General features: G+C 25.6%; 3 protein-coding genes, 1 long non-coding RNA gene and 3 other non-coding genes across 9 annotated transcripts in view; 4 read left to right on the top strand and 3 right to left on the bottom strand.

Moving 5' to 3' along the window:
* Positions 1-5,089, bottom strand: part of LOC127250674 (probable trehalose-phosphate phosphatase F) — a 5,701-nt gene extending 612 nt beyond the window's left edge. Inside the window, exons 1-12 of one of the 2 annotated variants that reach the window (XM_051274068.1) lie at positions 4,934-5,089; positions 2,959-3,055; positions 2,403-2,863; positions 2,191-2,331; positions 2,013-2,084; positions 1,814-1,939; positions 1,664-1,720; positions 1,479-1,580; positions 1,310-1,387; positions 1,158-1,227; positions 1,004-1,074; positions 818-910 (exon numbers count right to left, since the gene is read on the bottom strand). In XM_051274068.1, the coding sequence (XP_051130025.1) occupies positions 818-910; positions 1,004-1,074; positions 1,158-1,227; positions 1,310-1,387; positions 1,479-1,580; positions 1,664-1,720; positions 1,814-1,939; positions 2,013-2,084; positions 2,191-2,331; positions 2,403-2,687 (1,095 nt within the window). In that variant the 5' untranslated portion in view covers positions 2,688-2,863; positions 2,959-3,055; positions 4,934-5,089. The remainder of the gene's footprint in view (positions 1-817; positions 911-1,003; positions 1,075-1,157; positions 1,228-1,309; positions 1,388-1,478; positions 1,581-1,663; positions 1,721-1,813; positions 1,940-2,012; positions 2,085-2,190; positions 2,332-2,402; positions 2,864-2,958; positions 3,056-4,933) is intronic. The other variant, XM_051274069.1, reaches the window with a different exon arrangement.
* A 33,490-nt stretch (positions 5,090-38,579) lies between these two features.
* LOC127250561 (legumain-like) lies at positions 38,580-44,058 on the bottom strand. The gene is made up of 9 exons (XM_051273900.1): positions 43,832-44,058; positions 42,126-42,290; positions 40,974-41,130; positions 40,791-40,876; positions 40,291-40,490; positions 39,599-39,647; positions 39,313-39,522; positions 39,021-39,227; positions 38,580-38,910 (listed from the first exon to the last, which is right to left on the bottom strand). Exons 1-9 carry the CDS (start codon positions 44,015-44,017, stop codon positions 38,728-38,730), a joined length of 1,443 nt encoding a protein of 480 aa, XP_051129857.1. The 5' UTR covers positions 44,018-44,058; the 3' UTR covers positions 38,580-38,727.
* A 12,758-nt stretch (positions 44,059-56,816) lies between these two features.
* LOC127250533 (uncharacterized) lies at positions 56,817-59,421 on the top strand. Of its 2 annotated transcripts, XR_007838700.1 has the most exons (3): positions 56,817-57,529; positions 58,866-58,958; positions 59,343-59,421. It is a non-coding gene; the product is annotated as an uncharacterized LOC127250533 (long non-coding RNA). The 2 variants fall into 2 exon arrangements; XR_007838699.1 differs by having other exon boundaries at positions 58,866-59,421.
* On the top strand, positions 57,118-57,203 carry LOC127250757 (small nucleolar RNA snoR20a). Its single transcript, XR_007838778.1, has one exon. It is a non-coding gene; the product is annotated as a small nucleolar RNA snoR20a (small nucleolar RNA).
* On the top strand, positions 57,326-57,405 carry LOC127250754 (small nucleolar RNA R38). Its single transcript, XR_007838775.1, has one exon. It is a non-coding gene; the product is annotated as a small nucleolar RNA R38 (small nucleolar RNA).
* On the top strand, positions 57,711-57,798 carry LOC127250753 (small nucleolar RNA R38). The gene has a single exon (XR_007838774.1). It is a non-coding gene; the product is annotated as a small nucleolar RNA R38 (small nucleolar RNA).
* A 1,342-nt stretch (positions 59,422-60,763) lies between the features above and the next one.
* On the bottom strand, positions 60,764-66,238 carry LOC127250532 (vacuolar-processing enzyme beta-isozyme-like). The gene is made up of 9 exons (XM_051273861.1): positions 65,999-66,238; positions 64,438-64,602; positions 63,681-63,837; positions 63,361-63,446; positions 63,005-63,204; positions 62,181-62,229; positions 61,890-62,099; positions 61,596-61,802; positions 60,764-61,046 (listed from the first exon to the last, which is right to left on the bottom strand). The coding sequence occupies exons 1-9, from the start codon at positions 66,182-66,184 to the stop codon at positions 60,864-60,866; spliced, it is 1,443 nt and encodes a 480-aa protein (XP_051129818.1). The 5' UTR covers positions 66,185-66,238; the 3' UTR covers positions 60,764-60,863.
* Between the last annotated feature and the right edge of the window lie 5,851 nt (positions 66,239-72,089).

Here is a 72,089-nt window from a genome sequence, read left to right as displayed (position 1 = left end):
GACGAAGGGAGTAATATAATATAATATAAATATAACACATATATATATAATATAATTGACAGTACATCACAATAGTTCCCCCACTACATTACATAGTTGATCTGGAAAGAACACATGAGTAAAATTAAAAATACATGACATATAATAGCAATCTATACAGCACATAATAATTGAATTTTGATTAAAGATTTTAACGCAATTATATATACGAATATTGACACGAAGCCGATACAATAATAAACGGGTCGGATTAGAGTTGATGCTTTCAACTCGAATTCGACACGACAACCCAATTTAAATAATTCCAATTTAATAATTAGAATACATATTTTAGATTAAATTCAATTTTAAATAATTTAACCTAATTCATTATATACATTACACTAAAGCCAACAAAAACTAACATAACATGACAACACGACAAACAATAATTGAATTTGAATTAAAGATTTCGATTTAATTATGTATACATGTCAATACGAACCCGACACGGTAATAAATTGGTCGGATTAGGATTGAGTGATTTAATCCGTTTAAATTGTTTAACACAAACCCGATATAAATCGACCTATTGTCAGCTCTAATGAACATACATTACGTACTAAGTTCAATTGTAGTATATATTGTATTAACTATTGTTATATGTTATAAGTTCATATACCATATTGTATTAACATATATCACAGTGTTGTATAGTTATACTTCACGTGCTATTTGTCGATAACTTAATAAATTTATTCAGCACTGTAACAGCAACTATCAAAAAATACATAATACGCTAAGTCGACAAAGCCATTTTGTATGAATTAATTCTCACCTCAGATGTATCCCTTAGAGACAAAGAAGCATAGCTTTCTTTCGGGACGCTAGAAACAAGAATGCCGTAGCCTCGATTCGCTTTTCTTAGCACCTAAAAATGGCGATCGAGTAAAATAAGCAGTCATGCATCAGGGCGAATGTGCGTTAAATGATTCGATTGTTGCAAAATGTTCATGTCGTTTACCTTGAACGCATCTTCATCGGTTCTGTCGTCTCCAATATAAATAGGGAGCACGTCGCTATCATTAGTATATCCTGAAAGATCATGTTAATATTGCTCGGCTCGTTCCAAATAGCTGATTTTGTCGGGGTAGGGTGAGAAAAGCTAAAAAACATACCTAATGATTCGAGAAAAAACTCGACTGATCTACCCTTATCCCAATTGATCACCGGTCGAATCTCTAAAACCTTTACATTAATGTCTGAATCAGACCAACTATATTATATATATAGAAGGATTACGAAGAGGCTTGGGATGAAATTAATTTACCTTTCGTCCGTGAGTGAGCCGCAGTCGAGGATAGTTCTTCAAGATGCCGTGAACATGCTCTACGATGACGGGCCAACTCTGGAATTCAAAACACAAAATGATCAAAGATGAAAAAAAATAAAACTAGTGAATGTGATTTACAAGTTGAGGGGATCGAAAGATTGCTTACGTTTTCATCTACATTGCGATAATGTAAGGAAACACAAAACTTGTGATTCTCAACTTTTGTTCCTTCGATATCTTTGGTGATGTCGAGAAAGGTTCTATAGACCTGTTTATAATCAGAGTTTAATTGCAAACACCGAATATTCGCGATTATTTTTGTTTAGTAATTTAAACTTAAAAGTCGCAAACCTCATCAATCATCGGTAAGAATTCCCTAGCCGGCTGAAATAAAGTTACCTCATTTCCCTATAGATGCAAAATCAGACAACAAGAACATCATTAGAGAATGCAAATGTGAATTTGGCAACGATACAAATACATATATATATATATATATACCTGAACATCGGTAGACTTGACGCAGTTTAGATGGTCTTTGGATACCGTGTCGCCAGCCGGAAACATGATATCCATGCCATGACTACCGGCGTAGTAAAGCTCGGTTAGTCCTACCAAGTCATGAACCTGGAAAATGCGATATTTAGCAGCTGCAAGAGATCGAATATTATTCAGAGAATTATATTTTGAATAAATCGACCTTATCTCGGCTTCTTCCGCTGATAATGGCGGTGGGGAAATGTTTTGCCACTCCCTGAACTGCAGAACGCATCTGAGAAGGATAATCGCCCCGATAAATGTTAATAATGACTATAAAAACCTTTATAATATAAAAAATAAAAAATAAAAAAAAAGGATCAAGATCCAGCTTTTCTTACTTCATTAGTCATAAATGCTCGATCAGGATTGTCGACAATAGGCGAAAGTGTGCCATCATAATCTAAGAACATCACTAACTTCCTATCTTTTGCGCGGTCCATTATTAGGTGGAAAGATGTGAGAGCTGATGGATACTTTATCTGAAAGAAGACAAGTCTTTAGACGAATGAAATCCATACGAAAGTAAAAGATGGAAAAGAAAGAAACATACCATCCACGATTGATGAGAAATGTCGGCCTCATCTGAAATGTCGGCGCTGCTGAAATCTTTGAGAATTATTTTTCGAGGAGGCGACGATGATTTCATTGCATCAAGCCAACTGTTGGCGCGAACATCTTCTAACTTTCCAGGTTTCTTCCTCGGAACAACAAAGACACTGGTTGAGAACGATTGCCCTGATTGCGGATAAGGCAAAAGACTAGAACAACCCCCAAGTGTTTTTATTAGCGCAGGGTCGGCAACAACAGGAGAACCGTCCATCGGATTCAAATCCATAATGATTAGACGACTTTCGGACAAACAGAACACACAATTACTGTATCTTCTATCTCCCAAATGAGGTACTAAAAATCCTTCTATCCAACTCTTTTATCGATGAAAAACCACCTCTTTAATGTTTTCTTATCTCTGCTGCTTTGTAAGCAGTCCATCAAGCAGAGGCTTCACAAAAACTGTCGAAGGAGTTACTTTTCCGACTGTTTAAAAAGTTTGACGAACAAAATATACAACACTTGAATGAAAAATACTTAAATGTGTGTAAACATACCTCATCTCGTAAAGCATGAATAGATGAAATGCACGAAAGCTCACTGGAAAAGTTCCAGGAGAATAAAGTACACCTCGAAATCGTCTCTTCTCCTGAACTGTTAATAAGAACGTATAAAGCGGTGGAAGCAAGCATTATAAAATACAAACACTACTACCAACAGTCAACAGAACACATCCACAAGTACTGACAGATCCATACAGATCAAGGGAAAAAAAAAACATGTTTTAGATCATGTTCTCTATATGTAACAAGATCGCGCATCTTTTGAGTCTTTTAACCGGTAGTTTACTATTTTTACTCTATGTTCACTAAATATCGCATCAAATATTACTTAAAAAAATTTCAAACCTAAAATACACTAACAACTAACTAAAACAGCACTTGTTCAAAAGAAAGAATTCCAAATTTTTAAGCCTGAATCAAGAATCAATAGCCATCTGTAACATTACTTGACTACACACAAGGATGTAAAATCACAAATATACCTACATAGAGCAGTGCAACCAATCTTTTTTTAACATTTGGTTAAAACCCTCTCTTGTTTTCCTCAGTTAGGATTAATCAATCATAAACAAGAAACAGACAATCCTAAGGACTCTTAACTGAAGTTTTAATTAAAGAATTGAAAGCTTCTGCAATCAGAGGCATACTTCCAGAAAATATTTTAACTACTTTGACCATTCTTTATGGATATCCATGACACGCAACTGTTGAAAACTATATTCACATGAATCTTTTTAAAAACAGCAGTAAATCTTTACCAAGACAGTTGGGAAGACAACTTTGAGAAAAAAAAACATTAAATAAACAAAGAAAGGCCCACCCTACAGTAGTCTTCCCATAATTTTCTAAATGCAAAGATTCCACACCACAAGTACCAAACCATATATGCATTTATGGCTACCCCACCATCCAATGAGAGAGATTCAATCCTAAATTTGTTGGCAAATATTTCCACAACCACATGGGAAGTCTGTTCACCCATCTTCTTTAAGAATTGCTTGGCATAATTAAATACTCATTCCCATGAGTAGTCTTTTTTCTGGTTTGTGTAATTAAAGTCCCATGACTACTCATGGTAATAGTCCTGACATCTAACCTTAAATTAATGCAGTAACCCTAAAAGCAACTGGGATTAAGGTGGATATACTGCTTCCTAGAATAGCAGTCCACAAAATATTGATGAAACAAAAGTTTACTTGTTTTTTATTTATGTTCTTTAGTGCCTGCCTCGATGTGACATGAACATTGAAAGCTTTTCACTCATTGATTATGATAAAGAAATGAAAATTCAAAGGCCCAATCAGAACACCAAATGCGGATGCTCTTGGCTTATGATACAGAATTCAATCCAAAAGCCCTCTGCCCTAATTTATTGAAGCGAGATGCAATTCAACAATTCAATTAATCGTTCAATTAGGTTTGGAAGAGGGAAAATTCAATGAAAGATTGGTTCAAAAAATCAAAATAATATCCAGATGAGATCTCCCATGGTAAATGACGAAGCGAAACTAAGAAGAAAGACAAAAAATCACTATAACGACATCTGATAGCAGCAGCAACCGACAAAGCCCATGCACTCGCCATTAATCGAAAAAAGATTAAACAATTGATCTGTCAAATCGAGATGAACACGTAGGCAAATTCACAGCTCTTCCTTGTCGAATACAACAAAAGGTAAAAGGAACAGCAATCGCCACGGGGACGATTTCCGGCATGAAATCAGTGCACCAAATCAAAGAAAATTAATTTACAGAAACTTCAAAATCTCCATCAGCGAAGAATTCCGATAGCATTGCAGAAAACAGTAGCGGGAAATTATACATACAAATCTTCATCAGAATCAGAATCATCAACCAACACAGAGAAAACAAACAGCAATCACTCAATCAGGTATTCAGATGATTGTATCAGAAGAATGAAAATGCAATTGGGGAAAAACAGTTAGGCAATAAATAAAAGTGAAACGCACCTGCAGAAAAGCAAAGCAAAGGCAAGGAGAATTGAATTGAATATGAGGGAGTGGAGAGGAAAGATGGAGGAAGAAGGGAATAGTAGAGGGGGGACGCCATGGATTTATAGGAAGAGTTGCAGGCCAGGCAGGGAAATGGCAATAGAAAGACGTAGCGGACAAGTTAACGTATCCTTTCTTATTATTTCTTCTTCCTCTGAATTTAGGACATAATAATAATAATAATAATAATAATAATTTTAAAAATTGACGAAAAATAGAAATTGTATATTAATAAAAAAAATAAAATTTCATTATATATATATATAATATGTGGGCATGACAATATATATAAAAAAAATATATGTAACAATAATAATAATCTCTTCGTCTCATTTAGTTGATCTATTTTTTTTCACATACTTTATTATTTTTTTCTTAAAAATATAATTAATTTTTAATCATATTTTTTAATATATAATTTATATTTTTTACTTTAATTAAATTATTGAATTATTTTAATTTTAATTTATATTTATTTTATTAAATTATAATTCTATTTAATAATTCAAAATGCCACTTTCACCTTCACCTTCCCCTCGTTTTTTTCTATCCTTCTAGACGCTTTGGAGATTTTATTTTATTTTTATATAAAAATAAATATTTTAAATAACAACACTCATGGTTTAAGTTTTGTTTTTATATATTATTCCTTCCGTACAGTATAAATTGTTTATATTTTTTATTTTTGTTCGTCCACACAAATTGCTCTTTGTTTCTTTAAAAATATAATTATCTTTTAAAATTTAATAAAGTATAATATTTTTTATTCTTAATTAAATTATTTTGTTGTTTTAAATCTTAAATTAATAATAACTTTTTATTATACAATAATTACTCTTACTTTTTAATTATTTATCAATTATATTTTAACATAATGAATATTAATAAAATTTCAAAATATTTAGACGCACGAATTTATGAGTGGTATAATTAGTAAATATTTAAAAATATATTAGTAAAAATAATTATTATATAATAAAAATAATTTTAAATTAAAATTAAGATAATTAATTAACATTAAAAAAAATTTAAATGAGAATAAAGTGTATAATTTTGTTTTTCAGCAAAAGAAAGAAAGTGACAGAATAAGTAAGACATACGAAAATGGAAAAGTAGACACCGTAAATGAGGCGGAGTGAATATTTTTTTTAATTTACTACAAAATTCAAAAGATATTTTTGATTCGGGACGGAAAAAGTAATATTTGAATATAAAAGTGAGTGTGTAAAAAATAAAAAATGAGAATTATAAAAAAATTATTTTAAAAAATTATAAAAATATAATATAATAAGTAAAAAAATAATAACAAATTGATTATTATTTGTTAAAGTAATGCAAATAAAAATGTGAATGAATGAAGTTATTCACTATAAATATGAATTATATATAAATTTATTGGACGATTAAAAAAACCTGACATAATTATGGCGACAAAAATAGTATGATATAATCACTTTAATTTTAAAAAAAAAAAATTACTACAAAGTGTTTGTTTGATTATTGTTTGAAATTTATTTAAAATAATGTATTATTTGAATTTTTGTTAGAATAGAATTTTACTGTAATATTTTATGATAAAAAAAATGAATACTTCTTTCGTCCAATAGTAAATTTCTAAATTTCTCATTTTACCATTTTAGTTAGTTCAAGTTAAAACTTTCTATTTTATTTGTTTTTAGAAAAAAATTAAATATCAAAACATCTCTATTTTTTTATTTTTTACATTACGTTTACTTTAATGTTAATCGTAAAATAAACATTACATTTTTTTTATTACATTATATATTTATAAAATACTAATTTACTTTAATCTCTATACAAAAATCAAATAAAAAATTTACGGTGGCAGAGAATAATATATTTTTATTAAAAATTATACATGTAAGTAATATTGATTTGTGTTTCCAATTATAAATAACAAATTGAAATTATTTGTAATTTTGCCACCTTAGATTGTGAATTTATATCGAAATTTTTCAAGAGATTTAAATAAATAAATAATAATTTTAAATACATATAAATATTTTTATTTAAGATATATAAAAAATACTTCCTTTGTTCCGATTCAACAAGCATTTGAAATTTTATAATAAATTAAAAAATAATAAAATTTTGTTGGGTTTGATATTTTTATCATTGTACTTTATATATAATTTAATTATAGGTATAAGTGTAATTGTAATTTATGTAATATTTGAGTTTTGAGATTATTTTATTGTAATAGAAAACAAATATTTTTAGGTGAGACGAACAAAAAGATAAAGAATTATTTTAAGTTGAGACGAAAAAAAAAAAAAAAAGTATAAAACACAATGAATGAATATAATATTCCCTCGGTCCCATCTAATTTGTCCACGTTAGCTGAGGCGTAGACTATAGTTTATGAATTTTAAAATGTGATTAAAGTGTATAATTATATTTTTTAAAAAAAGAAATGACAAATCAATTGTGTATGTGTAATGGTATGCTTGTAATTTAAAAAAAATAAAAAAATTTTTGATATTAATGTATAATTACTTTTTCTAAAATAAAAGTATTAATTATTTTATAGTCACGTTCAATATTTAATTTTAGATAAATTAAAACTACATATCAAGTCTAGATATTTTTATAATTTTAAATTAAAATAAATAATATTCATTCCGCATAATATTTAATTAAAATATTATTTAAATAAAAATTCAAATCAACGTCTCATTTCAAATCAATTTAAAATCACAATCAAATAAATAAATTTATCCACAACTTTAACATATTTCAGTTTAAAAAATAAGTTCGATGTGTTTGCTTCGAATTAATTTAATGTTTTAATTTAAAAATAATTTATATTTGATGTTTTATAAAATAAAATATTATTTGTTTTTATAAAAAAGTTTACAATAAAAAATTAAATTTAATTCAAATAAGTAGAGTAAAATCAATTTAATTGGATCCCAGCGCAGCATGACGTGGCGCATGCATAGATGTCCAGCTGGCAATTACTTAAAACGTGTGAGCACTTGTGGGTGGCAGAACAACGATTTTGAGGCGCGTGGGAAACCTTTTATTAGAAAGAGGTCACGTGTTATTAATTTATAGTAATTTAAAATGTTAATTATAACATTTCTATCTATTTAAAAAATATTTATTTATTTTTTATACGAAATTTAAATAGTATTTTATTATCATAAATAGTTAAAAATAATATAATATAATTTTTTTATTATTTCTTTTAAAAAAAAATTATGTGATAAAAAAATAAATATATATAATAAAAAAAAATTGAAATTCATAGTAAATAAAAAAAATAATTATTTTGTAATTGAATAATAAAAAATAAAAATATATATACTTTGTTAGTGGATCAAGAAACTATATTTTATATTCTATTCGTTTTGTTTTTATACATTTAAAAAATAATAGTACTATATTCATCTTATATAAAGAGTACTATTTATTTTTTCCGTCATTGTATTTAATATTAAAAATATTCTTATATTTATATAATTTACTGTACAAATATTATTGTATTTGTATTATAAAAGACTAATAAAGGTATTTTTGTATTTTTTTTATTTGTACTACGTATTAATATAATAATTAATATTTAAAAATCAATATGCAAAAAGTTCATGATACTTTTCTTATGAGACGGATGTAATATTTTAGTTGGGATAGCTAAAAGTGATGTAAGGGTATTTTTGTATATGAATTACTTTTATTATAATAAGACATATACTCCCTCCGTCTCAATATAATAGTCGTGTTTACTATTTTTGTCCGTCCCAAAACAATAGTCTCATTTCCGTAAATAACCATATCACTATAAAATTACCTTTACTTTTTCATTAATATTACACAATTGTCACTACTTTTTACACTAATACACTCATAAGGGCAAAAAAAAAAAATTTACCCATACTTTTTATTCACTACCAAGATAACATCAATATTCCTTAAATCATGTGTCAAACATAACTCAGATTACAGTTTTGGGACGGAGGGAGTATACCTTTTAGTGAGATAAATGAAAATAGTAGAAGAATTTAAGCGTGTGTATGTTTGGAGGTTTGAATTTTGGGTACTTATTTGAATAGTAAAAAATTTAAATTGAAATAATGGTATTACGTGTTATAAATAGACAGTGATGTGATATTTTGAATGTAAAATTAATTTTCAATATAATATAGATAATAAAAACTAGATATTTAATTTGATTTCTTTTAAAAAAAATTAATAAATACTCCATCTGTCTCAATACAATAGTCATGCCTACCATTTTTGTCCGTCCCAAAACAATAGTCTCATTTCCATTAATAATCATATCTATATAAAACTATTCTTAATTTTTTATTATTATATAATTGTCACTACTTTTTACACTAATACACTTACAAGATCAAAAAAGTCTTTTATTCGTACTTTTTACCCACTGTCAATATAATATCAATATTTTTTAAATCTCATGTCAAACATAACCTAGGCTATAGTTTTGGAACGGAAGGAGCATGTAAAAAATTTGTTAGTCGTTCAAACCAATACACCCAATAAATTTATGGATTGAGGGTAATAATTTACAATTTACAATCTGGGTAAAAAAAAGAAAAAAGAAAATACACATATTAGATTTGAATAAAATATTTAATAAAATATTTTCTTAAGAAAATTATTGTTAATAAATAATATTTCATCGGTCATCAAAATCTATGTTCATTAGATTATTTAGTAAATGAACTATTTTTGGTGGTGCAAATATGTTTATTTAGTTCCAAATTATTATTTGGAGTTTAATTTTATTTTCTTTACTATATATTGTAATAAAAATATGCAAATTTTTAAAAAACAATGATCCTTACATCGAATAACATGACAATTGGGACAAGAAGTACACATATATATATATATATATATATCTAATATATTACTTTTTCTTAATTAACAAAATAATTCAGTATGTTCACCCAACATTTTTCAATGAAATAATTCTTCATAAATATTACTAAAAAATACAAATGTACACACATTAATATAATAATATACATTATCTACTAATAAAAAATCAACTATTCAATACAAAATATTATTATTTATATTACCAACACAGTTTTTTCATATCACACACAAAAATCAATTCATCTAAATACGCTGAATAAACTCAATATTATGATTCTTACATGGTATATTATAAAACTTACATTTTTGCACATACTTAAAAGTGTGTTTACTTGCAAGATTTTGATTTTGAGTTTTGGTTTTGAATAATAAAATTTTGAATTGAAATAACTGTTTGATGTGATATAAATATATATTGATGTAATATTTTGAATGTAAAATAAAATTTTTGTGTAATATAATAAATAAATAATAGGTATTTAATTTGATATTTTGTTAAGAAAAAAAATATTGAAACAGTAAAATCAGGGTAAAAAACCTACGAGTAAACATACATATGAAGTTAGAGCTTGTTTGGTTTGTGTTTGAATTTTTATCCAAATAATATTTTATTTTAATATTTTGTAAAATAAAGAAATGTAGAGTGTGTTTGTCACAATTTAGTTTCAAATGTTTGAGACATGGAGAATTGTAAAATTTTAATAAAATAATATTTTATGTGTTTTTATTAATTTTTATTGTTATGTGCATCTAATATTGTATATTTTTTTTATAATAATTTTTATAGTCGTGTAATATGAAAACATTAAGTGAACACACATTTGTTTTTTGGAATTTTAAAAATTGAATAGTAAAAAATTTAAAATTGATTACAATGTTGATTGAGGTAAAATCAACCCGTAAAAAATTATCATATTCACGAATTTATTTATACACTATCAGATTATTCTTTACAAATCTAAAACATCACGAACTCTTGTTTTGGCAAGGAGATGTTCGACTTTCGATAAGTAGTGTAGATCGATTTTATCTCCATCAATAAGCAATAAAAACAGTGAAAATATAAATATTTAATACTCCATTCGTTCTACTTATCGTGTCCACATTTTTATTTTCGTATGTTCTATTGATTTCGTCATTTTTCTTTTCTGAAAAGGAATTATAAACTCTAATTTTATTTTAAAATTTCTAATTTATAAATTTTTAATCTTAATTAAACTAATTGGTTATTTTAATTTTAATCCATAGTTATTTTTATTATAAAATACTAATATTTTTAATTATTTACTTATTATTGTCCTTTTAAATTATAGTGTTTACATTAATATAGACATTGAAAGGAGGTAATATGATATTTTAGAAAATTAAATAAATATTTAATATAACATTTTAAAATTTATGTTGTAAATAAATAGTCGCAAATTGTAATTTTAAATATATACTCTCTCCGTTTCATATTTACATATCTATTTGTTTTTTGTACAGAATTTTAAAAATATTAGTATTATATTGAGATGTAGTATAAATAAAGGTAGAATTACTAAATTAATTTTATTAGTATTGTATGATATTAAAATAATGATTTGTGTAATACATTATAAATTAGAAAAGTATTTGTAATGTTTAATAAATAATATAATTACGGGGGAAAAATTGATATTTTATTACAAGACGAATCAAAATAAAAAAATAGATAAATTATTATATATATATATATAAAACATTAGATTTTTGGAATTTTCAAATTTTTTATAAATAGTAAAAATTAGTACTTGGTGTAATTTTTTTAAAAATAAAAAATATTTTCAATTTAACATTTAAAATTTTTTTAAATAATAAAAAATAAAAAATATTGTGTAATCATAGGCGACCACTCTAGAACCCTAATCCTAGTCACAAATTGTCATAAAAGTGGGCATCACTTTTCTTCTTGAATTTGACCAATTGTAAATTAAAGTTGTACGGGAACACACAATCTTGCATTGATTGGTTTATTTATTTTATTTTATTTATTTATTTAGGAGCAGTTATAATAAAAATGTCCTTAAATTACAGTAATTTTATTCTAATCATAAATTTCAATTTTTACTCTAGTATATTCTTTATATATTTTTTTTATATTATTTTATATTTATAAATTATACTCCAATTTTAATTTATAAAAAAAAATTATACCCCAACTTTAATTTATACACTATATTTTTTTAGGGTGTGTTTGTTTGGGGGATTGGATTGGATTTACACTATTCATCTAATTTTTTTTCCTCAAAAATATCAAATTAAACACTTATGTTTTATTTTTTATATTATACTAAAAATTAATTTTACATTCAAAACATCACATCAATACTTATTTATATCATATCATACAACTATTCAAATTCAAAATTTTTACTATCCAAATCTCAACTCAAAATCCAAACCCCCAGACAAACACACCATTAGAAAAAAAAAATTACATATCATCTTCTAAAAAGTAAAATTATATATCGCATTTAAAAATAAATAAAATTATACATTATTTTAAAAAAAAAAGTAAAATTATACTCCCTCCGTTCTATATCTATATATCTATTTTCTTTTTGCACGGAATTTTAGAAATATTAGTATTATATTGGGATAAAGTAGAAATAAAGGTAACAAGACTAAATTAACCGTATTAGTATTGTATGATATGAAGGTAATGACATTTGTGTAATATATTGTAAATTGAAATTGTAGGAGTATTTGTAATGTTAGGTAGATAATACAATTATTAAAAAAGAAAATGAATACTTTGTTATGGGACGGACCAAAATGAAAAAAATGGATAGATTGTTAATAAACTGAGAGAGTATATATGTATCACTTTTTAAAATATAAAATTATATATCATTTTTTAAAAAAAATAAAATTACATAATACACTTCAAAAAATAATAAAATACACAAAACACTCCACTCCATATTTTCTATTTTTCGTCCATCTCACATCATTTGTCTTTTTCTTTTTTGGAAATACGATTATACACTTCAATCACATTTTATATTTTATAATTTTTTTTAATTTTAATTAAATTATTTAATTATCTTAATCTTAATCTATAATTATTTTTACTAAATAATAACTATTTTTATTAATACACTTCTTAGTTACTTATTAATTATACTTTACCTAAATTTTCATATTTACAGTAATAAGTCCAAAATATATAGGACGGAGGGAATACATAATTTTCTATATTTTAAGTGTGTGTTTTGGGTTGATGCAAATATATATTAATTTTATATTTTGAATATAAAATTAAATTTTAAGATAATATAACAAATAAAAATAAATATTTAATTCAATATTTTTTAGAAATTATATATATATATTTGAAATAATAAAACGTATTAAAAATCCTACAAACAAAGAATTTACCTTTTGTGTTTGTTTTCTGTTTTTTATTTAGTTCCATATAATGCTTTATCGGTAAAATAATATTTTTTTAATATGAAATTTTAGGGGGGAAAATTATAAAATTCAAATGATTTGTGTGTGCTTTTTTTAATTTTAGTTTTTATTATTTTTATTTTTAAATAATTATTTTAATCTAAAATTCTAGGAAATAAAATAATATATTTGTATAGAATTTACAATAATTACATATATATAAAAAAATAAAAATAAAAAATCAAATTTAAAAGAAAACAAAAAAGTCCAATAATTTTTCTTTAAAGTAATGAAAAAGATATATAAAGAGTGTAATTCCGTCACATGATCGACGTGGGTTCAATAAACAAGTTTGCTTCCTTCACTTGGAACCATTCTTTATCACCCTTTTTCATATTATTTTATATATACTTTCCTTTTTTTAAATAAAATAAAATTAATTAATTCCTCTTACTTTTTTTTTTTTTTTGCAACTACTCTCTATCCTCTATTGTGATGGAGACATTCCTCGTGTGCACGATATTTAAATAATATTAATATTATATTGGTAATTGATAAAAAAATATGAATAATTTTTTTTTTGTCCATTGTGAGTGTATTAGTATAAAAAGTAGTGGCAATTGTGTAATATAAATGAAAAAATAAGGGTAGTCTTACGGTGATATGGTTATTTATGGAAATAAGACCATTATTTTGGGACAAAAAAAAAAATGATAAACAAGACTATTGTATTGGGACAAATAGAGTAGTTTAAATTAGATTTGTCCATTCAAATTCGCTGGTAAAAATTCTATTGGTTTGAACAGAAAGAGAGTTCAAATTACCTAACCAGTAGTTTATATACTCCCTCCATCTCGTATATAATACAGGCTTATTATTGTAGACACGAGAATTTAGGTAAAGTATAATTAGTAAGTAATTAAAAAGTGTATTAGTAAAAATAGTTATTGTATAGTAAAAATAATTATTGTATAGTAAAAATAATTATAGGTTAAGATTAATATAACTAAACAATTTAATTAAGATTAAAAATTTTTTAATTATTTATAAATTTAAAATGTGATTAAAGTGTATAGTTATATTTCAAAAGAAAAAAATGACAAGTTATGTGAGACGGACGAAAATAAAAATAAAAATAAATTATGTGGGATAGAGGGAGTAATTTTATTTATTTATTTATTTATTTTTTATGGTGTTTGAATGGACTATATAAACTATTCTTACATATTAAAAAAAACAAAAATTGAATTTAGCTAATAAGATTAAAAAGTTAATAATACAAAAAAGAAAAAGAGATGGTTATGATCCTGATTTTTCAATTCACCACACTTTATATGTACAAACAACACACAATATTATTATATACAACACATGTTGGTTATAATAAAGATATGTGTTGTTTTTTTATAATAACAAGTGTGCTGTTTTAGAGTATAGTATATGCTAAAATCAACTGTTGTGTGTGATGTATGAGACTATAACATATGTTGTTAGTTTACGTGTTGTTTTTGTATTATATTAACATATACAATAATATGATGTCTGTAACAGTATTGTGTATTGTCAGACAGCACACGATGTGCTGTTGAGACTATAAAATGTATTTTTTTTTCATGTAATGTATTTTTATTATATTAACATATACAATGTGATGTATCTAGTAATATCATGTGCTGTCAAACAATATATCATGTATTGTTCAGTATAGTGCTGAATTTTAAATTTAGCATTGTAGCCGCTGCCAAAGAAAAAATAATATAAATAGTCAGTTTTTGAGCCAAAACTATCGGAATCCAAATCAATAAAAAGAAAACTAAAGTCTTGATTCAAAAATAATAATAATAATAAATTACGACCATAATTAAAAAAATTCAATTGTAATTTTCAACTTTTAATAAACCAAATAAAATAGTGTATGAAAACCTATGGGTTTGTTTTCATTTTTTATTTTTTATTTTTTTTTATGTAAAGTACAGTGAATTGTATAAATAATATAAAAATAATAAGTATGTATAATATATTAATTTTATTAAGAAAATATATTTTTAACAAAAAGAACACACTATAATTTTGTTCTTTTTGTTTTTTCTTCCGCATATTTTTTTCAAAAAAATTAATACACTATGTATATTTATTATTTTTATATTTTTTAGACAATTTTTTATATCTCACGTCAAAAAATTTACCTTCCAATAATCTTACAAAAACCCTATATACTTGATTAATTAATTAATTAATTATTTATTTTGACATTGTTTTAGTACCAAATGTTTGGATTAATGGTTACTTGTATAATTTGATCATGTGCACAAATAAATAGGTTCATGCATATGATATTTTTGTAAATTAAGGCTATGTTATTTTTATTTATTTTTTAAAAAATTATGATACAAATTTCATAATTTTATATAAAGATACAAGTATTATTATTTTTTTTTAATAAAATATCAAATAAAATTATTATTTAATGCGAAAGTTAGTATTAACATTTAATATTTTTTTTTAAAAAAAATATAAATAATAAAAACAAATCTAATTACTCAAACAAACACGTCGGAGTTTGAACTCCATATCAGTGGCGGATTTAGGATTTGAATTTGGTGGGTCAATAAATTAATTTAATTAAATTAGTTTATCAAATTAAAATTAAAATAAATAATTACATCAACAAAAACTTATATTAAAAAGAAATACGAAAATTCAAATTAACAATCACTAATACATCAAAATAATTATAAATATTCACGACGAGATCTTATATTTTGGTATCGTCTATATTAACTTCCATAAACATATCTCTTTCTAGAAAGTAACGGAACAATCTTTAAATAATTAATCTCTAATGCTATTATGTAATTTGTAATTTATGATAGGTGTCGAATATAATCTTTCTACTATTACAATTGCTATAAAGAGAAGTTTTTGTAGATGTTTTTTTTTTTGTCTCAACAAATTTTATGTAAAGTTTATTTAGACTTTTTAAATTCCAAAATATCTCAAACATCAATAATAAAATTATCTAATAATAATTCGAAAACCGTCAATTTTGCTTATGAAACCTCTGTATGATACAATTCTGCAAGTAGATGTTATCTCTTTTTATTAAAAGAGAAAAATCAATTAAAAAAAAAAAACAAGATATCAATAATTCATTTGGTGGATCTTGTAGAATACTGAAACCAAATAAAAATAGAACTAATACTCAGGGGTGTATTCGTAATTTTAGTGATAATTAATATTATTTTATTTTAGTTTTTATGGTGGGTCAATTGACCCACCTTGCCTAAGACTGCATCTGCCCATGCTCCATATCATCGGACCATCTTTTATTAGACTCAGATATATTTTCATTTAAAACATAAACATTGGTTATTTAAATTTAAAAAATTACAACTAAATAGACATTCGTCCCACTTATTGTGTCCATCTTTCTATTTTCGTTTGTCTTACTTATTCTGTTATTTTTTTAAAAAAAATAATTATACTACCTCCGTCCCATAAAAAGGGCAACATTTATTTTTTGCGTCATTGTATTTATCGTTGAAAATATTATTATATTTGTATAATTTACTCCACAAATAGCATTGTATTTGTATTATAAGAGACTAATAGAAATATTTTTGTCATTTTCTTTTAATTTAGACTACGTATTGATATAATAATTAATATCATTTTAATCTTATTTTAATTTTTTTTAATTTATAATTTTTTTAATTATAATTATATTAAATAATTATCTTAATCGTAATATAAAATTATTTTTATTATATAATAATTATTAATTATATTTATATTAAATTTTCGTATTTAAAAGGGGCACTGTAATTTAAAAGGGAGTAATTTTTTTATTAAAATAATTTAAAAAATAAAAGAATGAAAGGCATGGCCATTTGCCACGTCGGATACACGGAGTTCAATTGGCGTCGTTTTTCTGTGCAATAATTGTTTAAAACGACGACGTCTAAGCATTACCTACTCCAACTGACTAGAGTTCTCACTTTGTGGGGCCCGCCTAAAAACTCGACGCTGACGTGGATTCTCCTACCTATGTCCGAATCCTGACTTGGATCTGATTCGGATTTTTACTTGCTAAATTAGGGTGTGTTTGTCTTCGGGATTGTATTAGATTTCTATTATTCATCTTATTTTTTTTTCTAAAAAATATCAAATCAAATATCCATTTTTCATTTTTTATATTATACTAAAAATCAATTTTACATTCAAAACATCGCATCAACACTTATTTATATCATATCATACAACTATGTATTTGTTTGGAGGATTGGATTTTAAATGTATTATTCTGTCCTATTTTTTTTTTTTAAAAAATAAAATCAAATATCTATTTTTTATTTTTTATATTATACTAAAAAATTAATTTTACATTTAAAACATCATATCAACACTTATTTATATCAAATCATACAACTATTTTAATTTAAAATTTTTATTATTCAAATCTTAACTCAAAATCCAAACTCCCAATAAAACTCACCCCATGAAAGAGTTACTTCTATAAATCTATTTTCAATTTAGGAATAGACCTTAGGGAATAACACCTTTATTTTTAATTTTCTTGAGTCCGTTTAGATTGATTTAAAAAATAAACAGAAGTAAAAACAGAAATAAAAGGTAAAAGCAATTTGATTTTATATTCGGATGAATTATTACAAAAATAATTTTTTATAAAATACTGTTTGATTTAAGAAAATCGAAAGTCTTTTAAACTGTTAAAATTACCAAATATGATATGGTTATGTAAATATATATACTATCTCCGTTCGGCTCGAAATGTCTCATTTACCGTTTGTATCATTATACTTAACATTAAAAATATTTTTATATTTGTATAATTTGTTGTACAAATATTGTTATAATAGTATTATAAGACACTAATAGAAGTATTTTTACTCTTTTTTTCTTGATTTGTGCTACGTTTTTATATAATAATTAATACTCTCTCCGCCCGGTGTAAGGTTGTCGTTTACTTTTTGCGCGTAGATTTTTAAATATTAGTATTATAATGAGTTGTAGTGAAAAAAAATAAAAAATACCCCTAATAGTATTGTGTAATATAAAAATAATGATATTCGTATAATATAGTGTAAAATGGAAGAATATTTATTATGTTAGGTAGGTAGTACAATTACTAAATTAGAAAATGATAACCTTGTTTTGGGACGTATGAACATGAAAAATGACAACATTTCAATGAGACAGATAAAATATTTAAATATTAATATGCAAAAAGTAAATTAGACCCTTAAGCCGGACGGAGATAGTATTTTTTTTTTATTATTATTAAACTTTTCTAATTTATTTTAAAATTTTATAATTAACTTTAAATAAATTTTAAGCTGTTAAAAATATAATTAACTTTTAAGTAAAGTTTACATATTGTGTTGAAAATTGTAGCATAACAAAATGAAACTAAGGGAGTATATATTTTTCTAATAACATGAGAGAATATAGTATATTTTAGATATAAAAAAAAATTGTAAATTTAATTATTGATAATATAAAAGGGTTTATGTTTTGTGCATTTGTTTGCTTGACATATACTCTCTCCGTTCTAATATAATAGTTTTTTATTATTATTTTTGTCCGTCGTAAAACAATAGTCTTGTTTTTATAAATAACCATATCACCATAAAACTACCTCTATTTTTTCATTTTTATTATACAATTGCCACTACTTTTTATACTAATACACTCACAAGGACAAAAAAGTATTTTATCTATACTTTTTACCAACTACCAATATAATACCAGTATTTCTTAAATCTCTTGACCAATCCAATTAAGACTATATTTATGGGACGTAGAGAGTAGTTTGTAAATTTAGGGGAATAGTGACTCAAAAATAGATCATTAGCTATAATATTGTTATTGTGCAATATTGCAATATTTATATAAATGAGGCATTAAGGCCATCTTCAACCGGACAACTTCATTTATGCAGTTATAACTTTAAAAATGCAGTTGCTACAGTAATTTAACTCCAATCCACAACTTTATTTTCAACTCCAAAAAGAATATTTTTTAAATATTCTATTTTATATATTATTTTAAACAATTTTTTATATTAAAAAAATACAAATATATACAATTAAAAATATAAAAAAATTACAGATTAATTTTTATAGAGGCCAATTTACAATTTACAAAAATTAAAAAAAAAAGAAGTAAAAAACACCAAAATTGGAGTTGCTACAGTGCAACACCAAAAAAAATGGTGTTGAATATGCAGTTGGGTTGGAGATGTAAAACTCCAAATACAGAGCTGCAACCTAAAAAATGAGATTGCGTTGGAGATGGCCTGCGGGTCTGTTTGATTTTAATTTAAATATATATATATTTTATTTAAATATTTATTTAATAGTATTTTGATATAATATTTTATAAAAAATTAATATATATATATATTTAAAAAAAACGTAGTGACTAAATAATACTACTCTTTAATAATACGTTATTTTAATGTTTTGTTGATCATAAAAAAAGGTCATATGATTGTCTTTCTACATATGGTTTTAGGTTCCATTTACATGCATATAATCTATTTTATTTTTTATAATTAAAATTTTTAAAATTCCAAAATTTTGCATGTATTAGTTGCCATGAATGGTCCTATTTTTTATTAAAAAAATTTAAAAATTTAATAATATATACTCATATTAATATTTAATTAGATTTTTTATTATTTTAAATCTAAATTAATATTATTCAATTTGTACTGTTTTCAATTAAAATATAATATTTTTTAAATAAAATATCACATTAAAATACTATTTAAATAAAAACTCAAATCTAATATCTTATTTCAAATAAATTTCAAACAATCAAACAAAATGATATTAATTAAGAGTGATTTATTTTAAAATATTTAGCATGATGCTAAATTTAAAAAATCATTAATCCATGCTAAATTGAAGTTTTTATATATAATATTAAAATATTATTTAAATTAAATTTTTAGTAAATAAATTCAATTTTTCAAATCAAAATATAATTATAAGAATATGTATAATACATTTTTAATTAAAAGGGATGTTTCTTGTATTATTATTATTATTATTATTATTATTATTATTATTATTATTTTTGTTTGATGACGTGAGAACCTGCGGCCGCTATTCGAAAGTGCGCACTGGGTAAACCTCCGGCCATTATTATTATTATTATTATTATTATTATTATTGAAAAGGGTTAATTGCTTGCAAGCAAACATTTGGAGGAGTAAGGCTCTATTTGTATAAATTCTAATTTTATTTTTGACATTCTTTATTTATAATAATATATATTTTTAAAATATCATATTAAATATTTATTTTGTATTTAAATCATTAAATTAATTGTTTATTTCAAAATTTTCAAAAATTATATTACCTTTTTCTCATAAGAAAAGTACCATGAATATTTTGCATGACAAAAATACATTTCTATTAGTGTCTTGTAATACAAATACAATGATATTTGTAAAATAAATTATACAAATAAAATGATATTTTTTTAACTTTAAGTATAATAACGCAAAAAACAAATAGTATATTTCTTATGAGACGGAGATAGTATTTAAACAGAACCGATTAATTTTCTTCTTCTTCTTATATTTATTTATTTATATGATAATTAATTAATTAGGTCTTTAGAAAGTGCCAAACATTTGGGAAATTGGACGGCTGTGTATTGAATTCAAAATTTGTTTGGTTGAATTAATTGTCTAATACATTGCTTCTTTCATAATCAATCTTGATATTTGCATGAAATATAATTTAATTAAAGACTTTGAATTTTTTAAAATTCAATCCCTATTTCCACATTATTTAATTCATTTAGGTGTGTTTGTTTGTGGAATTTTGGGTTGAGTTTTACTATTATAAACTTTTTTATTTAAAATATAAAATTAAATACTCTCTCCGTCCCATAATTATGTATTCATTTTCTTTTTTTACAGAGTTTTAGAAATATTAGTATTATATTGGGACGTAGTAGGAATAAAGTAGAAATGACTAAAATCATCTTATTAGTATTGTGTGATATAAAAGTAATGACATTTGTGTAATATATTGTAAGTTGTAAGGGTATTTGTAATGTTAGGTAGATAGTACAATTACTAAAAAAAAAAAAATAAAAAAAAAATAGATACTTTGTTATGAGACGGACTAAAATGAAAAAATAGATATTTTGTTATAAGACAGAGGGAGTATTTGTTTTTTATTTATTTTATTATACTGAAATTTATTTTTACATTCAAAATATCGCATTAATATATATTTATATCACATCAAACAATTATTTTAATTTAAAAATTTACTATTCAAAACTCAAATCCGAAACACTGAAACAAACACAATATATTGAATATGTATGTTGGTCAACAAAATAAATACTATATTTGGGATGTGTTCTTTTGAAATATATTTTTGATTTATTTGAACAATTGTTTGAATTGTAACATTTTAATAAAATTAAAAAAAAAACTAAACACAATCTTTTTTTTTTTTTTTTACTATATTATTATCATGAGCTTTTATAAAAATATGAGTTTGTTTACTTAATAAAAGATTTTCAACATGTTCTTTTAATTAATATTATAAAAGATACAATATATATTTATACAAAATATATAATATATACTCTATCCATTTAAAAAAAATTCAATAATTCAATACAAAGTGCTCCCTCCGTCAGGTTCTAAAAATGTCGTTTACCTTTTGCGTCATTGTACTTAACATTCAAATATCTTTATATTTTCGTATAATTTTTTTGCATAAATGTCATTTAATAGTATTATAAGATACTAATAGAAGTATTTTTATCATTTTCCCTTGATTTGTACTATATTTTCATATAATAATTAATATTAAAAAATCCACACCTGAAAAGTAAATAAGACCTTTAGAGCCGGACAAATGTAGTATAATTTTTTATATTACCGATATTCTTCTCCGCACTTCAAAAACACTTTGTTTTTTTTTTGTATATTTTGAAGTGTTATAGCTTTTAAACTTCTTGAATAAAAATAAAATCTATATATAATATTTAATGGTATAAAAGAAAAAAAAAAACATGTGATAAATAAGAACTTGATTTTGAATATGATATTTTAAATATAAAATAAATATTTGACAAATGTATAACTAACATATTTTATAATGTCTTTAATAAAGATACACTCCTTGTCATCTAAATATCACATTTAATCAATTTTTTACTTAAAAAAATCAATAAAATTAAAGTTGATAAAATGGCATGATTGGGAATTTGGGCGAGGTCCAACATAGACAAATCATTATTGGTTGCAGTTTTAAACTAATTTGAAATTTTATTTAAATAATATTTTAATATAATATTTTATAAATAAAAATAATATACTCCATCCGTCTATTTTTCTAATATCCTATTTAATATTTACACGTATTTTTAAACAATTAGAGTTTTTGTTATAAAATGACAAATTTGTCCTTAATCTTGTGTATAGAAAATGAAAGAGTAAATAAAGTAAGGGTAAAAGAGTAAATTTTGTGTATGAAAATAGAAAAATAGGAGTTAGTTTGTGGACGGAGGGAGTATTTTTTATTAAAAATGGTGCATTAAATAATAATTTTCGTTTGATATCACAACGAACAATTGTGTGTACAAAAATCATTAAATTTGTGTGTATATATAAAGTTTGTTTATTTTTTTATTTGAATTTAATTTAACTAATATTTTGATATAATATATTAAAAAATAAAATAATTATTTATTTGTGTGTGAATAGTATTTATTTGTGTTTGAAAAAAACACTTTTAAATTAAAAAAGTTTCAGATTTGTTATTGTCCTATTAGAATTTGGTCGCTTGGTATACATATATTTTTATTATTTAATTTTTTTAAAAATATAATATCAAATAATTATTTTATCTAAAATCTTCTCTCCGTCCCAAAAATATAATCTTATTGTGTTGGACACGAGATTTAAGAAATATTGATATTATATTGGTAGTCGGTAAAAAGTAAGGATAAATGACTTTTTTGCCCTTATGAGTATATTAATGTAAAAAGTAGTGGCAATTGTATAATAATAATAAAAAAATAGGGATAATTTTGTAGTGATATAATTATTTATGAAAATGAGACTATTGTTTTGGAACAGACACAAATGATAAATAAGACTATTGTATTGAGACAGATGGAATATATAATTTATTCAATTAAAATTAGTTTCTACTTGAGGAAATATTCTTTGCATTTAGAAATGTGTATTGATATTTTGTTAATATTTATAAACATGGCTCTTAACGTTCTTAGAGTCAAAAATAAAACTTTTAAATGTATTAGAGTCGGAAATAGGGTTTTTAATACCATTAGTGTTTAGAACTTTGTCAGTAGAAATTAAAGTGGTGGAAGCGACATGGTGAAGACATATACATCAAGAATTATATCAACAAATATAAGATATAACAGGATACAGATGGACGTACCCGGGAAAATATAAAACTGAAATTTTATATTTTAATCTTAAGAATATGTATATATTTATAATTATATACAAATCGTCTAAATGAGGTAAGAGTCCTACAAATCATCTAAAATAAAGAAACTACCATAACTAGAATACTTCTTCCGTCCCAACTTAAAGTACATTTTTTACCATTTTCGTCCGTCTCACTCGAAAGTATATATTTTCTATTATAGTATAAGTAATCATACACTCCGACAAAAAAAAAAAAAAGTAATCATACACCAATACCAAAATACTTTTAACTTTTAGTTAAATTACAAACATAGCATTACACATACAATTACTTTTTATATAAAGTCAAAAAGCAAAAATGTCAAAACCTCTTACACACTTCCACTAACTAATAAAATATTATTATTCCTTAATTTACTACGAAACTCCAAAATGCCCATTTGGACCGAGACGGAAGGGAGTATATATTTTTTAAATATATCTTAACAACTCTCTTCAAATTCAAGGTATAATTGAACAAACTTAAATTTGCTAGAAGTGACCAAAAGTAATGTAATCGAGATATTTCACGAATGAATTTAAATTTGTCAAAACTGACTGAAAGTGATGTAGTCGGGATCATCCACTGAATCAGAGTTAGAAACAGAACTCTCAATACCGTTAGAGTTGAAAACATGACTCACTTGCTCGTAATGAAACTAAAGCTGAAATTTGGACTCGCTCACTCTTAACAAAGCTAGAGTCGAAAGCAAAACTCGTTCGCTCCTAACGGAGATAGAGTCAGAAACATAAATCGCTCGATATCAATAGAATTAAAGTCGAAATTAAAATTCTCAACAAAATTAGAGTAAGAAACAGAACTTTGTAATTTGAGATCGAAGTAACAACGACTGAAAAGACATGAAGATGGTAGCATGACAATTGATATAAACATATGCATTAATAAAATATAAAAACGTACAAGATATAACGGATCATAAATGTATTGAGAGAAGTTGACTTTGATATCATATTAGAATATAAAATTAAAACCCTCTATTTAAATAATAAGAACTAGTACGATATACAAATTATCTAAATAAGTCAAAATTTTTACAAATATCTTAAATGAGACAATTGTATCTTAAACAAAGACGATGCGTAAACGAATTAGATACTCCCATCGACCGCCTCTAAAGTGTACATTTACGTTTTGGCGTTATTGTATTTAATATTAAAAATATCTTTATATTTGTATAATTTTTTGTACAAATGTCTTTCTATTAGTATTATAAAACATTAATGCAAGTATTTTTGCAATTTTTCTTAATTTGTACTACGTTTTAATATACTCTCTCCGTCATTTAACAATTTATCTATTTTTTCATTTTGGTCCGTCCGATAATAAAATATTCATTTTATTTTTTAGTAATTGTACTACCCATCTAACATTACAAATATCCTTTCAATTTACAATATAATATATTACACAAATGTCATTACCTTTATATCATACAATACTAATAAGGTTAATTTAGTCTTTTTACTTTTATTTTTACTATATTTCAATATAATATTAATATTTTTAAAATTTCGTATAAAAATTAAATAGATATATAGATATGTGACGAATGAAATATTTCAATTATATTAGTTTGGGCTGCCTGGGATGATTTTTCACCGGATAAAGCCAGCTCTGGTTCGGCCCTATTTTTAAGGCTCAAGTCTATTTATTTTTATTTATTTTGTTATGGTCAAGGATTCTTGGATTATGTTTATTTTTATTAGTTCTAATAATTTCTTCTTATTATTATTTTTTAAAGAAGTATAATTATATTTTTAATATATAATATATGAAATTTAATTTAATTTATTAATTAAATAAACTTGAATTCAACTCGATGAATAAAATCTCAAATTGAATTGAAAAATGAGGTCACTTGCCACACATTGTTCGCCTAATGTGACTTTTTCTTCGGATCTGATTTGCAGAGTATTAGGTTCGACCGAGGTTTACCCAGTGCAGATAGCGGCCGCGGATTTCCACGTTATAAAATAAAAGGTCAAATATCAGATCTAATCACAGTGGATGGGATCGAATATAAATTCAGCACGTGTCATTATTATGGCTCATCCATTTGTTGATACAGCAAACTGTGTAATGGAGGGGACAAAAATCATCTTAGGAAAATGCAAAAGGTACTTAATTATTAAACATCATATGCATAAGCTCTATTCACATATTTTTTAAAAATTTTAATACAATTCATTAAAATATTTTAGTTTTTAAAAATATATATTTTTAAATAGATATGTATCGGATATTTTTTTACATAGCATCAAAACTGTTTATATATATATATATAGGGTAAAATTGCTCATAACTCTTTTATAGTTTCGAAATTTAGTTTAAATTTTTTATTTTATTTTAAAAATTGCATAGAGCTTCTTTATACTTTCAAAAAAGTTGCATGAAATCCATGGTTTCAAAACTCAGTGTTAAATATCCACTTTATTTTAAAAAATTGCTTGACGCCCCTTATATTTTCAAAAATTTTGCATGAAATCTCCGACATACAAAAAATGTATGAGAAATCATCCCATCACACAATGGAGGTTTCTTGGTGGTGGTGTTTCATGCAACGTTTTTTAATATATAGGGGAGTGTCATACAATTTTTTTAAAGTATAGAGAGATTTTACGTAGAATTTTGAAATCACATGAGAGTTATGAGCAATTTTATCATATATATATTTAAAAGTTTTACTAATTCTGTCTCATTGAAGGTTGTCATTTTTCATTTTCGTTCGTCTCAAAACAAGGATACCATTTCCTAATTTAGTAATTGTACTACTTACATAACATAATAAATACTCTTTCAACTTACAATATATTACACAAATATTATTACTTTTATATTATACAATGCTAATAGAAGTATTTTGTTTTTTTACTACAACCCAATATAATATTAATATTTAAAAATCTACGTAAAAAATAAATGATAACCTTTTAATGTGAAAGAAGAAATATTTTTTATTTATTTTTTTAAAAAAATATTAAATCAAATATTTGATCTTTTACTATTAAAAAATTAAAACATCACCACCTAAAATATTCTATTTAAATGGAGAGCTGTTTTTTACTCACCATTCCGATTCAAAGTATATATTTTATTATTTTCATTTTTCTCACTTTAAAGTATTTATTTTTTATTTTTAAAAATAATTATACACTAATACTTAAATACCTTTAATTTTATTTAAATTACAAATATATTATTACAAATACAATTACTTTATACATAAAGTTAAACGGAAAAAAATGTCAAAAACTCTTACACGTTTTTACTAACTAATAAAATACTACTCCCTCCGTCCCATATAACCCTTTGATTAGGGACGGAGGAAGTATTTTATTTTTTACAAAACATTTTTACCTTTTCCTTAAATACACACTTTGGAAGTTTTAAAACTACGTACCATTCAGCAGTATTTTTGTATATTAAATATTTATTTATTTTTTTATAAAATATTATATAAAATATTTTTAATAACAAACCAAAAATTTTATATTATTCAACCTCACACCCTTGGAATCATAAAAATGGAGTACTATTTTCAAGAATTCAAAATTTTAAAATTAAAAAAAAAAACCTCATCTAAAGGAAAATGTTTTGGATATCATATTTCTATCTTTCATAGAAAAATATGCTCACTTTTTTTTTTTATTTATTTATAATAAAGAATAGGCATAATTCCTTTCTTAACCAATAAATAAATAAATAATATATATATTTTTTACTTTCTTTATTATAAAAAAAAACGAAAAATACACCAAATTAAAATTAATACTCCCTCCATCTCACTTCTTATGTCCACTTTTTCATTTATGTCTGTCCCACTTATTTTCGTTGGTTTCTTTTTTTTAAAATAATTATACACTTTAATCTTATTTTTAAAAATTTAATTTATAATTTTTTAAAAATTAATTATACTAATCAATATCTTAATCTTAATCTATAATTATTTTTATCATATGATAATTATTTTTACTAATATATTTTTAATTATTTACTAATTATACCCTTGTAAATTCTCATGTCTACAGTAACGCGGACAAAATATCCGAAAGGGAGGGGGTATATTTTCACATAAGATATTGGATATTAATTTAGAAGATACATATACCAAGTTGTCATGTGAGCCACGTAATATATACAGTAGTGGGAGTGTCAGCAATAATAATAATAATAATAATAATAATAATTCATTGCCTGATTTGGTATGGCATGGGACAACATGAATTTTTCCAAATATGTCTGCCCAACATGCACGTAAATAAATACATTAATAATATATATATATATATTTCCTGATGAGTAAGATTGCAAATATATATCTGGAATCAGTGGAAGAAGGAAATCATTTAATATATATGTAAAAATGTACAGAAGAATATCTGGAAATAAGAATATAATATATATATATATATATATTCAGTTTGGATGCAAGTTGCAGCAAAAACCTCGAAAGAATAATGTATGGCAAATTGAGGTTGGACTGTCAGGGAAAAAATAATGCGATTTAATGTTTTGGTAAAATTGCTTATATCTCTCGTGGTTTTAAAATTCAGCGTAAAATCTTTTTGTACTTTAAAAATTGCATGGTACCCCCTTATACTTTAAAAAACGTTGCATAAAACCCCATCATCATAAAACTTTTCTTGTGTGATAAGAAGATGATTTCCTATCTATATATTTTGCATGGCATGGGGATTTTATACAATATTTTTGAAAGTATAAGTGAACGTCATGCAATTTTTTAAAATAAAATGGGGATTTATATTGAGTTTCGAAACTACAAAGTGGTTTCATGCAACATTTTTTAAAGTATAAGGGGACGTCATGTAATTTTTAAAGTAGATGGGGAATTTACGCTGAGTTTCGAAACCACAAGAGAGTTATGGACAATTTTGCCTTAATGTTTTAATGGCGTTGATTTGATCGAATCAATATATATTTATATTGAAAAAAATAGTATATATCCGATAATATATTTTAGTAGTATAATATTTGACATATATTTTGATACTCTCTCCGTCCTAATACAATAATCTTGTTTATCATTTTTGTTCGTGCCAAAATAATAGTCTCATTTCCATAAATAACCATATCACTATAAAACTATTATTACTTTTTCATTATTATTACACAATTGTCACTACTTTTTATACTAATATACTCATAAGGGTAAAAAAGTCTTTTACCTGTACTTTTTATCCACTACCAATATAATATCAATATTCCTTAAATCCCGTGTCAAATACAACCCATACTGTCATTCTGAGACGGAGGGAGTATTATATTACTCTTTATATCCCAGTTATTTTGTTTCATTTAGTTTAGGTACAACATCTTAGGTATTGTATAATTAGTAAGCAATGAAGTAGTGTATTAGTAAAAATAATTATGATTTAATAAAAATAATTATAGATTAAAATTAAAATAACTAAATAGTTTAGTTAAAATAAAAAAAATTATGAATTATGAATGTTAAAATGTGATTAAAGTGTATAATTATATTTCTAAAAAATGAAATGATAAATTATGTGAGACAAACAGAAATAGAATTAATGAAAAAATTAAGTGGAACAGAAGGAATATTTACATATAGCACAATGTCTTATAATTTCACTACAATAATCAGATTATACAACACATCAGAATATATAACTCATAGAACAAATATTAATCCTCCATCCGTCCCATAAGAAATATACTATTTTCTATTTTTGTCTGTCCCAAAACAAAGACATAATTTTCTAATTTAGTAACTGTATTACCTACCTAACATAATAAATACTCTTACAATTTACAATATATTACACAAATGTTATTATTTTTATAACACCATACTAATAGGGTCATTTTCGTCTTTTCTACTGCACATTAATATAATACTAATATTAAAAAATCTACGTGCAAAAAGCAAACGGTGTTCTTCTTGCAGGACGGAGGAAGTACAATATTATTTAATATCATGTAGTACAATATATTGTAATTTTAGTATAACAAACATATTATACAATATAACACAATATATAACTCGTATAACACATGCTTCTATATAACACAATATATAGTATTTGTTTGTAATGAAATGTTAATTGCTTCAAATTAATATGTTTTTATAGTCAAATCAGTATGATGTTGATCGGGTCAAATCAGTACTTCCGCGATTGAAACATGTTTATAAAGTATTTTAATTTGGAGGGTTTGAAAAAATTTAAAATAATAAATAATTGAATAAAAAAATAATTTTGATATTGAATATAATGTTTTATATAAATACTAGAGAGCTTTTTGTTTGATTGTATTTTGAGAATATTATATAAAAGAGCTTTTTGTTTGATTGTATTTTGGGAATATTATATAAATTGGTTGTTTGTTTTCGGATTTGATTTTAATAGTAAAAAATTTTAAATTTAAAAAAAAAAATTGTATAATATGATATAAATAAATATTAACGTGATGTTTTAAATGTAAAATTAATTTTATTATAATTTAAAAATAAAAAAATATGTATTTAATTAAATATTTTTAGAAAAAAAAGTTATTAATAGTAAAAAATCGGTAAAAGAGCAATCAAGACACAATCAAAATTTAAAATTAAAATAATTTTTATGTGTGATATAAATAGATATTTAATGTGATATTTAAATAAATATTATATATTAAATAAAAATAAATATATTATATTATAGTTTTTGGAGTGGAAAAAAAAAGTTAGTGTAGATATATATGATGTGTTTATTTAAGGTTTTAGTTTAAAATATTTTTCAAGATGGATAGCATGCTTATTGTATCACATTATAATTTAATTATTTATTTAATTATTTAACATTATTTATTTTCCAATCAAAATTATTTATTTAATTATAATTTTTATATTAAAAATTGTTGATATAAGATTTAGGGTTAAAATTAAGTTAAGCAAATGCTAAACTTAATTATACCTCATCACATGATCTAATGTCATAAATTTTCATGTAAAATATGAAAATATATTAATAATATAAAAACAATATTTTATATTGAGTATTAATTTTTTTTAAGAAAATAAAATATATATTTTATATTTTGAATAATTTTGGTGTAATTCGGTTATGTTTTCTAAAAAGATTCTCTCTCCGTCCCAATACAATAGTCTTGTTTGTTATTTTTGTCCGTCTCAAAATAATAGTCTCATTTTCATAAATAACCATATCACCGTAAAATTATCTCTACTTTTTCATTGTTATTACACAATTGTCACTACTTTTTACACTAATATCAATATTTTTTAAATTCTGTGTCCAACACAATAAAACTATACTTTTGGAACGGAAGAAGAATATTATAGTTTGAGTGACAAGATAAATAGTGAAACTATATTTCCTCTATTCTTGATGTTTGCGCCATTTTTATGGGACAAAAAAAATTAAGAAATACTAATGTTTTAATATAAAAATAAAGTAAATAAAAAAATTAAAAAATGGTATTATAAAACCTTATTAAAGATTTAATAAAAAAAATAATTAAGTATGTAACTAAAGAAAAATAATAATGACAAATTAATTAATTTTTAAATTTATTATTACTTGTTAAAGTCAAAGATAATAAGATTTGTTTCTTTTGTAAAATTTTTTTAAACATGTTCAAATAATAATAATAATAATAATAATAATAATAATACACACACGTTATTTTTATATTATTTATACAATTTTTTACACTTCACATAAATATTTTTTTTCTTCGAATCAAAATACAAAACAAATACAACCTAAAATATAAATAGATAATATTTTTTATTATAAGTGAATTATGTATAAGTACATTGCATAATAATAATAAAACAACATAATTATTTTGAACATAGGGAATATTTATTAACACAACCCAATAAACTTAAAAGTATAATATTTAAATTTTTTTATGGAATATATTTTTGAAAAATAATATAATTATGAATAAGGTTCAAAGTAAATAAAATATATATATTATATTGTATTATATTCTAAAAAACATATTGATTGTAAATCAAAGTGATGTATTTTTTTGAAGTGTGTTGTTTTTGTCAAAAATAAAATCATATTTTTTCAAACAAAATTAATGTAATATACATTCATTATTTTTATAGTATCACACTCTGTCTTTAGGTTAGTTGGATTTATTTTTTTAAATATAATATAATATTTTATAAAAAAAAAATATATGTTTTAATATTAAATTACATATGGTTGTTTAATAAAAAATTACTACTTCATTTCATATTTCTATTTTCGCCTGTCTACTTATTTTGTTATTTTTCTTTTTTGAAAAAATAATTTTACATTTTAATTTCATTTTAAAATTTAAATTTATAATTTTTTAATTAAACTAATTAATTATTTTTATTTTAATATATATTTATTTTTATAATACAATAATTATTTTTACTAATATATTCTTAATTATTTACTAATTATATTAGTTATAAAGAAAAAAAAAAAAAAAAAAACACATAACAAGATTTTCAAAGTAACCACTAATCATATTATTGTTTTGGCAATTTAAATTTATGGGCTTGTACTGGCCCAATATCAAAGAACCATATAGTAGCGGGAGGGTTAGGTCTTGTTTGGTTCTATCCAAACCTCTCATATGGGCGAAACAATTTTATCCAATATATACTCTTTAATTACCTGGTTATATATAAATATTTATAAAAAATATACACATTTACACATAATATATAATGGGAATGATTACGGTGAAAATCGGCACACTTACAATACAGAAGCGACATATACTTTTATTAAAAACAACAAATAGTGTGTGTAATAAAAATATTAAAAATTTTGGGAGAAAATAACGAAATTGTTTTATTATCGGGCAAATAAAAAACTGACTCAATTGACTCAAATCTAATTAATCTAATTTATAAATAAGACTAAATCTAAATATAAATCTACTAAATTTAAAATTGAATATCTAAAATATACTTCAGAGTTTGATAAGAAAGTTGACTATAGAAGCAAACGCAAATAAAAATAACAATTGACTCTTCACCGGAGCCGAAAACAAGATGACTCTACCGGAGCCGAAACCGACATGACTCTCCCCACCGGAGTTGAAAACAGTTGACTCTTCACCGGAGCCGAAAACGAGATGACTCTCCACCGGAGCCGAAAACGACATGACTCCACCGGAGCAAAAAACAGTTGACTCTCCCCCGAAGCCGAAAACAATATGACTCAACCAAAGCAAAAAACGACATGACTCCACTAGAGCTGAAAACAACAAGACTTTGAAAGGAATTCGAGTCAAACGCAGACAGATAACACACAAAATAGATTGCAGACATCGGATAGATTGCAGAACAGATCGCAGATATCAGACAGATCGCAAAACAAATAACAGACATCGGACAAATCAGATCGCACGCAGGCAACAGACGGACAGATGATAGATCACAAACAGATTTCAGATCGCACGCAGACAACAGAGAGACAACGAACAGATGACACCTAGGAGATAGATTTCATATCGCACGCAGACAATGAACAACGGACAAATAGTAGACAGATTTCATAGACAAATTTGCAAAAAGACAAATTTACAAAGGTATAATCTCAAAATTATAAGACTTTTGGGTATAATCCAGGTTGAATATACCCGTATAAACACGAGTTGGTAAACTATTTAATCATCTTAATGTTAATATAAAATTATTTTTAGATTAATCTTAATCTAAAATAATTTTTATTAATATATTTTTTAATTATTTACTAATTACACAATAACTAAAATTTAGTATCTAATTTAAATAAGACAAATTATCCGGGACGGAGGGAGTACATACTGTAATAAACTAGCTTGGGTTAAAAATTGGTCTTGAATCTTAATATAAATCTCATATGTTTTTATTAGTTAAAAATAATACTGTAAGCATTCTATCCACAAATACTTAATAGTTAAAAATCAGCCCAATATTATTTTGACTTAAGAGCAAATTATACAGTCAATACATACATGAGTTGTCATATTATTAAATCTGATACCAATTTATCAAATCAAAATTGTAAATAATGGGAGGGGTTGAGGTTTTGTCTGCCACACATGATTCGCTTAGTGTGATTTGTCTTTGTCGGACATAATTTGCTATTAGGTTCGGCCCGAAATTTACCAAAAGCGCACATTCGGGTTTCCATGTTATTAAAAAAATACTCCCTCCGTCCTACTTAATTTGTCTACTATTTTCATATCTGTCGATCCTACAAAAATTATCTATTTCTTTTTTTGAAAATATAATTATATACTTTAATCAAATTTTAAAATTTATAATTTATAATTTTATTTTAATTAAATTATTTAGTAATTTTAATTTTAATCTATAATAATCTTTACTATATCATAATTATTTTTACTAATATATTTTTTAATTATTTACTAATTACATTATACATTAAACTTTTTAGCCCACTAAAATGGACAAATTAGCTGGGAATGAGGGAGTAAAAAATTACACATAGTGGCTCTTTTGTAATTTTTCTTTCTTGTCACTATTCTTCTTTTCACCCTCTGTTGATATGTCTAAAATCTAGTTTGTCACTTCACTAAATTTTCGACAGTATGCAATATTGGACTTTTAAGTTCGCATTGGGTTGAGTCCGTCTGGTGTAGTCTCTTAGTTTATTTGAATAGACTTAGAGATATAAAATTTGTAACTTGTAACATTGCCATTGTGAATAAATTTGTTCTCTGTTTCTACCCATGGATGTAGCCAACACGTCGGTGAACCACGTAAATCTGTGAATTCTTTACATATTTTTTTTTGTTATTCGATCATTAACCCTAATCCGTCACAACACTCTCTGTTGCCGAATTGCTGATATCTCTATCGTGGTTGATTCAAATTCTTTTTGCCTCCAGATTTTAAGCTACTAAGGGTGTGTTTGTTTACGAGCTTTAGTTTTTGGGTTTGAATTTTTTGAATAGTAAAAAGTTAAATTTGAATAGTTGTTTGATGTGTTATAAATAGAAGTTGATGTAATATTTTGAATGTAAAATAACTTTATTGTATAATATAAAAAAATAATTATTCGATGTAATATTTTTGAATGAAAAAAAAGAATATAAATAGTAAAAATCTTATGGTAAAATCCAAAATGAACACATCCTAAATGTCAATTTTTATGATTATGAATGAAAAAACATAAATTGGTGTTGAGAGGCCGTTGACATCGTGCTTATTTCGCTTTCTCTAAACATGGCCCAATTTTTTTATTTATTATTCATTCCATCAGTCTATAAAATATATACTTCCTCCGTCCCATAACTATAGTCTGATTGATATTATATCTGTAGCGGATAAAAAGTACAGATTAAAGACTTTTTTGTCATTGTGAGTGTATTAGTGTAAAAAATAATGGCAATTGTGTAATAATAAAGAAAAAGTAAGGGTAATTTTATAGTGATATGATTATTTATAAAAATAAGACTATTGTTTTGAAAAGGACAAAAATGGTAAACAAAACTATTGTATTGATACAAATGAAATATTTATTTATTTTAAATTGTCTAATTACCGAGTAATCATTTCAAAAATATTTTATAATTTTTTTTATAAATATCCTTACTTTAGTAATACAACATTAATTTTACATAAAAACAAATAAATAAAGAGAAAAATATCTTTATATTACTTTTAACAATCAAAACGGAAATATATTATATTTTTATTATTTTTTATATAAAGATATATTACTCCCTCCGTTCCAAATACCATGTTCACGTTGTCATTTTTGTCCGTCCCACGTACCATGTCACTTTTCTTTTTTTTAAAAATGATTACACACTTTAATCTCATTTTAAATTTTTAAATTTTATTTTTTTAAATTTTAATTAAACTAATTAGTTATCTTAATTTTAATTTATAATTATATATATTATAGGATAATTATTTTCACTAATACATTCTTAATTATTTACTAATTACACCCCTCCTAAAATACCGTATCTACAGTGTAGCAGACACGATATCTGGGATGGTGGGAGTATTACTTTTGACTCCAATTTGTAATTGTTTTTAATTTTATCTTGGCCAACCTAAATGGGTCTAACTTGCTTCAATAATAATAATAGTTTAATAGTCTCTCCGTCCCATGTAATATGAATGTATTACTGTAGACACGAGAATTTAAGTAAAGTATAATTAGTAAGTAATTAAGAAGTGTATTAGTAAAAATAATTATTATTTAGTAAAAATAATTATAGATTAAGATTAAGATAAGTAAATAGTTTAATTAAAATTAAAAAAATTATAAAATTTAAAATAGAATTAAAGTGCATAATTATATTTTCAAAAATAGAAAGGACAAGTTATGTGGGACGGAAAAAAATAGAAAATAAGGACAAATTATGTGGGACGGAGGGAGTATGATTTTTTTGTGAGAATTAAAGAACATGAAAATAAGAAAATAAAAGAAATAAAATAAAAATATTTCACATTTTCTTATTTGTTTGGATAAAATAATTAAATATTAAAAATAAATTGCTTCTATTTCTCTTTCTCTAATTTTAATTATTTCACATGTGCAAATAAATGCCAAAAAATGAATTGAGAACCCAGATAATTATATATATATATATATATATATTTTCATCCAAATTATTATACTTCCTCCGTTCCAATACAATAGTTTTATTTACTATTTTTGTCCGTCCCAAAACAATAGTCTCATTTTCATAAAAAATTATATCACTATAAAACTATTCATACTTTTTCATTAATATTACATAATTGCCACTACTTTTTACACTAATTCACTCCCAAGGACAAAAAAAATTTTACCAGTATTTTTTATTCACTACCAATATAATATTAATATTTTTTAAGTTACGTGTCAAATACAATTCAAACTATAATTTTGGGACGGAGGAAGTATATTGTTTTTATTAAAAAATTTAATTGAATTATTTATTTTATCAAAAAAATAAATTAATATTTATTATTTGTTCAATTCATTTTCCCAACAATTATATTTTCTGCTATTATATCTTTATAATTCATGCTTGTAACCACACCTCAAGTAAAATTGTTCTTTTTTTTAAAAAGAAAAAAAGAAAAAAGAAAAAAAAAATTCAAATCAAACACAATTTTTTAAACTTAATTTTCTTTTGTCCTGTTTATAATTCTATTTTTTTTTATTTTTTTTATTTTTTATGTATGATAAATTATGATTGTATTGTAAAAAAAAAAAGGTAATTTGTATATTTAAATTGTTGACGTCTATTTAATTGTTAACTTTTATTGATAATATATATATTTTTGGTAATATTTGTTTTTTTTTTTTTTTTTAAATGTCTTTTGTTTTTTGACTTAGGATGAATCTGTAGAGTGTAACATTCTATTAAAAAGTTTGTAGATTGTTCATATCTTTTACTAACAACCTGTAAAAATATCAAAAAAGAAGTTAATTCGATTATATGAAAAATGTTTTGTGAATTCAATCAGGAGGGGCGGTTTGTTTAAAAGATTTTATGGGATTTAGATTTTAAAATGCCATGAAATTCACACTTGATTAAAAAATAATAATAAAATTTAAAATAATGAGATTAAAAAAAAAGGTGCAAAATCCTACAAATAAGGAATTTTTTTAGTAATGGAGTACACCCTATTACTTTTAAATCCCATCCCATAGGATTTTAAATTTTACTTTTATATCCTCTTATAAAAAAAATAGTATTATATATTATAAATATATTTATATAAAATAAAATAAAATCATTTTAATTTATTATTATTAAAATTATATATTAAATTAAATTAATCTTATTTTTTATGGTACAATATTTTTTAAATAAATTAATACTCATTGTTCTAAATTGTTATTTATTATAAATTTTATTTGAATTATAAAATTATCGGAATGACAATGAGTCGGATTCAGTCGGAATTAAAATCTGTCCCAAATATATATTATTAGACTCGATATTCAAATTAGATCTGATTATATACCGGATCCGACCGAAATTACATCCGGTAAGACCCGATGGATCTAACAAATCCAATAATTTTTTTTTTTACTATTCTTAAATTTTAATTTAAAATTGCACATGTACCGGCTCCAATATATATGAACATTTATGTATTTTATTAAAAAAAAATATTATAATATAATAATGAATAAAATAAACTTAAAAATATTTTTAATATAATTATATTGTTAAAAATTATTTTTTATATATTACGGGTAAAGTTCGTTTAAACCCTAAATCCGATTCGGACCCGATTAAAATACCCAGAACATAACCCGGACCTAATATTCAAATAATTGGACTCAACTTCAAATAAATAGGTCAAACTTGGATCGAATCTCGAGTTTACGCTAACCTATTGTCATCCCTATAAAATTATTGATACATATTCAATTAATATTAATTATAAATTAAAATTTTAATTTATTAAAATAAATAAAATCCATAGATAATTATGTCATTTAAAATATAAAAAATCTAAATCCTTCAACTCATCTAAAAAAACAAATAAAATGTAAGAAAAAACAAACAAGATATAAAAAATATAAATCCCACGTATTTTTACTAACCAAACATATGATAAAATTTCAAATTCTAAATATAATAAATCTAATAAATCTCATCACATATATATAAATCCTGCCGTGAAATTTCAATCCTACACAAAAAATCCATGAGCCAAGTATTCCTCAGTGTGGCTAATTAATGATTTTGTTTTCAATTGCTATATTATTGTATATGACTCAACCCACAATATATATATATATATATATATATATAATATTTCAATAAGGCTTGAGCAAGCAATGAGATATAGCTAAATCGATCGATATATGTCCTAAAGGGCATTGCCAAGTTAGCCTATACAAATCTTATTTAAGACACCAATCCAACATTAAACTTAATTTGCACAATATATATATAACCAACCCCAACTCTCAACTCTTCACAATCTTAACCTTAGGCACTATAGCCTTCACTCAACCCACTCCACTTACCGAAGATCCGATTGCCGCAAGCCGTCATGGTAACTTCCTCCATCGCCTTAGTCGAAACTCCGTTGTTACATATATTTGCAAATGCCCGCATGTGTTGCATTCCGTACTGAGTCAACGAACCACAATGCGACTCGAACACCCGAACCTAAAGATCATATAAAGAAACGATACATATATAATATATATATATATACACGTACATATATATGTGCAAAAAAATGATAGTAATTGGCGGGTAAGAAATGTAACGCTCACCATTGATTTTAAACAATCCCAATCATCGACAAGGGGCAAACCTCGGCTTCGGACATGTTTGAGAACGGAGGGGCCATTGTGGGGGCCGAATAAAAGATAACCGATCGTGTCTACACTGGCATCCAAATGTTTCCTATACACTATCTTGTCGGTCATGCGCTTCAAAACTTCATTCTTCTCACTTGATTTATCGTCCAACATCTTGTACTGCAAGAAAGAATCAAACTCGAGCCCTAACAAACATATTTTTGATAATTTTCTTTTAACCGTGTTCAAGAACATGATGACTTACTCGCTCCCATAAGAAAAGAATGTCGGCATCTCTCTGGTTGACGGTCTTCATCTTTTGTTTCAAATGGATTTCATTTGGAGGAAGGTTTTCGGTTGCCGGATCATACCCTTGATACAAATAGAGCTTCTCGGAGGAGATGTTTGTGTTCCCGTATTCCATAACATGAGATCCGATATTGTAATCATTGAAGTTGGACGTTCGTTCCTTGACCTAATGAACAATATAAGTTTGTCACGCTAAAAATGGTTATATCAATGCAACAAGAGGAGTTTATTCGAGTCAATACCTTACAATATTGTTGCTCTATTGTCTCTTTCTTGAGGTTATGAGATTCGCTGCATGAAGGATACACGTGAGACAGGCCATTCAATAGATACTTTTTAAAAATGTCATTCAAGTATCGTAAAATAAATTGCACATAGTCATTCAACTCACTACTAGTTAGACTTTGTATATTTTTTTATATTTAATATAAGAACCTACAATCACTAATTTTTGTGTACATATCGGTAAACTATAGACTAAGTGCAATAGCCTACAAACTAGACTAGCCAGATAAGTCATGTGACAGGCTCGACCGAGAAGGATCATCAAAATTTGAACCATGACCTTGCACTGCAAAAATATATTATATTTGTAATGGAATTTCGTCCATAAAGTTCATGTAGTTAACGTAATTTCATCCCTAATTCCGTTTCTAATGTCATTAGTAACGGAAAAAATTAATTTAAATACGAAAAAATCTTATTACAAAATTAATATTTTCTTATAGTGTTGCAATTACAAACTCGCCTACCACACCAACTTGATCACCCGTTATGGGACAAGCTTGTTACTTTATAACCGAAATATTTTTCTTTCTTTTGCAAGGAAAATAGGAGACATCGAAGCCCGGCACCTTGTAGGTCACATATTATTGTTGTATATATCAACATGAGCCATATTATTATCGTAAAAGACGATAGAAAGAGGATATACCTATCTTCCATCCAAGATACACTATACAAATCTCCTAAGCATGTGATGTATTCCGGCGGCGGTGGAGGGTCCATTCCGGGACAATACGTGCCATAACTATTCTCTTCTGCATTTGATGCCGTTGTCACATATATGTCCAAATCATTTGTCATCAACCCTTCAAATATACTCCCACTCTCGCATGCCTCAACATATATAACCTAAATATTACGGCAAAAATCATTGCATTGAATTGGGATTCTTCAATTAACATGGAAAATAGTTCCGATTCTTATATTATACTCTCTCCATCATATAAATATATATGTTCATGCTTTTGAGCACACATTTTAATGTGGGGGTATACTTTTGTTACTTTTTTTAAAAAAAAAGAAAAATATTTTTTATGATATCAAGAAAGATAAAAATAGATTTAGACGAGCGAGGTAGTACTCTACTACACTAAAAGCATTTAAGGACAAGAGAACAAAGTCTCAATAGTTAATAATGTAACTTCTCACCATTTCTTTGTAGGATTTAGCCGCGTGCTTTTTCTTCAACACATTGATGAAATCTCTCGCATATATGTATGGTGTATTCGGCATACCTTTGGTTGAAAATGTAAGTTTCTTCGCACATAATAATATAATCTATCGAAATAACTAAATGCTCCTCAAAAGATGTACTAGGAAGTATCTACATACCGAGCACGCCTGGGCCACCATGATCCGAGTAGTATATGAATATTCTATCATTCGGCTTACTATCGACTACTTTTCCACTCCCGCCTTTCACTGCATGTTTGTCACCTAGAAGTGCCGCATAGAAGTTATCCGCTGTCACATGCTTGCCCGTGTAGTCCTAAAACAAGAAACTAAAACATCGGTATCTATGCATTCGATTTATGTGTATATATATAGTAAGCAAACATACATAGGTTTATAGAATATTTTTCACAAGTCTTCTATGATGTAAAAGTGAAGAACTAAATGACATAATTAAAGAGACTAGGTTTCTTATCCATGAAATTATATAGAAATTTTGATATTTTCCGAGCTTTTTTTAAGTTTCTTACTATTAATTTTTTTAACTATTAAAACATATCTTTTGGGATTTTTTATTTTGAAATTTTCATTCAATAATCACATTAAAATATATATTTTATTTTACAAAATATTATTCTCCAAATTTCTTCACTTTCTTTTTTTTAGTCAGATAGCTAAATTTACTCCATTACTAATTTTGACAAAGTTAAAAAATTAATATTTAATTATTATCCTTCATTCGGCGCTTATTTACAACAAATACCACTCATTTTATTACATTATTTCTTTTTATTTACTTTAATTTCTAACTATATTTTCAAAATTATATCTAACTAACTTTTTACTTTTATTACTTTTTTAATAAAATATTTATTTTTCTTAATCTTCGTATCGGACCAAAATGAGCAAATTTTAATGGACGGAGGGAGTATATCAAATCATCAAACCCAAAATCCCCAAAAAAAAATAAAAAAATAATAATAAAAAGAATAGAAAATCCAAATTTTTAAAGTAAAATATTTTCTAAAAGTAAAGTTTCCGGCACATTGTCACCATATTAAATTCCAAGTGAACATACCTTATATAATGGATTTGTTTACACAACACACATTCACTCATTTCACATTATTTATTTTTAAAAAATATCACATCAAATACATTTTTTCTCACACAAAATATCAGATTAAATATTAACCTTTTACTTTTCAAAAACTTCCAAAATTCAAAAAACCTCCAAAATCTTCTATCTAAACAATGTATAAAGTGCGCGTAATGTAGAAGCATTGTGATATATTGGTGCTAGCTATATACCTTGGGAACACCGGCGTAAACATCGCCTCCCTTCGGATGGTTAATGATTGTTCCTTTTCTCGGATTGAGTCCATTGTTCGCAATGTCGTCGTACATGAAAACTACTATGTTCTCATCTTCCAAACCCCCATTTTTAAGTATTTGGTAGGCATGACAAACATCAGCCTGCATTATTCATTGCAACAATTAAAGAGTGAATAATTTCATGTACTAGGAAGAAAAAAACTTAAATAACATATATGGGTGTGTTTAGTTGTGATGGTTTGGTTTTGGATTTTGAATAGTAAAATTTTGAATTGAAATAGTTGTTTGATCTGATATAAATATGTATTTATGTAAAGTTTTGAATGTAAAAATAGATTTTAGTAAAATAAAATAAATAAAAATTGATTGTTTGATTTAATATTTTTTAAGGAAAAAAAAAATTAAAATAGTAAAATTATAGGTAAAATCTTACAAATAAACAAAGTCATTATTATGGAATGTGTTGTGTTCTTTTATTACGTGTCGGTACAATAAGTATAATACTTCTCCTTTTGTTTTTTTTTTTTAAATTATCAGCATAATAAGTATAATACTTTTCTTTTCGCTTTTAAAAGATATCATTTACGACCTTTAAAACACATTATTCTCATTCAAACCCTCATATTTATTTTTTATTTAAAATTTTCGGATAAACACCTCTTTTTCATTATAAAACTGAATCCAAAGTATAAAAAAATATATATTAATGATAATAATAATAATAATAATAATAATAATAATAATAATAATAATAAAGGTATCAAAGACGAGAAAATTGCAAATGTAATCATGTATCTATTATTAATCATACTAATCACTTATTTGTGTAGGCTAATAAAAGATGTGCTTGGCTTGTGTTTCAAATAGTATCGAGTTTGTACGGTTTTTTATAAAAATACATTATTTTCTATTTTAAAACATTATGTTGAAGAAATATTCAAACCAAAATTAAGATAAATAAACTCAATTTTAAATCAAAACCAAATATTCCATCCGTCCAATAGAATAGTTTTATTTATCATTTTTATCCGTCTCAAAATAATAGTCTTATTTTTATAAATAACCATATTACCATAAAATTACCCTTACTTTTTCATTTTTATTATACAATTGCCACTACTTTTTACACTAATACACTCACAAGGACAAAAAAGTTTTTATCTATACTTTTTATCAACTATCGATATAATATCAATATTTTTTAAATCTCAATATCAATATTCTTTAAATCTCATGTCCAACTCAATTAAGACTATAATTTTTCGACGGAGGGAGGAAGTATCATGATATAACTATTCTAAAGTAGTTCATGTTTTCCCTTTTCACACACAGTAAAACACATACTAATATATACCAAAATAATAAATCTAATTCTAACAAACAAGAATCGCTTATATAATTATACATCATTAAATATATTAATAAACTAATTAGATAATTCATGCAGTTCTTAAAAAAAAAAAAACACCAAAAATACCATTTATTTTTTTTACATTTTTTTCAGTGTAATTTGCCTGTTTACAATAAATTATAATATAGCCAGGGTCAGATCCTTCTGGGATTTAAGTTTAAATTTTGATTTAGATAGAATTAATATTTTTTCAAAAAATTAACAATAATAAATAAATAAAAAATAGAAAAAAATTTTATATTTATTTTTAATATAAAATGCCAGCTCTAACCTGATGGCGATAATTCCCATAGCCATTGGAGCCGGCGACCAGCACCGCCCATCTGGTGGCGTTCTCGTCACTCCCACGGCGGTCCGTCGGCCACCGGATTATTGGGTCCCACGCGCCGCCGGCGGATTCCACCAAAACAAACAACACCAAAGGAACCCAAAAAGAAAGAGGAAAAGGAAAAGCCATTTTTGCAAATTCAGACACACACTTTAATTAATTAATTAACTAACACCCACCCCACCCCATATATATATATATCTATTTTATTTTTTTTTACGATTTATTATTTTTTGACAGAGAAATTAAAAAAAAAGTCAAAAAAAAAAAAAAACAAATTAATAAGCGTAAAGGCGGTGTGCGTAGCAGTGTAGGTGTAGCCATGCAGAGCAGCGAAGCGACACGTGGCAGAAGATGGGACCCACATACGATGAATGACCTCGGAATCTACGTAGTCTTCACCAAATTAAATATATGTGATTATCTCGTGGCGTGGACGACCTTCTTATTTATTTTTTCTTTTGGGACCAATTTTGGGTTTTAAAGCAAATTTGGGGAAATCTGTTGTGGTTCGCTTGTGACCAAAGTTTCAATCAAAGCACACTTCCACGGAAAAAATTAAGATAAGAAAAGAAAATTATTAAAAAAATTTAGGGTTTTTTTTTTTTAAAAAATAATATGGAAAATCGATATTCGAAAATGCGCATTGGATAAACTTTGACTTAATTTAATACCCTATAAAGTAGGCTTGAGAAGACAAGTCAAGTAGACGAACTATATGTGACTGGTGAACCTGAATTTTTTTTTTGATTTGGATATGTAGCGCGTTTCATACTTGTTTAATTAGTCACAAAAATCGATATTGAACGCCGAATTCATTTAGATCTGTCGGAATCGATAACAAATTAGATAAAAATGGATAATAAATTGTTTGAATTTATCTAATGATTGATAAAAATTGTAATAAATTCGCAATTAAAAAAATTAATTCATGCAAAATTGAAATGAGTACGGCGCGTTTGTTTTGTGTTTTGGTTTGAATTTTTTTTTTGATATGAAGTATAAAAAATTATGTAGATAATATAAAAATAATGAGTATTTAAAGTATATTAATTTTTGAGGAAAAATGTATTGAATTTTCTTTTTTAAAAAAAGAAACAAACCCTAAAATTGTGTTCTTCTGTGGATTTTACTGCATATTTTTACTATTCTATTTTTTTTTCTCCAAAAATATCAAATCAAATACTAATTATTTTTATTTTTTTATATTACACTACAAATTCATTTTACATTAAAAATATTATATCAATATCTATTTATATAAAATCAAACAACTATTAAAATTCAACATTTTTACTATTAAAAAATTCAAACTCACGAACAAACACACCCTCGGAATTTTTTCAGCCTTTTGGGCCCTTTCATTCTATCGGGCTGTCGGTTTTCCTCAACTTTGAATTTCTATTTTAATTTTGGTGGGCAATTAATGTCTTACAAAAATATTTAGGCAAAAAATTTGTATAAAAATATCAAATTTTAAATTTCAATATTTTTTTTTATGAGATTTTGGAGATACTTTGACTCGAGCTTTTCATGCATGATATTTTCATCCCGGCAACACCTTTAACCGGTATCCAAGTCACTTGTATCCCGGGCTGCGCATCTGATGCCCCGACCGATTCGAGTCCCACGAGGTTTGTAAATTCTTTGAATGAAGAGGTATGTTATGTCATCAAGGCTGCTCCTGGGCCTGGGCGGGAGAGGCGTCTGCTCAGGCCCACAGTACACAGAAGGTCCATTATATATTTATGTTATATATGTATAACTTATATATATAATTTATTTAATATATATTTATAAATAATTTTAGTTTGGTGTATAGAGATTAATTTTTAATATTGAGGTCTTAAGTTCAAATTCTATAACCTATATGTCTCAAATATTTTTTATACTATTTTTCATTTAAAAATATTAGAAAATTGTTTTATTTAATTATTTATATTTAATTATAGATAAAAATATATTATTTATATATATTTAGAGGCGTATAATTTTTTTTTTTCGCCCTGGACCTTTCGAAAATTAGGACTGGCCTTGTATGTCATGAACTGATCCCCATTCTTTCGAAAAATTATGAAAATATGGGTGGAATCTTATATGGAGATCCTTTAGAAAGGCTTTGCCGGAAAATTATAGGTGACGGTTATGAAATTGATTTTGAATAATTAGTACGGTACGCTGATTTTTCAAGACAACACCGATCAAATGTTAAAAAAAATATCGATCAAAATTTTAGATGGTACATTGTTTATATTAATATAATATTCCTTCCATTCCGCCATAGATGACTTTTTTTTTTTTCTTTTGTCTCACAAAAGATGATCTATTTTTATTTTTAGTAATTTTATCAATTTTAAACATACTTAAAAAAATATAAATCAATTTAATTAATTTTTTAACCTTTTACACGTAGGACTCACTCAAAGCCTTGTATCTATCTTGTAAATTTATCTATCTATTTTGTCCGGCGATTTGGGAAGCTCTCCCTCTCTTTCGACGCGCACCTTCCCCCTTGGTTTTTCTATGGTTTGATTGCTCGATTTGTGCCTTATTGTTGGTTTGCGGTGTAATCTTGTCTGCGATGGTATTAGGCTTAATTTCGACAATGTTTCATTAGATTAGGGTTCGGGTTTGTGTGTTAGTTTCGATTATGTGGCGAGTCATTTGTGGTTTGGGTCTTGGATGTATGTTTGATATCGGTTTGTTTGATTTGAGGGTAAAACTGAGTCCAAGTAGATTGCTTCCGTAATAATAAAAGTTTCTTTAATTTTTCGTTAGTTTTGGAATTTTCTTGAGCGAATATTGTGTTGTTGATCTTGGATTAGTAATAACAAGTGATATTAAAGCTTTTAGGTGGCTAAATAGATGTTTCTTTCGAAAACTTGAAATCGCGGTTTGTTTTCTAGTTTTCCCTAAGATTTGAAACCGTGGTTTGTTTCTGTTTTTCAAAACTGAATCGTGCTTTTGTCGACTGTTTTTTCCCAAAATTTGAAACCGTGAATGAGCTCTCTGTTTTGGTAAAAGTATTTGAAACCGTGAGTTCACTGTTCTGTTTTATTTTTTTAAATCTGAAACTAGGATTTTTTGTTCTCTGTTTTTCGAAAATGTGATGATAGTTCTTTGTTTTTCAAAAAATTGGATTGTTCGGTATTAAAACAACGATTCAATTTGGTTATTTCAAAAAGTGGTCATAGATTTTTTCTATAAAAACTGTTTTGAAACCAAGATTGAAACAAACACAACCTGATATCGTGATCTGTGGTTTTAAATTTGTGAATTATAGTGAGATTGAAGTTCAACTAGTTCAATTCCTTAAGTTCGAAGACAATCTGGAAATTAGGTGATTGTTACTTGAAATTTCAGAACTTGAGTAACTATAATTGAGATCACATAGTCCAAAAAGTGAAACTGAATTTGTGTTTTTGGTTTAAGTTTGCCTTACATGTGACATTCTTGTTGGATTAGGCTACTGTTTAGAATAATCCCTTATTACACCATCCAAACTATTCTAACTCGTGTATTGAGTTCGCAGTTCCAAAGGGTGAAACAGGTTGGCGACAAAAGAATCCTAAAAAATTGCCAAAGTTTGTTGCGGAGCTAGGAGTGGATAACGAATAGCATATCCCTCTACTTTTGAAGTAGTAGCTGTATTTGTGTTCTAATTGTGGTGTTTGCTATTTTCTTGGGCTGTGCAGGGATGTGTATATTTTGTGCACAAGTTTTATGCTGAAATTTTAAGCCGTCGTTTGTGTTTTATGCTTGAGTTGTCTGCCGGTTTTTTGTATGTATAGAGTGGCTATGTGTGCTTTACCTGAATTGTCTGCTATTTTTGTTTGAGCCGTGGCTGATTGTGATTCTTATTGTTTGAATTTATGCTACTGGATGTTTGTGTTGCCTGGATTGAGCTCTAGCTTTTTTGTTGGAAATTTGTTGGAATATTAACTGCCTGTCAAGTTAGCTTCGCAAGAAACTAACTCGTGGTTTAGTTAATGCTTTTTTGCTCTTGAAAAGTGTTTTTTGTTGCATGTTGTATGTCCATTATCTATTGTGGTAGCTTCTTAATCTGTTTGTTCAATAGGTTGTCTGATTGTTTGGTGAACTTGTGAATATATACATGCTTTGAAGTAGTTTTCTTGAATAAAATATGATTTTTCTAGGAAATTCTTTAAAAATCAGTTTTTTTGTGGAAACGATGGCTAGTCCTGCATATTATAATATTCAACCTTTTGATGGTAAAATAGATTTTGTTATTTGGAAACAAAAAATGCTTAGTGTCTTAGTTTTACAAAGATTGTATAAAGTTGTTGAAGTTGAACATGCAATTGATATCCCTCTTGCAAATATGGCTTAATTGGATGAATTGGCTTCTGCATGCATTATATTGAATCTTGCGGATCATGTTATTAGGAAAATTGGAGTTTATGAATCGGCCAAAGATTTATGGGATAAGCTAAATCAAATGTATACTCAACCTTCTCTTCCAAATCGCATTCATTTGTTTGAAAAGTTTTTTAGTTATAGATTGGATCTTTCAAAATCTATAGATGAAAATCTCGATGTTTTTACCAAGCTTATACAAGATATAAAACAAACGGGTGATAAGAATATCGATGACTATAGTTTTATAGTTTTATTAAATGCTATCCCTAGTTCCTACTCGGATGTGAAATCAGCTATTAAGTATGGAAGAGACACGATAACATTAGACGTAGTGATAAATTACTTGAAAAGTAAGGAAGTAGACTTACAACTTTATAAAGCTAATGAAGAAAGCCATGGAGAGGTTATGCATGTTAGGGGTAGATCTTTTTTTAGAACTAGCAAGAATGAATCTTCTTCCCATAACAATAAGCAAGGGGATGATTCTCACAATAGTCAACATAAGAAGAAGTCTAAAAGCAAGTCAATGAATAGATCTCAAACCTCCTTCGAGTACGTCAAACATTGTTTTAATTGTGGTGATCCTTCTCATTTCATTAGGAATTGTCCTAAGAATATTCTTAACTCCAATAACAATAGTTATAATGCTAGAAATTCGACAAACACTTGTACTAATGAGCTTGCTAATATGACATTAACCGATGAATGTTTAGGTGATGTATTTGCAGTGTTTCCTTTATGTTCTAAAGTGACTTCTTTTGATAAGAATGAATGGCTTTTAGATTCCGCTTGCACGTACCATATGACACCATTTAAAGAAATATTTTCGGAATATAAAACTTTGTCAAATTGCAATGTGTTTATGGCCGATGAACGTGTTTGCAATGTTGAAGGAATAGGAACCGTTGTGTTGAAATTTGATTCCGATTATGTGCTTGAGCTTTTGAATGTTAGGAATGTTCCTAGTTTGTCTAGTAGCTTGCTATCATGTGCTTGTTTATCCTCTATGGGGTTAGAAGGAAAGTGGAGAGCAAATTGCATAAAAATTACAAAAGGTGCTTTAGTACTTTTTATAGCGGATTTGAAAAATAACCTTTATGTCACCTCGGCTTTTCCAATTAATAAATCTGAAAACATAGTTAATGCAACTATAGATAATACCGAACTTTGGCATAGGAGGTTAGGACACCTTAGTAATAGGGTCTAGAAATATTCCATAAATCAGGTTATTTTGGTGATGAAAAGCTTTAAACTATTACTTTTTGTGATCATTGTGTGTATGAAAAACACCATAAAGTGCAATTTTTTCAAAAACCCTTGGAAAACTAAATATTTTCAAAAGATATTTTAGAGTATCTCTATGTCGATGTGTTGGGTCATTCTAGTGAACCCACACATGGTGGGAGCATATACTTTCTCTCTATAATTGATAGTTTCTCTAGAAAAATGTGAGTTTTCTTGATGAAGCAAAAATCCGATGTTTTTAAAACATTTAAAAATGGGAAGATTTTGATTGAAAATCAAACAGGCAAAAATATTAAATGGTTAAGAACCGACATTGGTTTAGAGTTTTGTAATGCTTAGTTTGACAACTTTTGTATAAAAAATGGAATAAAGCGTCAAAGGACCGTTCTTGTTACACCCCAACAAAGTGGGGTTGCCGAACGGATGAACCGGACCCTATTAGAGAGGATTAGAAGCATGCTTGCTTCATCCGGGTTGTCCAAACAATTTTGGGGAGAAGCCTTGGTCACAACAGTCTATTTAATCAATAGGTCACCCGTCGGTCCCTTTGAAGGGAGCTTGGCCCGAATCGATTTAGTGTAGGAAAGATATAGACTTGTCCAACCTTAGAGTGTTTGGTCGTTCCGCTTTTATTCGTGTTTCTAGTGATAAGTTGGAACCTAGAACCTTAGATGCATTTTCTTATGATACCCCAAGGGAGTTGAGGGGTATAGGTTGTGGCTAACTTCGAAACCGGAATTCAAAACTTTTGTGAGTCGGGATGTGATGTTTAATGAACATAAGATGCCTTATTTGATGAATAATGTGCTAAATGAGATAAATGGAACTCTTAGTAATTTGAATAAGACCTCAAATGAGGTGGAACATAATAAAAATGTTATGTTTGAATCTGAAAATGTTCCAACACGCACCAAGACTGAACCTGGAAATTTCCAAATTCTGTCCGGGCCAGATTTAAAGTCTGAAAATCTATCCCAAAATGTTTTAAATTATGAAAATTTACAAAATATGTCTGAAAATGTTATGAGAATTTGCCAAACCAGTCAGATTTAGGGTCTAAAAGTTTGCAAAATCTGTCTGTAAATGTTTTAAAAATTGAAAATTTGCAAGAACAGTCTGATGTAGGTGCAAATTTTGATTGTTTAGGTTCGAATTTAAATGTATGAAGCCTTAAATTAGAGAATAATCAATTAACTAGTGATAGAACTAGAAGGATAATTAGACAACCATCTATGTTTGATTATTTTGCTAATACTTTTCTTGCCTTTGGTGTGTTTGAATCTGCATGTGGGATTGAACAAAAAATATATAATAAGACAATGAGATCAACATATAGAAATGAATTGGTTAAGGAAATAAATGAAAATAGAATTGGACATGGTCTTTTGAAAAAAAGTATCTTTATGTTTTGAAATATATAAACTTTATGTTTCATTTGATTCATGGATAGTGTCTAAATATTTGATAAAACTTGAAAAAATATTTTTTTTGAAAATAACTATACGGACAAGGGATCAAAGATTTTATCGGTTACAAAATTGGAATTGAGTAAAAAAATAGTGTACATTGATACATTTGATTAGAAATGTTTTTAGAACTATAAAAATTGTAAGTTAATCAATGTTTCTTATAAAGTAAAAATACACTGTTTCTCTTAACAGCTTTACAAGGTTATTTTGTTGTTGTTTTCGTATGTAGGTAAAATTTTATGAATACTAATCGTGTTGATAAGTTCGCAGGTTAAAAGACTGGAAGCAATTGATGATTCGGACTGTGATGATACCCACTTTTAAAGTACATTTTCTATGCCCAAAAAAGTGAAGATTTGTGGAGTTTTGGGCCAATGAATTAAAGAGACCCAATACAAATACAACCAACCCGCCCATTTGAAGCTCGGATTCGTAACCCGCAACCCAACCCGAGTCTCTGTGAGATTGCTGGCTGCCTTGATAAATTGATTCTGTTGGACCGTTGGCTTTGAACCGGTCTGGACCGCTGAACCGCTGGTCTGTTCTGCTCTATATATATTACCGATCCCTTGAACCGGGTTAAATCAATTCATTCAGAACAGAACATAACAGAAAAAACAGATCCTTATTCACTCGATTCGCAATTCTCTCAAGTCCTAGGCGATTCCATCGACGTCGTCTGCGTTCTCCGGTGATTTTGTCTGGCGATTTGGGAAGCTCTCTCTCTCCTTCGACGCGCACCTTCCCCCTTGGTGTTTCTAAGGTTTGATTGCTCGATTTGTGCCTTAGTGTTGGTTCGCGGTGTAATATTGTATGCGATAGTATTAGGCTTTAATTTCGGCAATGTTTCCTTAGATTAGGGTTCGGTTTGTATGTTAGTTTCGATTTCGTGGCGAGTCATTTGTGGTTTGGGTCTTGGATGTATGTTCGATATCGGTTTGTTCGATTTGAGGGTAAAAATGAGTCCGGGTAGATTGCTTCTGTAATAATAAAAGTTTCTTTAAGTTTTCGTTAGATTTGGAGTATTTCTATGTGAATGTTGTGTTGTTGATCTTGGATTAGTAATAACAACACTAATAGAAGTATTTTTGTTATTTCCCTTATACTATGTTTTCATATAATAATTAATATTCAAATTCAATACTCAGAAAGTAAATTAGACCATTAGAGTCGAATAGAGGTAGTATAAGGTTTTATTGAGATATAATGTTAAAAATATTTAAGCATATATATTAATTTTTTTTATCATTAAATAACTAATCTCCGTCATCTAAATAACTAATCTATACTAAATTCACGTGCCCAAAAAAAATTCTTCATCTTTGTCGTGACGGAGAGAGTACAATACAATATAAGAATTAAAACACATGACATACTCCTATAGAATACATGACACTGTTATTATTTCTTCAAATTGTTTCGATCAAAATTCCAAAAAGCACCGATCAATAATCTAGATAACACACTTCTTAAATATAGCATATGCTTTATGGACATTTGATCAATGCTTTCTAAACTCTTGATCGGTATTGTCTAAAAATAATCAACAACCGTAATCAAATCGATAAATATATAAATATAAAGGAATAAAAAAAAAATGAAACCAAGAACAAAATACTTTTTCGTATCGCAATTTTGGTGTTGCACTAGCAACCCCAAAAAATGGCGTTACTTTTTATTATTATTATTTTTTTTTTTTAAATTTTTAAATTTTTATTTTAATTTGTAAATTTATTTTTTATTTTTCTAAATTTTTAAAAAATTTATTTTAAATTATAAAAATAAAAAATTATTTAAAATAATATGAAAAATTAAATATTTAAAAAATAATAGTGAAAAATGCAATTATGGTTAGAGTAAAATTATTATAGCAACAACATATTTAGAGTTAAAATTGAATAAATAGAGTTGGTAAGTTGAATATCACCTAAACACCGATCAAAAACTATTGATTTGTCTATATGATATGATGATTTTGAAAAATAACTATTAATAAATAATTTTAAAATTTATGAAAAAAATATATATATATATATATGTATAAATAAAGTCTACCAATCCAACGCACTAAAGAAAATAGTATTCTTTTCCTCCCATATATGAAAAAGCAACCTTTAGATTTTGACATAAGAATCTATGTAGATATAATAAAATAGAAATTAAATAATGTGACAAGAGAAAAACTTGTATATATATTTTTTTATTTAAATTATATGATAAGATAAAATGTATTAATTATTTCCTAAAAACGCATTGGCTTTTTGGACTTTTATCAAGTAAGATGTCTTGATTTTCTCTTATCTACTTTGAATGCTTATTGAAAATTTGAATAGTGTAATCATTTAAAATATGATTTTACTTTGTCTATCCACAAATATAAAGTTTGCTTGTTTGGTAGGTACAATGTGTTTGGTCGTGGATTTTAGTTTTTGTGTTTGGATTTAGATTTTTATTTATTTATTTATTTATATTTTTTTATAACGTGGAAATTCGCAATCGCTATTCGAAAGTACGCAATGGGTAAACCTCCGGTCGAACCTAATATCCTGCAAATCAGGCCCGAAAAATCACACTAGGCGAACCATGTGTGACAGGTGACCTGAGGCACCGGAGGTGACATGAGGCATCGGAGATTTGGATTTTTAATAGTAAAAAATTGAATTTGAATAGTTGTTTGATGTGATATAAATAGAAATTGATACAATATTTTAAATATAAAATAAATTTATAGTATAATATAGAAAAAATTAAAGTAATGGTTTAATGTGAAATCTTTAAAGGAAAATAAGAAGTTGAATAGTAAAAATCTACTGTAAAATCTAAAAAAAACACAACCTAAAAAATTATATTATTTTAATATAAAAATATAATAGATAAAAAATAAAGTGAATATTATAAAAATATTACTGAAAGATTGATAATAAAGTAATGTAATAACTAGAAAAATTAATAGTAAATTAATTATTATTTATTAAAATAAGAATATAAAACTCATAAATAAATAAAATTATTTACAAGAAATTAATTATAAATAAATTTAATAAAAAAATAGTAGCATAAATTTAATATACAAAGAGTATTGTTTTATATTAGAATAATAATTTATAAAAAATACTTCATCAGTCTCACTTACCGTGTATATTCTATTCATACGGTCATTCATTTTTATAATGAATTATACATTTAATCTCATTTTAAATATTAAAATATATAACATTTTATTAAAAAAATAATTACACGGATTATTATCTTAATCTTAATTTAAGATTAATTTTATTATATAATAATTATTTTTATTAATATACTTTTAATTATTTAATACTTATATTTTTTCTAAATTTTCATGTCTCCAAGGAGACATAATACTCGGGACTAATATATTTTTATTTTCTAGTTGACTACTAATTTGAATATAATTTATATATTAAAATATATATTTCTTATTTGAAAGAATCTATCCATTTTATTATTTTAATATATTTGAAATCAATATAATTTTTACGTTCTATTTAAAAATTGTCATTTTTTATTTTCGTCCGTTTCAAAATAAGGTAATTATTTCCTAATTTAGTAATTGTACTACATACCTAACATAATAAATATACTTTCAACTTATAATATATTACACAAATTTCATTTACTTTTATATTACTCGATACTAATAATAGTATTTTTATCATTTTTACTACAATTAATATAATACTAATATTTAAAAATTAATATGAAAAAAATAAACGACAATTTTTCAATAAGATGGAGGAAATATATTTATATATATATATTATTTTTCAAGCATGATACTTTCCACGTAATTTAATTTATTTTTTTTAATTTACATATAATTACATTAATATATGTTGGAAAGTGATTTATTGAACAAAATACATTCGAATACTTCAAAGGGCCAACTCCCGAGCGTAGTTATATCACAATTATAACAAAATTTTGTTAACGTACATGAGTGGCCAAAACAATAAATGACAAGATATTTTGGTTACACGGTTTAGTTATAATCAACCTACATCCGGGGATTCCAATTCTGGAATAGTTCACTAATAAGTGTTGATTAAAAACAAAAACAACCGAAATTCCTTCAACTCATACTACAATACTGATTACCTAAGAAAACTCCTCCACATGTATATGTCGTTATAAACGTGTACTAACAACTACTAAATAGCACGGCTGCTCAGAAATTGGATGTCTCCCTGATCGAAACTCCGATTTCTTCTTCCTCTGGTGAACTCTGTGGCGAGATGAAAGTGAAAGACCCTCACTTAACATATGGAGAAGATAATGGTTGGAGTTGAGAGAACTTTCAAAACCCTTCCAACAACCAACTCTATCACTCCACATTTATTTATACAATCATCTTGTTGTGCATATAAAACAACCACAGTTAAAACTCCTTGCACATAAATGGTATTGTGTGTCTATGAGTGAATTTTGTAAAATTTTAACCACCTAAAATATCAATTCATTTGTCTTGTGTGAGCGTGTTGTTTGTCAGTTTGTTACAGCAACCAGATAAGACAATTTACTCTAAATGAAAAATTGAAAAGGACAACAACAGAAAGAATAAAATGATATTGTAAGACAAAGACAATTAAAACACAATTTACTGTAAATTTTGTTGTGCATGTAAGACAAACACAATTAAAACCTTTTATATATAAAAATGATATTGTGTGTCTCTGCATGAATTTTGTAACACTTTAACCACCCAAAATATCTATTCATTTGTCTTGTGTGCTCACCAACCAAGAGAGCATGTTGTTTGTCATCTTGTTACAGCAAGACAATTTACTGTAAATGAAAAATTGAAAAGGACAGCAGCAGAAAGAATAAAATGATATTGTAAGACAGACAATTAAAATACAATTTACTGTAAATTTTGTTGTGCATGTAAGACAAACACAATTAAAATCCTTTATATATATAAATGATATTGTGTGTCTCTGCATGAATTTTGTAACACTTTAACCACCCAAAATATCTATTCATTTGTCTTGTGTGCTCACCAACCAAGAGAGCGTGTTGTTTGTCAGCTTGTTACAGCAACCAGATGAGATAAGACAGCAACAGAAAGAATAAAATGATATTGTAAGACAGACAATTAAAACATAATTTACTGTAAATGCATGTAAGACAAACACAATTAAAACCTTTTATATATATAAATAATATTGTGTGTCTTTGCATGAATTTTGTAACACTTTAACCACTCAAAATATCCATTCGTTTGTCTCGTGTGCTCACTAATCAAGAAAGTGTAAGAGAAACAATATTGCTATCAACTTGTTAAAGCAGAAAGAATAAAATACCATATGCTAAAAATAGATTAAGAAATTTTTATTCCTAATAATATCATCAACTAATATATAAACTACTACTCCACATTCTAAAACTTTATTTAATATATATATATATATATATACACGAGGAAGTGATTTTTTATAAAATTAATGATTATATAGTAAAATATAAATAAAACTTCAATAATATATTCTTTTGCATTATTAAACTTTCTAATATTATTATATATAATTGTACCAATAATTTGTTCAAGTTTGAAAATCATTTTGCCAAAATATATTAATATCTATTTTTCTGTAAATATTAAATAAATAAAATATATAATTTTATTACCATTATTATATCAGTTAAATTCAAAACAATTATATTTTTAATACATATTATTATTATAAAAAAATAAAAATAAAAATAATAGTAATAGTATTTAATAGTATAAATAAATAAAATTCAGCCCAGCCCAAGTATCAAACCCTAATGCAGTCTACAGTACAGATATATATATGTGTATATATATATAACCCGCCGCTCCCTCTCCCAACTCTCTTCTCCCTCCCCCTTTCTTCTTCCTTCCTTCATCGTTCTTTTCTTCCTCCTCCAATTTATGTATGCATGTAAAGGCAAGTGATGTACGCTTCTGAGTGGAATGCTCGATTCGATTCTTTTGATTAGAGTATGATGACGCTCATCTGAATAGGAAGATCTGATGCCTATGCAACTTTCTTTATAATCATTCTATTTGTTCGTATCCTTGTTTTGTCCGGAATGCTTTGTTTCTCCATTTTTACGATAATGGAGGCAATCGATGCTAGCTATTTCGAAGCCAATGATGCTAACTTTGATCGAATCTGAAAATCACAACTCTTGTATTATATGTTGATTGCATTTGAACTAGGACGGACTGAGGCTTCGGTTTTGTGGTTGTTTAGGTTTTCACTTTAATTGTTCCTCTTTACCATCTGTATGTAGCCTTGGTTAGGTACTTGTGGATTCTGAATATTGTTTGTTTGCTTTATGGTGTGTAGATGTCATCCTGGAGTGATGAGATCAACAAATTACAGTTATCCCTGTCTGATTAACTGTGTTGAAAAGTTGTGATCTGACAAGGAATCCATCATTGTTGTACCCATGGTTATTTTGATAGCTTAACCTTGTTTCAAAGGTTGAAGTTATTCTGCTGGAGCCTGAATAATTTCTGAGTAACCAAATTAAAGTTCTTGGATATTTTTTGGAGGTTTGATTTTTTTTTAATAGTAAATTTATATATTGAATGTGATGTTTCATAGGAGAAAATGAATATTTAATGTGTTGGATGAATAGTGCTAAAATTTTTAAAAGTGTGAAGGTAAAGTATGTCTTGTTATAAGCTAATATTATAATTTTAGGTGCAAGTACCTTTGGATTGAGCACTGTTTGTTGTAGGGATGATGATACTTTTAATTTTTACAGTTATCCCTGTCTGATGGATGAACTTGTGCTGATACATTAGTGTCTGACTCGAGCAGTGCATTAGTACCAGGATTTATCTTTCACCTTTTTATTTTTCATTTTTTATAATATGGTTTATGGGTTTGGTTTGAAAAAACTTTTGTTTGAGTCTTGTGATAAAAGAATTTTCAGCATTATTTGTGAAAAAGTATCTATTTATATTTTTTGAAGCTACAGAGTTCAAATAATAAAGTTTGAGAAATTTTTGATAAAGAAATATATGGCTTTGTTTACACATACATTTTCACCCATTTGGGATTATTCATTTTTCAATAAATATCACATCAAATATGCTCTCCCTTTCTTCTTCCTTTCAATTTCAAAGTCTTTGAGGTAATTTCTTTGATTTTGATTGATTCTGTATTAGGATTCTTGTTTCTGCATGGTTTGTGTCATTTGGTTGAATCCGGTGGATACAAATGAAAAATGATATATTCTCTAGTATTAAAGCTGGCCAATATTTTGGCTCAAGTTCTATATTATTTAAATTTCTACAATAGAGATTCAAATCATTTCTGTAGTAGAGATTCAAAGTTCTAGTATGTTTCTTACTCCTATTGAATACATATCACATATTGGCTGAACATATATTTATATATATATATATTTGTATGTATTGGTTTATGTAATCCTTTTTTTATGGTGAAATGAAATTATCAGTTGTTTTAAAAAAAATAGAACATATTGATTTTTTTATGAAAAAACTGTTTCCTTCCTTGTGGAATGAATGTGTGAGTTAGATGCAAGTGGTGTGACTTTTGAAAGATTTTCGACATTGTTAAATTTGAATATTTTTCGAGTACGTGTGTTTCTTTCTTTACCAATGCAAAATCTTGATTAACAAACTTTTATCTATAAACTAGATTTGTAAATATATGGTATATGATATATTTTTTCGGGTGAAGTGATTTTGGTGCGGATAACAGAATTAGGTTGCACACAATTATGTTCGGAATGCATAAATATTTTGCTCTTTGTAAGGATAATATTGAAAAATGTTTTCATTCCCATATTATAAATATTTTGCTTTTTGGTGTGTATTATTATTGTTATTATTTTTATTCTAATTTTATTATTTCCAGATTATGTTTTCATATGGAGATGGATGTGTGGCCCCACTTACGTTCGATTCCTTTATTTTCAATCGACATTTTGTTCTGAAGGTATCCGTAATGGTGAGTTAATTGATCATATGTTTATTCTTGTTTGTCCTAATAGATATTCCCTCCGTCCCAATATGATAGTCTTGTTTACTATTTTTGTCCGTCCCAAAACAATAGTCTTGTTTCCACGAATAATTATATCATTGTAAAACTACTTCTACTTTTTCATTTTTATTACATAATTGTTATTACGTTTTACACTAATACACTCACAAGGGCAAAAATGTCTTTTATTCATATTTTTTACCAATTATTCATATAATATCAATATTTTTTAAATCTCTTGTCTAACTCAATTAAGAATATATTTATGGGACGGAGGGAGTATTTGATTGGTATATTCCTTGCATTTCATCTTAGGGTTTTTAAAATATTGCACCGCATTGGGTTTTATAGGTTATATAAAGTTGGACATGTTAAGGACGACTATGATCTTCTTTCAATTGACATCCTAAAATATATATTTTTTATTTTACATTTGGTGATTATAGTTATACCAGAGGATATTGCTATGATAGATCAATTATTCAGTGATGGTAAAATATGTTGTTAGTGTTGACATGTTCGTTATAGAAGAAATTTTTGCGATATAGATGGAGTTGTTACACTTGTCTCTTACACCATAATATTTCAAACATCATAGAATTTTGAATTTTACATTCTACTTTGGATAATCATTTGAGAAGATTTTAAATTGATAATGATAGTTTTGAAGAAGAAAACTAACTTATTTATCATACATACAAACATTTCATCTTTGAGAAGAAATGTGATGCTTTGCATGGTTAATGTCTTTGTTTCAATAATAATTACTCTCTTGGTTCCGAATAAATTGTCCATGTTATTATAGATATAAAGGTAAAGTATAATTAATAAGTAATTAAAAAAAATGTATCAGTAAAAAATAATTATTATATAATAAAAATAATTAAATTATATAATTAAAATTTAAAAAATTATAAAATATGAAATTTTAAATGTGATTAAAATATATTATTATATATTTTTTTTAAGAAGTGCAAATTATATGAGACGGATATAAATAATTATAAGAAAGAGACAGGAAACAGAGGCATTTTTTATATATTGGCTAGTGTTAGGGGTGGGCAAAAAATTGAACTGAATCGAATCGAATTTTTTATTAACCGAGCAAATTTGGTTTGAATACAAATACTGCGTATTTGATATTTGCTCGATTTTGATTTTTGATATTTTTTTCGATTTTACGATAACTGAACCGAATATATGTATATTAATTATTATATTCGATTTGGTTTGTTTGGATATTTGAAATATTTGCAAATATCTTTATTCAATTAAAATTTAAATTAATTTTTAATATATATTTTTTTAAATTTCGATTCGGTTTGAATTATTTGCAAATATTTTTGATTAATAAAAAATTCAATTCGAATAAAGTTTGTGATTTCGGGTATTTATTTGATTTGATTCGAATATCAAATATATGCATATTTGCATATTTGAGTTGGGATTTGAATAGTAAAAATTTTGAATTTGAATAGTTGTTTGATGTGATATAAATAGGTGATGATGTGATGTTTTGAATGTAAAATTAATTTTTAGTATAATATAAAAAATGAAAAATAGGTGTTTGATTTGATATTTTTGGGGGAAAAATTTTGGATGAATAGTGGAATTTAATCCAAATCCATCAAACGAACACACCTTAAGCATAAGCAGGTTTTCTATATAGACAACCAACGAAAATATATATCGAAAAATAAATATTCGTAGGTTTTTAGCAAGCATATGAATATGATATATAGATTGATTGATGTCCTAAAGGGCAAGACATGTAAAATGTTACCTTATGCAAAATATATTTTCAGACATTAAACTTTTGGACATAACCAACCCAAACTCTCAATTCTTTACCATTCACAATCTTAACATTGCTTAGGCACTATAGCCTTCACTCAACCCACCCCATTTACCGGCGATCCGATCGCCGCAAGCCGCGGTGCTCGCCGCCTCCATTGCCCCGGCTGAAATCCCGTTGTTGCATAAATTTGCAAATGCGCGCATATGTCGCATTCCGTACTGAGTTAATGAACCACATTGCGACTCGAACATCCGGACCTGAAGATGATACAAAGAAACAATATATATATATACAACCGTAGAACCAGAATTCGAATAAAGGGAGAGCTATTCAAAAAATTAGTATGATAAATCCATATATATTGATACTTTGTCAAAATTTTAGTACAATATCGATATATACTATTTCATACCCAAATAGTAAGATTCAAATGATTTTGGTATCAATATATTGAGCTATTTGTATATACCGATATACCGAATACTCAAATATCGAAATTATTTTAGTATATACTGAAAACATCAAAATATATAATGTTACGATACTAAAAAAATTCAATATGATACTAGGTCATACCGAAGATTTTAATTTACTAAAATTTCGATATTTTTTATAATAAAGAGGTAAATAAAAAATTTTGATTTTAAAAAAATTTACTTACTAAAATTTTAATATTTTTTTTAATGTATATATAATTTAAAAATTATATAAGGGGTGGAGCGAGGGAAGGAGGGGCTGGAGCCCCCTTGCCCCCCATGTAGTTACGCGCGAAAATATAATTGATGTGTAAGAAATGTAACGCTCACCATTGTTTTTAAACAATCCCAATCGTCGGCGAGGGGCAAACCACGGCTCCGGACATGTTTTAGAGCGGAGGGGCCATTGTGGGGGCCGAATAAAAGAGAACCAATCGTGTCTACGCTAGCGTCTAAGTGTTTCCTATACAATATCTTGTCGGTCATGCGCTTCAAAACTTCATTCTTCTCGCTTGATTTATTGCCCAACATCTTGTACTGCAAGAAAGAATTAAACTCGAGTTCTACAAACATATACTTAAAGATTTTATTTTATTTTTTTTGTTCTTGAACATAATGACTTACTTGTTCCCACAAGAAAAGAATGTCGGCATCTCTCTGGTTGACGGCCCCAATCCTCTGTTTCAAGTGGATTTCATTTGGAGGAAGGTTTTCGGTTTTCGGATCATACCCTTGATACAAATAGAGCTTCTCGGAAGAAATGTTTGTGTTCCCATATTCCATCACATGAGATCCAACATTGTAATCGTTGAAGTTGGACGTTCTTTCCTTAACCTAATGAACAATATAAGTTTGTCATGCTAAAAATGGTTATTTACACCTATGCAACAAAGAAGAGTTTATTCGAGTCAATACCTTACGGTATTGTTGCTCTATTGTCTCTTTCTTGAGGTTATGAGATTCGCTGCACATGAAGTATACACGTAAGATATACCATTCGATATATATATATATATATATTTATTTAAATATCAACTAAGTACCGTAAATAAATTGCACACAACCATCCGATTCAATATGAATTGGTCCTAATATATATTTATAATATAAGAACCACCGATCTTTACTCTTTTTTTTAGTACTATTTCCGTCCGGCTCTAAGAGTTTCATTTACTTTTTGCGTGTTGATCTTTGAATATTAATTATTATATCAAAATGTAGTGCAAATTAAGAAAAAAATTGCAAAATTACTTCTATTAGTATCTTATAATATTAATAGATAGACATTTGTACAAAAAAAATTATACAAATATAAAAATATTTTTAACGTAAAGTACAATGATGCAAAAGGTAAATGTGACCCTTAGAGACGGACGGATGGAGTATTACTTTTTTAGTATGTATTGGATAAACCATGGGGTCAAGTGTAATAGTCTACAAATTAGGCCGATCAAGTAAACCATAGTAGACAAGTATGGCGTAACAGACTTGACTGAGAAGGCGTAAAATTTGAACCTATGATTTTGCATTCACTAGTTCGCTTATTACACCAACTTTTATGAGGCGGACTTATCAAGACTTATCTTTCTTTATAAGAATCATTTTTTTTTCTTTCCTTTTTAAGAGAAATACGAGGGATCGAAGCCCATCACTAATGTAGGCCACACATCATGATTGCTTTCCATATATCAACATGGACCAAGAAAATTATCGAAAAAGACAATAGAAGAAGTATATACCTGTCTTCCATCCAAGATACGCTATACAAGTCTCCTAAGCATGTGATATATTCCGACGGCGGTGGAGGGTCCATTCCGGGACAATACGTGCCATAACTATTCTCTTCCGCATTTGATGCCGTTGTCACGTAGATGTCCAAATCATTAGGCAACAACCCTTCAAATATACTCCCGCTCTCACATGCCTCAACATATATAACCTAAATACGACGCGAAAAAATCATTGCATTGAATTGGGATTCTTCGAAAAAATCATTAGGAAAACTAATTCGATTCTTACATTATAGTTGACTACATTGAAAGAATTTAAGGACAAGAGAACAAAGTCTCAATAGTTAATGATGTAAATTTCTCACCATCTCTTTGTAGGATTTAGCCGCGTGCTTCTTCTTCAAAACATTGATGAAATCTTTCGCATATATGTACGGTGTGTTCGGCATACCTGTGATTAAAAATGTAAGTTCCTTCGCACGGAATAATATAATATATCAAAGTCACTAATTATTCCCCAAAGATGTAATGGGTAGGCTTTGTTCTTTCTATACTTTTTCCAACACGATTTTTTAAAAAAATTAATACATTACACACATTCATTATTTTTATATTTCATACACAAATTTTTATATTTTACATATTTTTTTTTTCCCAACAATCTCACAAAACAAACACACCGTACCTAATATGCCAGGGCCGCCATGATCCGAGTAGTATATGAATATTCTATCATTCGGCTTACTATCGACTACTTTTCCACTTCCACCTTTCAATGCATGTTTGTTACCTAGAAGCACCGCATAGAAGTTCTCCGCGGTCACATGCTTGCCCGTGTAGTCCTAAATCAAGAAACTAAAAAATCGGTATCTATACATTCGATATATGTATACATACATATATATACATTATATATATAGTAAGCACACATATACTAAAAGATAGATTATTTTTTGTAAGTTTTCTATTATGTAGGAGTCGAGAAGTTAAATACAATGAAGAAACTATTGTTCCATTTCCATAAAATTATATCGAACTCGAAATAACAAAATCTAGCTACAATCTATTTGTAGTTTTTTAAAGGTCTTTAGAGGTTTTCTATTGCTAAATTTCCCATACTCGGTAACGATATTCATAATAACAATAAGAACTTGACATCGAGGCCATATTATTTTGTACCAACATTAATTATTGGAAAATTTTACTAGTGTTTTTTTTTTTTTTTTTCTTATTTTATTTTAAGGTTTCAATAGTAGTTTGGAAATGATATATTACAAGAGAACATAATGTATCTTTATAAAAAATTGTTATTGTTACATAATAAACAAAAAATAAAAATTCCAAATCAACATGACCATTATATGTATATATATATACATCAAAAAATATGTATTGATATAAAGAATATGTAATGTAGGATTATTACAAGTGGTGCTATATACCTTGGGAACTCCGGCGTAAACATCGTCTCCCTTCGGATGGTTAATGATTGTTCCTTTCCTCGGATTGAGTTTGTTGTTCGCAATGTCATCGTACATGAAAACTACGATGTTCTCATCTTTCAAACCCCCTTTTTTAAGTATTTGGTAGGCATGACAAACATCAGCCTGCATTATCCAATTAAAGATCGAATAATTTTATCTATTAGAAAAAAAAAAAAGAAAAAAAAAACATAAATAACATATATTATAGGCAAGTTCGTTCTTGACTTTTATAAGGTATGGGGTAAAAGCAAAATGATAGACCCTTAAATATATTCTTTTAATATGAATATAATTATACAAAAAAATTATTGTAATAATTTAATATTTTTAGTTTAAAATGCCTTTTTTCATAGTACGAGGTACGAAAAATGTGTTGGAAATATAAAAAATAATATTTTGCGATGAATTATTAATTATATATGAGTTGATAGAATATACTTCCTTCGCCCCACATAAGATGTTTATATTTTTTATTTTTATTTGTCCCACATAATTTGTTATTTTTTTTATTTTGGAAATATAATTATACATTTTTAATTCTATTTTAAATTTTTTAATTTATATTTTTTTAATTTTAATTAAACTATTTAGTTATCTTAGTCATAATCTATAATTAATTTTATTAATACACTTCTAATTACTTACTGATTATATTTTAGCTAAATTTTTGTATCTAACATTGACGGATTATATATATTAAGTAAATTGATATATTATATATTTTTTTGTAAAATTAATAGTAAAACATGTCAACAAACATTCTAGGATAATTATTCAAAAGAAGTTCAGGTTTTCCCTTTTGTCACACAATAAAATACATAGTAATATTAATATACACCAAAATATTAAAATTAATTATAACCAATTGTCCAATAATCACTTCAATTAATAACATATCATTTAATTTAATCAATACCTTAATTAATTTATATCAATCACTTGTCCAATTTAAATGTACAAATATAAATATATATATATATTTGTACATTTACAATATATATACATATATATATATATAACAATTTAGCAGTTTACAATAATAGTGGTAATATGATGTACTCTCTCACTCCCAAATAATATTTCCGCGAGGTATTAAAATTTAGATAAAATATAATTAAATAAGTATTCTCTTGTACCATATAATTTGTCTCTCTCGTAATTTACCATTTTCTTTAAATATAATTATATAATTTAATTATATTTTAAATTTTAATTAAATTATTTAGTTATCTTAATTTTAATCTATAATTATTTTTATTAATATATTTTTTAATTACTTACTAATTATAATTTACTTAAATTAACAGTAATATACTCGTATTATATGAGACAGAATAAGTAATTAAAAAATATATTATTAAAAATAATTAATATGTAATAACAATAATTATAAATTAATATTAAAATAATAAAATAATTGATTTAAAATTTAAAAATTTATAAATTATGGAATAATTTTTTTTAAAATTATATTTAGAAAGAAAAAATAGACGAAACAGAGAAGAAAGACAGGTCTGACCTGATGGCGATAATTGTCATAGCCATTGGAGCCGGCGACCAGCACCGCCCATCTGGTGGCGTTCTCGTCACTCCCACGGTGGTTTGTCGGCCACCGGATTATTGGGTCCCACGCGCCGCCGGCGGATTCTACCAAAACAAACAACACCAAAAGAACCCAAAAAGAAAAAGAAAAAGGAAAAGCCATTTTTTGCAAATTGAGACACACACTTTAATTAATTAATTAACGACCCACCGGAGACATCTATATATATAGTTTTACGATATACTATTACTTTCTGATAGACAGAAAATAAAAGAAACAAACAAACAAACGTAAAAGTGGTGTAGGTGTAGCTAGCCATGCAGCACACTGGAGTGACACGTGGCAGAAGATGGGACCCACAGATGAGGAAAGACCATTTCCATTTATTAGTATTATTATTTTTTTCTGTAGATTAAAATTGATTTAAAATATAATTTAAATTTTTATTTAAATTTTATATTTTCTCTATCCCAAAAATATAGTCATATTGTGTTAAACACGAGATTTAAAAAATATTGATATTATATTGATAGTGAGTAAAATGTAAGGATAAATAACTTTTTTGCTCTTATGAGTATATTAGTGTAAAAAGTAGTGGTAATTGTGTAATAATAATGAAAAAGTAGGGATAGTTTTATGGTGATATGATTATTTATGGAAATGAGACTGTTGTTTTGGGACGGACAAAAATGGTAAACAAGACTATTGTATTGAGACAAATGAAGTATTAAATAGTACTTCTTTTGTTTCATACATTTATACTCTCACCGTCCTATTTAGTTTATTTACGAAATTTTAGAAATTGTATAATTATTAACTAACTAAAATATATATTAGTAAAAATAATTATTAATTAAATTAAAATGACTAAATATTTTAATTAAAAGTAAAAAAAAATTACATTATAAATTTTAAAATATGATTAAGTATATAATTATATTTTACAAAAAGAAAATGACAAATTATGTGGACGGATGAAAATAGAAATATGAGAGAAATTAAGTGGGACGGAGGGGATAATATTTTTTATTTTGGTATGTTTCATATATTTTATTTTTTTTCATCTCACATAAATTGTTTATATTTTTATTTTGGTGTGTTTCACATAATTTATCTTTTTTTTTTGAAAATATAATTATACACTTTAATTCCATTTTAAAACTCATAATTTATAACTTTTTAAATCTTAACTAAAATATTTCGTTATTTTAATTTTAATTTATAATTATTTTTACTACACAATAATTATTTTTATTAATACACTTTTTAATTACATATTAATTATATTTTACATAAATTCTCGTATTTACGGTAATATAGACAATTCATCTGGGAGGAAGGGATTAATATTTTCAAAATAAAAAATAATTAACCATATTTTATTTCATTGCATCATTTAAATAAAAAAATATAAAATTTTTCTCGTATTACATTAATTACTTATATTTATTTTATTTTATCTAATACTATTCATTTAAATTTACATGCCAAAAATTAAATTTTTTATTTTTTTTATTTTTTGAAATAAAAAAAAAAAAAAAAAAAAACAAATGCACTTTACATATTGACCAAATATGATTATTTCGTGGCGTGGATGAGCTTCTTAATTTTCTTTTAAAGGAAATTTGGGGAAATCTGTTGGGATTCACTTGTGACCAAATATAAAAATTAAGATTAAAAAAAGAAATTTATGTCACTATTAAGGATTTTCTGTATGGTTGGATGCCTGGCTCCTAATATCATTTCCTACTATTTATCATTTTTTTTTGTTTTTTTTTTTTAAATTATCATACTCCCATAACAAAATATTCATTTTTTTTTATTTTAGTCTGTTTCATAACAAAATATACATTTCTTTTTTAGTAATTGTACTATCTACCTAACATTACAAATACCCTTACAACTTACAATATATTACACAAATGTCATTATCTTTATATCGCACGTACTAATAAGATTATTTTAGTCATTTCTACTTTATTCCTACTGCATGCAAATATAATACTAATATTTTTAAAACTGCGTGCAAAAAACAAATGGATATTTAGCTATGGGACGGAGGGAGTAATAAATATTCTATTTGACCGGTTCTAATAGCTACGTTTACTTTTTGCGTATTGATTTTTAAATATGAATTATTATATCCAAACGTAGTATAAATCAGAAAAAATAACAAAAATATTTTTATTAGTATCTTATAATACTAATATAATAGCATTTGTACAAAAATAATAATACAAATATAAAGATATTTTAATATTAAATACAATGATGCAAAAGATAAATGCAACTTTCAGAGTAGATATATCGAGTATGGTATTTATATTGATTGATTGTGAAATATTGAACTGGTATAAAATAAGAAATGCATGTGTAAGAATTTTTATTATAAATAGAACATACATATTTTTGTGGAAATATATATATAAGGTAGACGGAGAGTGTATTATTTTTATTTGGATAAATTGCATAATAATCATCGGTATTTTATTATAAATGCATAAAATATTATGTGTGTCATTTATTGCATAAAAATTTATTATGCTAAATTAAATTATGCATAAAATATATCACTTTCATCCAAATTGATATTTATTGTAAATAAATGTTTAATTATATAAATATTATATAAATAAAGATGTTGAAATAACTTGTCTAGTTTTCCTTGAATAAAATAAGTAAATAATGGATCAACTTTTTATTTAACAAAATAAATATTTAACAAAATAAATAAAATATTATGTATTTTATTATAAAATAAAAGTATTACTCCCTCCGTCCCAGATACCGTGTCTGTTACACTGTAGACATAGTATTTTAAAATGGGTGTAATTAGTAGATAATTAAGAATATATTAGTGAAAATAATTATTCTATAATATAAATAATTATAAATTAAGATTAAGATAACTCATTAGTTTAATTTAAATTTAAAAAAAAATTAAAAATTTAAAATGAGATTAAAGTGTGTAATTATTTTTAAAAAAAGAAAGTGACATGGTATGTGGGACGGACAGAAACGGCAACGTGGACATCGTATCTGGGACGGAGGAAGTATATAATTTACTTTTTATTTCAAAGTTTTTGCTTGTATTTCAAATTTGAAATATCTCAAAAGTTTTACAATATTTCTATGTCTCTACAATTTTATCTTTTTATTCTTTATATGGAGTATAATTTATAAAATTATTTTAAATAATAAATAAGACAACATTATAAAAAAAAAAAAATTATTTAAAAATTATTAATATTATATAAACTGAAAAAAGTAAAAGAAGAAATAGAAATATGATAGAGAGCGTTCTAAAACTTTATTTTATATTTCAATATCACAATCCTATTTATATATTATATTAAATTACATTAAATTTAAATTTATACTATTTTCCCCAAATCACATCTAGGCATGTCCTTTTATGCTTTGTTTTTTGTATTTAAAATATTTAAAATGATAACAATGGAATGAAATGTTCCATGAAACAAATATTGAATGCGATGTTTTCGTGGGATAATAAAATAAAATAAAATAAAAATTGAAAATATAAAATATAAAATAAAATAAAAAAAAGAATAAAATTAGTTTCGGAATTGGATAATTTTGGTGGCTACATATTATGTGCTGATCCCGTCAAGTCAGTATCGAATTGGGTAATTTTTGTGGCTGCAGATTCTGTGTTGGTCCGGCTAGGTCAGTGATTTGACCTGATCAGCAAATGTTATAGGGGTGATCAATGTAAATTTATATATATATATATATATGTATCAACATATGTTGTGTTAGAAGATAGCATATATTGAGTTATAATATCAACATACTTATCATTAAAAATATATTTATATTTGCATGATTTCTTATATAAATGTCTTTTTATTGGTTGATAAGATGCTGATGATGAAAGTATTTTTGCAATTTTTTCTTAATTTGTACTACATTTTGATATAATTGATCAACATACAAAAAATAAATAAGACCCTTAGAGCCGGACGAATGTAGTATGTTCTATTATAAATATGTTGAGATAGGTATAAATATATGCCGATCACCCTTATAGCATATATTGATCCGATCAAATCAGCACAATGTTGACTTAACCAGATTAGCCGTTGTTCCATGCCCAATTTTTATTACTCTTTCTTCGTCCAAGACAGAAAAATTATTTACTTTTTACACAGAAATTAAAATAATAATAATAATAATAATAATAATATTCATTTTGTCTCAATTTAAAGTATTTTTTTTATTATTTTCTTATGTGTCACTAAAAATATTCATTTAATTTTTTAGTAGAAGTAATCGTACATTAATGCTAAAATATTTTTTTTAAAAAAAAAATTACAAACATACCATTATGCATACAATTACTTCATACATAAAATCAAAAGACAAAAATATCAAAATCTATTATATACTTCCACTGATCAATAAAATATATTATAAATTTGTAAATGACCCATTTCAAATAAGCCGGGGGAGTATTATTTTATATATAAAGACAATTGTATTAAATATAGTGACAAAAATATCATTTGAGTTTGTTTACGTAGTATGTTTTTATAACATGATTTATTATCAGTATTATTAAAAAACACACTAATAATATATATATTTTATTCACTCATAAAATATTAAAAATTTAATTATTTTTTATATTATCAATACAATTTATCATACCTGACGTAAAATATATCTATTAAAAATACAAAATAAACAAACCAGATTTCTTACATATATATTTTTTAAAATTTATTAAGTGATAATATTGTAAATATGTTAAATTGTAGAACTCCCCGTTCCATATAAAGTGTCCTCGGTCCATATAATTTATTCTTTTATTTTTTAAAAATATGATTATATATTTTAATTATATTTTAAATTTTATAATATATAATATTTTTAATATCAATTAAACTATTTAGTTGTCTTAATTTTAATTTATAATTATTTTTATTAATATATTTTTCAATTATTTATTAATTATATTTTACCAAAAGTCCCTTGTCTACAACAACATACACTTTAACTAGGACGAAGGAGTATAGCAAAATGAAAACTTTCTCCATTATATAAATTTTATGTTCATTTTACTTTTTAGTATAATTTTTTTTTTTCGAGCAAAAATTTGTACTTTTTCTGTTCTAACATAATTGACACCTTTTATTAAGGATATAGTATTTAAGAAAATAATGTTTAATTAGTTAATAACAATGAGTTATAATATAATTTTATTATTTTTTATGTAATTAATTAATATTGATAGTTTTAAAATAAATTTAATATATATGATTAAAAAAATTAAAATATGTATTTAAATATTTTAAAAACTATATCGCATTAAAAAATATATGCAATATTGATAATATTTTGTAGATAATAAAATTTTCTATAATACAAGTAAATTAAAAATACCATTATTTAATTATTTATAATTAACATAAATTAATTTTGCAAAAGAGATAGAGTTTTAAATATAGACATTTTTATTTTTTTTTAGGAAACAGATAGAATAAAGAGGTTTTGAGTGAGTTCTACATGATGTATGGTGTTATATATTATGTAATTAATTAAGTTGATTTATATTTATTAAGTATGTTTTGATTTAGTAAGTTTTACCAAAATATAAAGGTGTCAATAAACAGATGAAAATTGAAATGGTGTCAATTGTGGTGGGACGGATAGTGTATTATTTTTCACTTTTAATTAAAATATGTGCTCAAATATATGGGCATACATTTCAATAAAATACTAATCTTTCCGTCACTCTCTAAGGATCACATTTACTTTTTTGTCATTGTACTTAACAATAAAAATATCTTTGTATTTGTTTAATTTTATGTATAAAAAATGTCCTTCTATTAGTATTATAAGACATTAATAAAAGTATTTTTACAATTTTTTCTTAATTTGTATTGTTTTTGATATAATAAGTAATATTTAAATATTAACACGCAAAAAAATAAATGAGACTCTTAGAGCCGGACGGAGGTAGTATGATATTTGGAATGGAAATACTTCTTCTGTCCTACATAATTAATTATTATTATTATTTTTTAAAAAAATATAATGATAC

Source organism: Andrographis paniculata, unplaced genomic scaffold (genome assembly GCF_009805555.1).
Source record: "Andrographis paniculata isolate CXL003 unplaced genomic scaffold, ASM980555v1 Contig37END, whole genome shotgun sequence".
Taxonomy (NCBI): Eukaryota; Viridiplantae; Streptophyta; class Magnoliopsida; order Lamiales; family Acanthaceae; genus Andrographis; species Andrographis paniculata.
This window is presented reverse-complemented; position numbering and strand designations above follow the sequence as displayed.

Bases quoted from the DNA above. Each gene is read 5' to 3' on its own strand.
- LOC127250561 (XM_051273900.1), bottom strand. From the start codon at position 44,017: ATGGCTTTTCCTTTTCCTCTTTCTTTTTGGGTTCCTTTGGTGTTGTTT. The intron at 40,491-40,790 runs GTGAGAAGTTAC...CGTAATATTTAG, and splicing joins CTAAATCCTACAAAGAAATG to GTTATATATGTTGAGGCATG. The intron at 39,523-39,598 runs GTATTGACTCGA...ATTGTTCATTAG, and splicing joins TAGAGCAACAATATTGTAAG to GTCAAGGAACGAACGTCCAA.
- LOC127250532 (XM_051273861.1), bottom strand. From the start codon at position 66,184: ATGGCTTTTCCTTTTTCTTTTTCTTTTTGGGTTCTTTTGGTGTTGTTT. The intron at 63,838-64,437 runs GTATATAGCACC...TTCTTGATTTAG, and splicing joins TTTACGCCGGAGTTCCCAAG to GACTACACGGGCAAGCATGT. The intron at 62,230-63,004 runs GTATATACTTCT...CTTCATGTGCAG, and splicing joins GTATCTTGGATGGAAGACAG to CGAATCTCATAACCTCAAGA.